Source organism: Sardina pilchardus, chromosome 20 (genome assembly GCF_963854185.1).
Source record: "Sardina pilchardus chromosome 20, fSarPil1.1, whole genome shotgun sequence".
Lineage (NCBI taxonomy): Eukaryota > Metazoa > Chordata > Actinopteri > Clupeiformes > Clupeidae > Sardina > Sardina pilchardus.
Window position 1 is genome coordinate 6,233,800 of NC_085013.1, and position 71,358 is coordinate 6,305,157.

General features: G+C 41.6%; 6 protein-coding genes across 9 annotated transcripts in view; 2 read left to right on the top strand and 4 right to left on the bottom strand.

The window, feature by feature from the left end:
- The window catches only part of atl1 (atlastin GTPase 1), a 9,493-nt gene extending 6,746 nt beyond the window's left edge, over nt 1-2,747 (top strand). The window contains exons 9-14 of the mRNA XM_062522888.1: nt 1-21; nt 491-547; nt 702-773; nt 1,335-1,766; nt 2,204-2,218; nt 2,591-2,747. The exon at nt 1-21 is cut by the window's left edge and continues 107 nt beyond it. Of these exons, the coding sequence (XP_062378872.1) occupies nt 1-21; nt 491-547; nt 702-773; nt 1,335-1,766; nt 2,204-2,218; nt 2,591-2,701 (708 nt within the window). The 3' untranslated portion in view covers nt 2,702-2,747. The remainder of the gene's footprint in view (nt 22-490; nt 548-701; nt 774-1,334; nt 1,767-2,203; nt 2,219-2,590) is intronic.
- A 5,551-nt stretch (nt 2,748-8,298) lies between these two features.
- sav1 (salvador family WW domain containing protein 1) lies at nt 8,299-17,699 on the bottom strand. Its single transcript, XM_062522752.1, has 5 exons — nt 17,062-17,699; nt 15,789-16,346; nt 10,871-11,153; nt 10,080-10,235; nt 8,299-9,785 (listed from the first exon to the last, which is right to left on the bottom strand). The coding sequence occupies exons 1-5, from the start codon at nt 17,153-17,155 to the stop codon at nt 9,566-9,568; spliced, it is 1,311 nt and encodes a 436-aa protein (XP_062378736.1). The 5' UTR covers nt 17,156-17,699; the 3' UTR covers nt 8,299-9,565.
- Nucleotides 17,700-20,432: 2,733 nt separating this feature from the next.
- Nucleotides 20,433-22,639, bottom strand: LOC134067960 (glutamic acid-rich protein-like). Its single transcript, XM_062523452.1, has 3 exons — nt 21,793-22,639; nt 20,923-21,186; nt 20,433-20,704 (listed from the first exon to the last, which is right to left on the bottom strand). The coding sequence occupies exons 1-3, from the start codon at nt 21,806-21,808 to the stop codon at nt 20,433-20,435; spliced, it is 552 nt and encodes a 183-aa protein (XP_062379436.1). The 5' UTR covers nt 21,809-22,639.
- Nucleotides 22,640-23,897: 1,258 nt separating this feature from the next.
- Nucleotides 23,898-36,807, bottom strand: LOC134067543 (NACHT, LRR and PYD domains-containing protein 1 homolog). 2 transcript variants are annotated; one of them, XM_062522852.1, is made up of 18 exons: nt 36,741-36,807; nt 36,125-36,252; nt 34,524-34,769; nt 33,682-33,768; nt 31,845-33,573; nt 31,566-31,649; nt 31,205-31,360; nt 31,033-31,119; nt 28,221-28,304; nt 27,658-27,813; nt 27,475-27,582; nt 26,686-26,886; nt 26,434-26,589; nt 26,113-26,178; nt 25,325-25,495; nt 24,908-25,060; nt 24,671-24,778; nt 23,898-24,561 (listed from the first exon to the last, which is right to left on the bottom strand). In XM_062522852.1, exons 2-18 carry the CDS (start codon nt 36,141-36,143, stop codon nt 24,267-24,269), a joined length of 3,906 nt encoding a protein of 1,301 aa, XP_062378836.1. In that variant the 5' UTR covers nt 36,144-36,252; nt 36,741-36,807; the 3' UTR covers nt 23,898-24,266. The 2 variants fall into 2 exon arrangements, with proteins under 2 accessions (XP_062378836.1, XP_062378837.1); XM_062522853.1 differs by having other exon boundaries at nt 27,475-27,561; nt 33,676-33,768.
- Nucleotides 36,808-40,798: 3,991 nt separating this feature from the next.
- On the bottom strand, nt 40,799-56,911 carry LOC134067542 (NACHT, LRR and PYD domains-containing protein 1 homolog). Of its 2 annotated transcripts, none has more exons than XM_062522850.1 (17): nt 56,702-56,911; nt 54,805-55,050; nt 53,591-53,680; nt 51,702-53,433; nt 51,452-51,535; nt 51,140-51,295; nt 50,956-51,042; nt 49,600-49,683; nt 49,119-49,274; nt 48,934-49,020; nt 48,104-48,304; nt 47,852-48,004; nt 47,245-47,340; nt 45,085-45,261; nt 43,149-43,301; nt 41,857-41,973; nt 40,799-41,748 (listed from the first exon to the last, which is right to left on the bottom strand). In XM_062522850.1, exons 1-17 carry the CDS (start codon nt 56,718-56,720, stop codon nt 41,460-41,462), a joined length of 3,927 nt encoding a protein of 1,308 aa, XP_062378834.1. In that variant the 5' UTR covers nt 56,721-56,911; the 3' UTR covers nt 40,799-41,459. The 2 variants fall into 2 exon arrangements, with proteins under 2 accessions (XP_062378834.1, XP_062378833.1); XM_062522849.1 differs by having other exon boundaries at nt 47,852-48,007.
- A 5,556-nt stretch (nt 56,912-62,467) lies between these two features.
- The window catches only part of mideasb (mitotic deacetylase associated SANT domain protein b), a 24,092-nt gene continuing 15,201 nt past the window's right edge, over nt 62,468-71,358 (top strand). For both annotated transcript variants that reach the window (XM_062522674.1, XM_062522675.1), the window contains exons 1-4: nt 62,468-62,767; nt 65,222-67,518; nt 70,022-70,306; nt 71,242-71,358. The exon at nt 71,242-71,358 is cut by the window's right edge and continues 280 nt beyond it. In XM_062522674.1, the coding sequence (XP_062378658.1) occupies nt 65,677-67,518; nt 70,022-70,306; nt 71,242-71,358 (2,244 nt within the window). In that variant the 5' untranslated portion in view covers nt 62,468-62,767; nt 65,222-65,676. The remainder of the gene's footprint in view (nt 62,768-65,221; nt 67,519-70,021; nt 70,307-71,241) is intronic.

A 71,358-nucleotide genomic window follows, 5' to 3' on the forward strand; every position in this document is an offset into this window, starting at 1 on the left:
GGCCTGCTCGAGTACTTCAAGGTGAGCAATGAGATGACCCTCTCTCACTTTGACCCTTGTGACTGAGAATGCAGGGTTCTGGTTTTCATCATGCTCTATTAGGTAACCTCCCCAAATGTATTGGCAGGATCCTTATGACTTAATCCAGAATGCAATATGTGATACGATCTGGGAAAACCCATCACATGGTGCAATTTCACCAACTTATGAATCTGATACCATCCTAGCAACATCCACGATTTTGGGAGGATGGTATCCAGGAGAATGTTGCTAGGATGATATATCTGAATCTTAAGTTGGTCAAATTACACCAGGGAGGGTTGAAACAGCAAAAATCAAGGATTTTTGAGCGCACCATGCGATGGGTTTTCATAGATCGAATCACATACTGTATGCAAGTATTGGTTCCAGAAAAGCAGAAATGCTGTTAACACTGGGGGGAAATTAATAATGAATGAGTTGGTGAAAATTAAATGTTCTCTTTTTTTAGGCATACATAAAAATATACCAAGGGGAAGAACTGCCACACCCCAAGTCCATGCTACAGGTACTTTAACCGGGTCCTATTTCTGTATGCATGTCATATGTTATACTGAGTTTACATCACATGTATTTTCTGTATATTTTTGTGGATGCATTTATTCGAGTGTTTGTTGTTTGTGTGAATAGGTTTCATTTGTAAAGTATTTTTGTCTCCACAGGCTACAGCTGAGGCTAATAACCTGGCAGCTGTTGCAGCAGCCAAAGACCTCTACAGCAAGAAGATGGAGGAGGTGATCTATCCATTCATCATCACTCCCTCCAAACATTTTTTCAACCTTTTAAGTGTGTTGTACAGTAATTTCCTGTGTATTAGCCGCATTATATATAAGCCGCAAGACAGTGTTTTATGCAAGTTTAAAGAAACAAAACCATATTATTATGGTTAACATGTATTAACCTCATATCTGAAGAAATTTGGCAAAATCAATGAATAAGCCGCAGCTAATAGTTGGGAAATTACAGTAATCATCATCAGCTATTTAATACATTAATCCATATTTCCATCTCTATTTCTGTTTTTGCCTACCATAAGTATATACCATGTATATGTCTGCCATATATTTACAGTCTATGTGTCAAACCTTTTTTTCATTTGTCCATCACCATCCATAAGATCGACAGAAATATGAGCATTTCATGAGCAATAGTTCATTGCCTGTGATTGCACCCAAGTTTGTTTATGTGACCTGATTACTTGCTTTTCTAATGCATCAGAGTATGATTTTGTGTGCATCTATGTGCCAATAATACATTCCACTTCTGCCCTCACTGATGCCACTGACTGCCCGCAGGTGAGCGGTGGCGACCGTCCCTTCCTGGCTCCCAGCGAGCTGCAGGCGCGCCACGTGGAGATCCGGCAGGAGGCGCTGGCCGTGTTCCGCGGCGTCAAGAAGATGGGCGGGGAGGAGTTCAGCCGCCGTTACCTGCAGCAGCTGGAGGCGGAGGTGGACGAGCTCTTCGTGCAGTACATCAAGCACAACGACTCCAAGAACATCTTCCACGCCGCGCGCACCCCCGCCACGCTCTTCGTGGTGATCTTCATCATGTACGTGGCGGCGGGCATCACGGGCTTCGTGGGCGTGGACGTGATCGCCAGCGTGTGCAACATGGTGCTGGGCCTGGCGCTCATCACGCTCTGCACCTGGGCGTATATCCGCTACTCGGGCGAGTACCGTGAGCTGGGCGCCGTCATCGACCAGGTGGCCGGCGCACTCTGGGACCAGGTGAGGCTGACGCTGTTTCACAAATGCTCATCAATATGTTCCATACTTTTATATAGAGAGTTGGTGTCAAAGGATGCATATACTGTACATGCATACTGTATATACATATGCAATGCATACTGCATACATTATGGAGTATTATGTTGCATTTCACAATCTTTCACTCTCACACAGATGCACATACTTTTAATCTGGTCTGTCTCTATACTTTGACTTTTATATGCATGCACACACATAGACAAATCTATAATATTGTTTACCTTAATAGCCCCCCCCCCCCCACACACACACACACACACATACACACACACAGGCACACAGGAGAGTAGACCAGTCCGAAATAGTAATCTACTATGTGTTTAGCAATAAAGAAGACACACCCAATAGCCACAGTTGGAATACATGTAACAATAACGTTTGTTTTTCTTTTCCTGTAGGGAAGTACAAATGAGGTGAGTCCACAGGAGCAAATCATCAACTCTGCCCTTCGTAATCCAACATCTGGAGGCATTGGTTGGGTATGCTATTGTATGATACCAACTGGGTTTTGTTTACTGTTGTAGAAGTTAGTTCCTATTTTTTACTACCTCTCATATATACTTGTAAGGAAGACAGATGAGATGCATGGTGACAGTGTAACTAAAGCCCTCTCAAAATACTTAAAATGGTAGCCGAATTAGGCCAATCATAAGTTATTAAGATGAAGCACTGATTCAAGGGGAAAAAAACAGAGTGCAGTGGAAGGCAATGAATAAGATGGAAATAAATACCTTATATTATGAAATTGAATGAAAATAAGCCAATGAGAAATGTCTCCTTTGCAGGCTCTATACAAGCTGTACAACGCAGCAGCCAATCACCGCCACCTTTACAACCACGCCTTCCCTGGCCAAGGCCCGGAACAGCAGGAGGAAGAGAACAGAAGGAGGAACTGAGCGGCAGACCGCAAAGGATCAAAGGTCCTGCCAGGAGCATGGTGGACAGTGGGACAGTGGGAAGTGGGGGGGCGGGAGGGATAGGGTGAAGAGTAGAGTAAAAGAGGGGGAAAGAGAAAGAACTTGGGAGAGAAACAGAAGCAGGGAGTGATCAGAGGCAAGGGTAAGAAACAGAATTTAGGAAGGGGGTTGGAGAGCAAGATCAAGAAAAGATGGAGAGAGAGAGATAAAGAGAGAGAGAGAGGGAGAGGGGACCACACATACCCAATGGGCACTTCTACTCTAGCAGTGTCTGGAGCCGTCCGCTGATGCACTCACATCTTTTAGGCTTAAAAACAAACAAACCTGGGAGTAAACATGATGCCCGTCTGCCTCCGCCAAATCCTCCCCCAACCTCCCACCCTCCCTCCCCTTCCCTTGGCAAATGGCACTCAGGCTTGCATTGAACCTTTACAATCCACAAATCATCATCATCATCATCATCATCATTATTATCACGCAGCTAACACACACCTCTGTTGCTGAAACATCTGTAAATAAGCCATCCACCACCTGGCGGATGGATTGGGGACAGGGGAGGGGTGAGGGGAAGCTGTTGCATTCACACAGGTAGTTGGTTGTAGCTGCACCACTTTCACAGGTCTTCAGGGGCTCTTGGGGTAGTTTTGTTTTTGGAAAGGCCAGCTATGGTTCACCACTGAGAGAAATAGGACTAAAATCCTGGATCCTGTCACATGAGAAATAGCAGTGAGCTCGGGAAAAACAGCGCAAGGTTTGAGCAAAACAGTCAAATGATGCCAAGCTGATGTAATGATGTTACAAGATCAGTAGCACCTGGGACCTTTTTGGCAGAACCTCTGTCTTTCCCCGGAATGTTTGGAGCCCCTGTGGAAATATGGACTCTGGGTCCTCGGTGTACAAAAATATGTTGTTCGATCCAAAACATTTAGCTCTCTTTAAACGGGTTACTATTGTTGTTACTACTACTGCTATTATTACTACATATTTGACCAAGCTGATACTTTGTGTCTGAGATCACTCAAATACGCACCTTTACAGTAAGCATGGTGAAATGTCTCTGTCCATTCTAGATCAACCCGTCCTTGGTGAGGTATACTGTACTTAAAATACTTACTATACTTTTTATTGTGTGAAGACCATAGGGCTTTTTTTTCTCTGTGTTTTGAGTTGATGTAGATAGAACAATTGTGTGCCAAGCTAAACTCAGCCAACACTGCGATGCCATCACAGCCGCTTTTGAATGACAACCTGACCAAGCAAACACACCCACCAAGGGATTCCTACCTGATCTGACTTCGGTTCATTGGCAAACCATCCCTTCCTTTTGTGCTTATCTGTAACACCCTTTAGATACAATTGGTTTCAGGTCAGGATTGGGAGTTAGGTGTAGGATGGTTCCAACCAATTAGTCACATTTATGCACAAATACACACACACACACACACACACACACACACACACACACACACACACACACACACACACACACACACACACACACACACACACACACACACACACACACACACACACACACACACACACACACACACACACACACACACACACACACACACACACACACACACACACACACACACACACACAAATACTCTCAGGTTGAGAGCTCTGTCTGATACTGCATTCTACAAAGTTGTACTTTAGGCTATGACTAGAGTATGTTCAGTGCATTAGACACAGTAGCCTAGCAAGGACTTTTGTACATTCAAGGTTGTGATCACAAAAATACACATTTGCACATATAAACACAAACTGCTGCCATTCCCTTATGTAGAATGTAGTCCGACAAGGAATAGCTGGATTTTTACACAAAAATCAAGGCACACCTTTAGCCATCGGTGTCAAATGTTAACTCATTATGTCATGCCACATTCTGAAATTGATATTAAACCACAGTGCTTAATGTAAAATGTGCTAAAGCACGCCATACACAACGGCAACCAATTTGCTTTACTTTCCTTTGCACTCCTATATAATCAGCATCCTACTGGTCATGTGTTCTCATGTTTGCTTCTCTCTCGTAAAGCTAAAGCGGTCACACAGGTTTGGGACCTTTGTCTGGCCTCACTTAACAAACAAAGTGTCCTTCATTTCTGTACTTTTCCATTTTCTCCTCTTGATCAAGGCTGCCTCACGAGTGTACTTCAAATACCTTATCGAAAATAAAGTCTTCATAACTGGTTTAAAAAGGAAACTTGTCTGTGAGCAGCTGAAACTAGGTTTTACGTAACAGATTTGAGATCACTTGGGAGAGTCACTTGGAATCAACCTTCTCCTAAAAAAAAAATGAAATCTGAAAACCATCAACTGTTTGTTGTTCTTGACCACATGCAGTGGGTTTACCACGTTCTATTTGTTTGCTTGTTTATTTCTGTGTATTGTTTTGTGACTACACCCCACCCCCACAGTGGTAATTGCATGTGGGAACGCTATGGGCCCTGTAACGACCCGCCTCCCTCCCCCCCACCCTGCTCTGCCGACGCTGACCCCTGTGCCCTTGTGGTGTCCAGAATGCTTGTTATGTTTGGCCCAACACCTCCACCCCACCCTCCCTGATTCGGTGGCTTGTTGCCCTTTCTAGATTGTACGGTGTTGATTTGTAACTTTTGAAAATTATTTATTGTTGGACGGGGTGAAGGGTGGGTGGGTGGGTGGGAGGGGGGTTCTAGTGAGATGTTTGGTGTATATATTCTAAAAGTTATTGGAAAGAGATTTTCTGCTTCACATAAATATTGTACATTTAAGTGTTTTGGGTTGGATTGGTTTCTTTTGGTCTGTGATAGCAGCACGTAAAATGGGATTAAGGTCAGTTTCATCAAAGTCAATTTGGAATGGTAGGCCTATATTGACGGTTAAATGAAATATGGTTGCACTGTAACAGATAAGAACTTCATATGTCGTGAATAGAGACTTTATAAGACATTTATAAACCACAAATAGCTTATAAGTATCTGTGAGCTTTTATGCTCTGTATATAAAGGCTTATGTATGAAATCTGAGTGTGTCATTCAGTCTTCATGTGACTTTTTGCCACAAAACCTGCTTGTTTCAGCACTGTCCTCCACGCTCTGGATCATCACAGACCTTTAGACATGGCAGACCATCTTTTTATTAAATGAAAAAAAAAAAAAAAAAGAAACAATTGTCCCGTCTGGAGTTTCAAAACTATATGTTGTGAAATTGTAAAGGGTGCATCACAACAGGAAATTCAACCAAGCAGTTGATCTGAGGATTCTGTTTTGAAATAGAAATATTTGTCAGTTGCATCCTTATAGGGCTTGACTTGACTGAATTATTTATGACATTTGTTTTTGTTTAACTGCTTAGACTATTTGTATTTTTTGTATTTGAAGACATTTAGAGATGAGCAGACTTAGCAGTTGTTATAATCTGAGGTGGAGAAGCTGAAGATGAGCAGGCTGCGAGGTTGACCAGGACCATATGGATGGATGGATGGATGAGCTGAGCAGGTCAAGTCGACCTGGCCTCCCCGTGGAGTGTGAGTTCAGACTGCAGATGGAAGAGAGACAGGCTGTGGTGGAAGGGTAATTTAGTTAGCCTAGAGCCTTTGTTTCAAATGTACCACATTGAAAAAAAAAAACCCATCGGATATACTTGGACATTGGACAAATATGTAAAGACACCCACAATAAAAAGGAAAGTGCAGTAATTTAAACAAGCATGGCACTGTGAGATGCCAGTTGAGTTGAAGTGTTTATTTTCATATTGGCTCCCTCCAACTTGGTCACTATTTTGTAGTACCAACACATGTTTGTGTGAAAGCCTTTGCCTACCTATACAGCTACGGTAGATTCTGCACCAAATTCCTCATCCATGCAAACGGGATAGGATTGTGTAACAAATGTGTCCATTCAACTTCAAATAAATGAATGTGTAAATACACATATCCCAAAAGGATGCATTCACACTCTTGTTTGGAATGGGCTCATAGATTGTATATACCTGTTCTGTTTCAACTCCAGACGAGTTTCCACATGGTCAAAGCAAGCTGCGCACACACAGACACACTCACACTTTTAAAAAATGGAAAGCTGATTAATTACATTTCTTCAGGGAGAATGTGCATTATCATTCAGCAGCTCAAACTTTATTTTAGGTGGGCAATACAGGACCCTCCAGAATTATTGGCACCTTTGGTAAAGTTGACTGAAAACAGGTATGCAAATCTTTTGGTGATTTATTGTAATCTCACAATGAAAACAATGAAGAAAAATCCAACCTTGAAGGGAAACAAATATATTCTAAGAGAATCTCATAAGGAAATATAATTCTTCAATCAATCTAAAAGCTTAAAGACACTTCACCCACAATTATTGGCACCCCTGCTTGTAATACCTCTTTAACCTCTCTATGACAATAAAACAGCTCATAATATTCTCCTATGACACCCCACCCCACAAACCAAGAGATTTAAGACCATTCGTCTTCACAAAATCTCTGCAGATCGTCCATATTCCTGGGCCCACACTCATGCATTCTCCTCTTTGATTCACCACACTGTTTATCTATAGCCTTTAGATTAGAGGACTGAGATGGCATTGGCGAAGCTTGATTTTGTGTTCAGTAAACCATTTTTCGTTTGATCTGGATGTTTGTTTTGGTTCATTGCCCTGATGAATGATTCAATAATGGCCCACTTTTAGTGTCTTGCCAGAGACTGAGATTTCCATTGAAATGTTCAGGGGTTTTTTTGAGGTTCAAAATAACATGCACCTTAATAAGATTCCCAAAGGCTTTGGGAATAATAAAAAAAACAGGCCCACAATATCACAGCTCCTCCACCATAATTCTCACTAGGTACCTAGTTTTTATAGCCATTCCCTGACTTACAAATGTCAACACACTTTCTTTATATTAATTTAGTGTACTCTCTTGTCTTTTCTATGTTGAAGAAAGACTTGACTTGACTTTTCATACATTCGTCGAAAAAGTCCCTAACTACTTCCGAAAGTTCAGAGGCTCTGATTAACTTAAATTAGTTGAATATAAATAGGAAAATGTTTCTGTTTATAAAATGTAAAGTATTTCTACAGGTGGCAATAATAGTGGGCAACATGTTTTGTTAAAAATATTCATTTCTTCATGAGATTTTCCTTTCCTTTTTTTTTTTCATTGTGAGATTACATTACGTCTCCAAAAGATTATTTTTTTTATACCTGTCTTTAATCAACTACCAAAGGTTCCAAAAATTCTGGAGGGTACTGTATAGTCTATGATACTGTTATTGTTATTGTAATTTCCCCTAGGGTCCCCCCCTTAGGGAAGATCAGAGTTAGTGAGATTATCTATCTTTTCCAGTCCCAAGAGTGGGTCCTAAAAACAATTTCATAGTTCAACTTGTGATTCTCACTAGATTTTGATCATTATACTGTATAACAAGTCTTAAAAGAGAAAGGGCTTATTTTTTTTACCAAATGCACCAGTTCATACATTCATTGAGATGTGGTCAAATCCACATGAAGAAGACAGCAAAGGCCCCGGAATGAAAGAAACAATGACCCCCATGATATAAATACATAAGTATATTAGCAAGCTTATAATATATTTTTAATGATACAGAGCATTGAGTGAAAAAAAACAACAACCGTATAATAATCAGGTCTTCAAAGTAAGGCAGAGAAAGAGCCAAGAGTCGCTGTGACCACAAGGCTTTTTGTGAGACTGAACTATTGGCCTTTAAAGTTCACCACCTTTAAAATACATTAAAATAGCGTCTTTAAAATAAGACATATTAACCCAGCTGATTGCTGGGCTTCCCTCAGGGGACAAGCCAAGCACACAGAGCGGATTGTCTCCCAAGAGGACTTACACATTATAAAGGAGAGGAAAGAGTTGTCACTTACACTGAGGATTATGATGAAAATGCCATTATAAAAATACTTTTGAAGTATCAAACCTTTTGAGAGGAAAAACAAAAAAACAAAATAGCAACATACTGTACACACACTCTTTAAAAGGTAAGCTGCCTATATCAGCTTATAAAAACGTTCATTTGCCTCTCTTCCTCTTGCAAATTAGCACGCGCCACACACACAAACGCGCGCGCACACACACACGCACCCACGCACAATCTGTGTAGTGTAGATGGAGTCCTTAGGTCTTAAAAGAGGTCATAAAGCCTGTTATGTTTGTAAACAAGAACAAGTCTCTCTTTCAGATTTAGTCCATTGACTATTCTGGCTGGTGCTTTCAGTTCAGTCGGATTTGGCTTGAGTGGCAAAGGCACTGATGTGTTTGGCATCAAGAACAATGACAACAAAAATGACAACAACTCCCCCCCCCCCCCCCCCCCGAAAAAAAACAACAACAACAACATATCAGCTCTGCCATGACGTCAGTCATTAAAACGTGAGGAGATGGGTTGCTCCGACACTGTTCCGCCCATCACATAGAGCGAGGCAGAACAGGGACGTGCAAGGTGTGACCCAGAGACTCGCCACGGAAATTTAAAAAAGCAAAGCAAACACAAAAAGGTTTTGCAGCCCATGTTGGAACTCCTGGCCATGAACTCAAGAAAGAGAGTCAGGTTACCTCTCTAAGTACTCCCACCATCATCATCATCATCTTCTTCTTCGTCATCATCATCATTCATCATCATCGCAGTCATCAACACCTCCAGTGCTGATTACGACTTCCCTTCCATCCTGTCCCCCGATCAAACACCTCAAGCTGTTCCTACCTTCATTCATCACTCGATCCCCCCCAGTACGAGGCATGGACACACAGTGACGAAAACGCTGGCATCTATCTCCCCCCTGAAAACCCCCTCCGGTGCCTCCCGTGGCCCTGGCACGGTGGCCCTCACATGTTGACGGGGTAGCTGTTGGCGGGCGGAGGCTGCTGGGCGTACCACTGTTGGCGTTGCTGGCGCGCCTCCACCTCGCCCAGCAGCGCCTGGCGGTAGGACTCGTACGACTTGACGATGCGCTCCAGCTCTTTCATGAAGAGCAGCTTCAGCATGCCCTGGTACGTGTCCAAGTCCACCAGCTGGAACAGCTCCCACTTCAGGATGTGGTCGTACCTGCACACACACACACACACAAAACACACACACACACACACACAAAACACACACACACACACACACAGTCAATCTGATGCTACAGCATTATTGTCGAAATATGGTTGCACAAGCAAAGCACACAACAAATAAACAACTAAAGCAGAGATCTCGTGTGGATCTGGAATCTGCTGGAGTGTTGTGGGACTGTGTGTGCTTATCATTTGGGGATTTCTGCTGTGATAGTGGAATGGTGTGTGTGTGTGTTTGTGTGTGTGTGTGTGTGTGTGTGTGTGTGTGTGTGTGTGTACTGACTTTAGCGGGGCTCTGGCGTAGACCTGGAGCCAGTCTGGGATCTCTGCGGTGTGGTAGGGGTTGGCAGGCACCAGGACCGGCTGCACGCGCTCAGTAGGACGTGGCTGGTACGTCACTGGAGGGGGGAGGGGCGGGGGCTGATCATAACGAGGGACACTACAGGAGAGAGAGAGAGAGGGAGAGAGAGAGATGGAGAGACAGACAGAGATGAGGATGGAGAAAGAAAGACAGTGAATGGCGTTATGGGAAATGAGTGAGAAAAGGAGAAAGAAATGGAGAGATGAAAAGTGAAAAAAATACGATGGTCAAAAAATATGTTGCTGATGTAGACAACGAGACAGCAAATGACCAGACACACAAAAATGAAACCAAACTGCACAAGTAAACTGAAACCAGATGTGAAAAGGGAGCGAGATGTTGCAAGAAGCAAGAGCAAAAAAAAGACATTCCAGTAAGCATAATGAGTTCTACAGTCTAAACATCCAATCACAACTACTTCCTCCAGTATGCTCACAACCAATCAACCAGGGCTTTCTTCACAAGTGACACCCAGTGTTGTTGCTGTCTCTTATGAGGTCTTGTTGTTTTTGTTTTTCAAATTTTAATACTTAAAGCCAAAGGGCTCTCAAAAACAACGACCTGAATGGGATGACTTATCATCATCAGAACATCTTGACAAAGAACGGCAGTTGAAAATTAGCCAGCTGGCTAACAATGACACATTCACAGAAATGTTGATTGAAAGGGTGTGCTGAACGAATCACTAAAATGAAATGAAATGAGATCCTCACCTTGGGGCGCACGGGTGGCGATACTGGGCCCGCTTGTTGACGTGGTCCACGTAATAGACGCCGAACTCGGCCGACTCCACCTTCTCCCACCCCGGCGGCAGGCCCTCGCGCTCCAGCGGGTGGCTCCAGTGCGTGGTGTTGGTGTTGTGGTCGATGTAGTAGCGCCGGCCGCGGATGGTCCAGTCCACCGTCCAGCCTGTCGGCAGCGGGAGGTCGTCGCCGGCGCCACCGACGCTAGGGCTGGACAAGTTGCCCAGGGATTTGGCCTGCATGCGTCCGATGCCTTGCGGGACAGAGAGAGGCGGGGGGGGGGGGGGGGGGGGTGAGATGGGGAGGGCATGGGGGCGGAGGTTAATGCTACAGTCACGCTGGACGTGAGTTTACAAAAACACATAATTGTAATGACTGGGTTTACAAAACCTGCTGTGTGCTAGTGTGTGGGAAGCAATGCTAGGGATGATTTAGCTAAACTTGTTGTGATTGCACACAAATAGCAGTGCTAAAAAAAAAGGCTAAAAAAGGCCATTAACAGTGGTGCCAAGATTTTTGTTTTTGTGTGTGTGTGTTTGTACATCAATAGCAGTGCTAAGAAAATGTATTCGCATCTGAAGACAAGGGGAAGAGGGTAAAGGCAAACCCTCCCAGTGAACAGGGAGAAAGAGAAAGAGACTTGTAAGTGAGACCATATGAAGAGGCAAAAGAAGAGAGGAGATGGAGAGAACAGAAGAGAGACAGTTGAGGAGGAAGAGACAAAATGCAGAGAAAGAGAAAATTAGAGAGTTTTGAGCGAGAGTTGTCCCTACCGAGTCCCCAGAGTGAAGCCTGTTCCTCAGAGACTGCTCCAGTTCCTTAGCTCAGGAATGTTCTCATCCCCCTCACACTCACACACACACACACACACACCAAACCGAACAGGCCAGACCAAGACCTCACACACATACAACACACAAACAAGCCATGACCGAAGGCATTCCTCTATAGGGCAAGGCTGTACTCTCAGGTCTGCGGCCTCTAGGACTACTACTCTGTGTGTGTGTGTGTGTGTGTGTGTGTGTGTGTGTGTGTGTGTGTGTGTGTGTGTGTGTGTGTGTGTATTTTGTGGTCAAGCATTTCTTTGCCCTTGCTGACTTCATTCCTAGGGTCAGCAGCAAAACATTCTCATTCAAAACACTACCTGACCTCATCTGAATACTGAATCTGATCTCATCATGTCTCTTTATGTCTGTTTGACGGTGTGTGTGTGTGTGTGTGTGTGTGTGTGTGTGTGTGTGTGTGTGTGCGTATTCCATAGAATTGCAGATACAAATTTCTCTAGAGAAACTAAGTTCTGACACACACACACACACACATCAAATATGATAACAGAGTAGACACGAAAGAACCAAAAGCGGATTTACGGATGTCTGTGTTTGTGTGTGTGTGTGTGTGTGTGTGTGTGTGTGTGTGTGTGTGTGTCAGAAGTTACAGTTGTTCTGAGCAGCTTCTCTAGGAGGATTATCATCTATAATTTTATGGCATACACTACAAACACACAGATCACAAATCAAAATGATGACAGACTAGACATGAAAGAACCCAAAGCGTTTGTGTGGAACACAGAAATAGATGACTGAAGAACCATGGGCAGATATGCTGCAAAACTCACTCTTCCCCTTCTAGAGTAAACGCGGCATTCACACCTAGAACAATAACGATAACTATGACCATAACGACAAAAGCATTCACACTGACCAACAATAAAAGTCTCTCCTCGTATTAATGAATGTGATGGCTAAAATGATATGGGTTCTGATGGGTTGTTAGCTTTTTATCGTTCTCAAAATTGGTCTGACAATTATATTGCTCTTCATGCCGTTAATCGTTATAGATTATGTGCAAACTTAGTCATTCATATTAACAAGAGCGATATTTGCTTATAGTTATCGGTCCTTGTGTGAACGCCTAGTGTAGCCTGCAAGGCTTACAGGCAGGCTACACCAGACACGTAATTGGAACGTTCCATTCATGGAGCGTTTGCTGCAACAATTAGCTTCCACTGTAGTCAATGGAACTGGCTACACCACATGTGATAATGGCGCATATATTTAAAAAAAAACAAAAAAACTGTTTTTACACTGAACAGAACATTTCAATTGTACACCCACTGTAGCCTGGCTGTTAGTTTAGGCACAGTACTAAATTTAACTTCAAAGAGATGCTGACATATGTACACACACACACACACACACACACACACAGCGAGACAGCAAGAGAAGGTGAGCGGGTTGGCAACAGGACAGCTGAGAAATTCTACATGCCAATGACAGACCATCTACCCTGTGCCAGTTGGCCAGCGCCGGGTTGGCATGAGGCAGAGTGCAGGAGAGGGAGTCAGACACTCTTTTGAGGAATGCAACACATACCTAACCACCTTTCCAAAATGACCGCATTTCCCATGCTCACGATCAACAACACACAATTTTGAAATTATTACGCCCATAGGCTACATTATTAAGCGCAGTCTTCATGCTTCGGCCACATTATCATAAATTCAGTTTACGCTTCAACTGCATTATTCGACAATCGACACACATTTTCTGTCCAGGCTACATGTGGTTGCAAAGGGCTGACATGGAACTCTAAGCAGGGTGTTAGGCAGCAACATGTCCTCAAGGGAGAGAACTTGTGTTGTGTGTTCACAGATATCCCCTGAGAATAAAACACACACAACAACGTGAGCTGGCGGATTGCTATTAGCTACCCTCTGCTCTGGAACACACAAACGGTACGCAACGTAGACACTAAATCATCAAGACAACACAATGATCCCCGTTTTTGTCTTCATTACCTCCACCAAGGTCTGTTTGCAAGATAACTAAAAAGTCATGGATGGATTTTGATTACATTTTCAGGAAAGGTCTGAAATGACCCAGGGGAAAAAACATTCAATTTTAGGAGTGATCCGTATCACTGTCTGGATCCAGGAGGCGGTTATGTTTTCGCTTGGCGGAGGTCTGCGTTCTCAGAGCGCTTTTCTAGTTTTTTTTAACTGTGTGTGTTCCTAAACAAACACAGACACAGACACACACGAGCAGGATGTGCTTTCTCCTATACCGGACCAACCATCATGACCTGGGGGCTGGGACATGTGTGTTTTAAAGGGTAGCCGAAGAGCAGTTCCTGAAATATATTTGGAAGTCACCAGTCACCTGCCACAGTGATGTAGGCTTGTAGAACTGTAAACTTCCCAACATTCTACCCAAGATAACTTATCTATGTATTGTATTGCACTCAAGCCACAAAAGCTTTGTTTTTACTAACCACACAGAAAAACCTCGTAAACAAGAATAATCAGTGAAAACAGTTGATACCCGACTGTGCATGAACAAAGTCTGGCAAGCTATTCTAAGACTAAGGTAGAACACATGACAAAGAAATATACACGAAAGTTTAAATGACATCATACCAATATCAAATGATGGGTGTGTGCGCTACTGTGTACTGCATGTCCCGAGGCAATGTTTATATAGGCTTTAGATTATTAGACAAACACACACACACACACACCCCAAGTGAGTATCTGTTTGAGGTTGTGTGTGTGAGAGAGTGTGAGTTTGTGTGTGTGTGTGTGTCTGTATGTGTGTATGTATGTGTGTCAACAGAATGGGACGGCCAATGTGGGAAGAGGAACCGACATTCCAGAGCTGTTTAGACACTCTGCCGTCATCAAACTCGACTGTGTGTGTGTGTGTGTGTGTGTATGTGCGTTAATGTGTGTTTGGGCAGGGAGAGTATGTGAAAGAGAATATGGGTTGTATAAGTAAGCCTGAACAAGCCTGATCAGCCTACCACTTATTGTGCAGCAATGGAAATATTGTTACTGTGTGTGTGTGTGTGTGTGTGTGTGTGTGTGTACATGTATGTGTATGTGTATATACATGCATTATAAATAGCACCAAACTGGGTGGAGAGCAACATGAGAGTAACCCTGCCCTAACCCACTTAGTAATTCACCGCATCCACACACACACACTGTACACACAGTAACAATGATATTTCCATTGCTGCACAATAAGTGGTAGGATGATCATGTTTGTTTTACTTATATATCCCATATTTCACACACTCTTCCTACCCAAACAAACGTAACTCTCTCACACACACACACACACACACACACACACACACACACACACACTTCTTATACGCGTTACGTAATCCAAAGGAAGGAATTTTCAGAGTTAGTAGTGGATATTTTTAGCGAGCGACCAGCCACGGGGCTGTGTGAGTATTTTCCATCAGATAAGTTTGCGCTCTATTGTGATGCTGCCATGAGTGGGCACTGGTCTTCCTGCCCCAGTGGGACACTGGGTGTATGCCTCCATTCTTACAAACAAAGAGCAAAGTACAGCAGCAACCCCTCTGGACTGGACCATTCCTTGCCTGGATAAGCCAATTCCTTTACAGCAACATAGGAGACAAACTGCTGACTTGAGCAGAAGACCGAATAGTTTTACAGGGGGGGGGGGAAGTGAATAAGTGACTACTACTACAGCATACCACTGTAGTATCACTACACTACACTAGTGTCATGGGTCTACAGATACCCGATTAGAATACATACATGAATCATAAAGTTGCAATGAATACATTGCTGCAGTATTGTGAATGGTAGATTGAATAATACATTTGGGAATATTGGGAAAGCTCTAAACTATACCATGCAACTAAATCACTGTTAGGATGACTTGCCCCTGTAGGTCTGATTACAACCTTGCAGTGTGACAGTATTGATCACCGTCATAAGACAATGATGCAACCCTCAGTGGAAGTCAAAGTGGGATACAATATAAAGTAAAGCCTTGAGAGCAAGCTGATGCCAGTTCTATACCTAAGTCCTCCACCCTCCCTCCTTCCCCTTGCCCATCCTTGGCCTCACCTGCAGGCGGTCTGGTCTGAGCGGGTGGAGGAGTGTGTGGGGGCATCCTGGAGAAGGCGTGCTCACTGGCCTGGTGCTCGTAGTAGCGATAATCGTCGTGGAAACGCTCCGGGGGAGGCAGCTGCGGTGGCCGGCGCAGGCCCTGTGGGGCCCGGCGGCCCTCATAGTAACCGGGGGCGATGACAGCAGCTGCCCCAGAGCTCGGGCCGTCGGGGTAGTAGAAGCGACCTCCAACATCGCCCCCGCCATTCTCTGCCTCGCCCGTGGGCCCAGGCGACGGCAAGAAGGATTGTTGCGAGCCGCCGTACTCCTGCAGCTCGCCGGGCCCACGCAGGCCGTACGGTGGCGCCGACACGCGTTGGCTGGCACGCAGCGCTACCTCCTGGGCAGAGCGCTGTGGCTGCGGCCGCAGGAAGCTCTTGGCGCCGCGCGGCGGGCCGGCTTCGGGGCCCGCGGGCCCCACTGATGGATAGCTGGAGGCGGGCATCGGCTCAGGGAGGGCCACCTCACCCCGACGCGGAATAGTAGGTCCATGCCGGATGAAGGATGGCATAAGATCTGCACGGCAGAGGAGGAAAATTAGGAGAGGAGAGGTGAAGAAGAGAATAAACACAACAGGTGAAAAAGTGGAAAGCATTTATTTAGAAAAAATAACAAGTAATATTGTGAAAGGATTTCCACTCACCCGTTTTACCTAATCTGAATTTTTAACTGATCTATGGATTGCCTACATGCCATCTCAAACAGTGACACAAGCTACATTGCAAGGCATTCTTATTATCAGAATAGCCTAAAACCTATGGATACTACTAGTTTACTATTTCGGTGCCTAACACAATTATATTGTTAATGTTATTGGACGGTGATCAAATCTCATACCTGTCACAAATCACGGTTTAAGTTTAAAATTCTGCACCTCTCCCAATTTCAAGGCTAATTTCTTACCATCACATACTTTGAACCCTAAAACTACCCAACAGAGATCTATGAAATAGCATATATATTGTTTGGTATTCAGGCAGATATTGATTTATGATTCCGAAGAATACAAATGCGATGCTAACGTTGCATTACTTTCAACAATGTCTATATCATACAATGAACCACACACACACACACACACACACACAAACACACACACAGCGTGCTTGCGATTAGTAAACAGACACTCACAATACAAATGTATCTCAATGATGGATACGTCCAAACGTTGCGTCCCAAAAGGTTTCACAACAAGTCCGTGACTGAAAACAGTAGTTTCATACAAACTTACTTCTAAGCAGTGGCGAGGTCTCCTTTTTCACATATTTCCCGTGGACTTCGGCTGGTTTCGAGGCTTCGTTTTTACTCTTCTTTCTTGAGAGCATAACTCAAAAATAGGGGACATCAATGTAGCAATAAAATCGTGAATAATCCATTTTGCCAACATTCACGGCGCTGACATTGCCAAAGAAATTAGGAAAGGACTGTCTTTTGAGACAGACTTCATCTCAGCCCTGAGACCTGGTAAGCATCAGTGACTTATCTTACTATCAAGCTGGCAACCAACTGAACTTTCGACTAGAGACTAAACAAAAACGAATCAACCACAGACAAGTCAGGTTGGGAAGCTATCGATAGCTAATTAGCTAAATATGCTAGCTGGCTAGCAAGCAAACTAACTTTTCCAGCTAGCACGCTTGCTAACTAAGTTTGCAATGTCTTTCTAAAGTATACGACCATACGTGCTTCATCAGTAATTTCACACACCGAAAAAACTGAAATGGTCAGTTGTGTGTTCCCCTTCGTTACTGTTCTGGCTGGGGCGGACGGCCCTTGTTCTGACGCTTGGATCCAAGGGCTCCTTTCCGTTGCAGTCCGTTGGGTACTCCCCGCTCCATATCCCTGCCCACTTTTTTTCCACTTCACTCGCCTCCCAGAGGCAGGCGCACTTCATTCCACATCGCAAAGGCTTGTGGGTAGACCATTTGTTGCCACAGAGTAGCGCAGTGTCATCCTAATGTATCAAATATGATAATCACTTGTACCTTAAGTATTCTGGTTAATGTAATTACCTCGGTGTTTGTTTGTCTGTTTGTTTGTTTGTTTTGTCTTTATTCTGTGATTAAAGTGTAACTGCACCCTAAAATAATATGTTTTTTGAGCTGTTGATTGATTGAAATTACTCATTAGTGGTGAACTACACTATGACCAGGGTAAATATTGTCAAAAATGAGAAAAGTAAGATTTTGTATTGGAGATATAGCTCTCCGCGCCTTCTACAGGTTGAAACATGCCATGGCACTTTGGTCCAAAATGCTGACTTAGTCCTGCACTTCTCTGGCGACTCTACGTCACCGGGTCGTTACTAATTAGGAATTAAACACCCCAACACCTGCTGCCCTGATTACCTGTGATAAACCATGTCTGCAGCACTCATTCCCAGATTGACACGAACTCACCATGGTTGATTGGCTGCAGCAGTGCTGCACTCCCTCCCAAATTTAAGAACGTCCCGCCCATTTTGAAAGACTTTTTCACAAATGTGAAGTGGGTGGAGTCATGGGATGCAGTTACACTTTAAAGGTGACATAGAATGGAAATCGTTTTTGTCTTGGTTTTGATTAATTAGGAGGAGTAGCCTATCTGTGTTCAGGTCTCAGTCTATAAGGGACAATAGCCCTATTCGCACGGGATTAGTATTACCTGTGGACCTTTGGTGATTTGTGATAATTGCGGAGAATGTCTGAGATCTTAGTCCCGTGCGAATGTGCCATGTCTGTAATTTGTAAAGTAAAAATTCCGCCACAAATTACCTACTGTATTTCGCCAAACACAGACGTCCGGTGATAATACTAATCCCGTGCGAATCTGCATCTCAGTGATTGCTATTGCAATTGCATATCTTTTCTACTTTGTGCGTTGTTTTTGGACGTTAGCATACGACATATCCGGGTGTAATGTCAGTGAAAATAGAGTAATTTACAGACTTCGCTTATCCCGTGCGAATGCGCTGCAAGTAACACAGAGGTGGGGCGATAATTTGAAAATGACCAGAGGTCCACAGGTAATACTAATCCCGTGCGAATAGGGCTAATGGCTGTCAAGATGTCCTGTTGTAGCCTATGGAATTAATGGACAAGGGCGAGAGACAAAGACCTCTCCGATGCACAGTGGAGGAATGTTTCCTCCACCGAAGTCCATTAATTCTGCATAACAGGACACCTCGAAGGCAGTTATTAAGTGAGCTTGCTGAAGGCCGTCAGAAATTCATATCGTTCCCGTCCAGGTCCAGTCAGTACTGGTGTAGGTTGCTTGCTTGAGAAGATGGCGTCATCCGTCGTTATTCCACCATATTCAATTTACCCATGTGGAAAAGATATAGAAAAAACTTATACTGCCAGCAATGTGTTTTATATACAAAACTTGTATGATTCACTCTTGAAAGTGGCCCCTTTCTCGTTTTCCTCATACAACATCATATATAGTCCTTACAGGTTACAAAGTTTTATAAGTTTCAGGTTACACAGATTTAGCAAGGATCTCATAATGGTTTCACTGTCATATAAAAATCTATCAGGTTTTGACAGTGAAACAATTATTAAATCTGGTGTCTTTTCACCACTAGGGGGCACTATAATCACAGGAGGTATAGGGCACTAAGGAGGTATGCTTGAATTTCCCCTTGGGGATCAATAAAGTATCGATCTATCTATCTATCATCTATCTATCTATAAACCAAACTTGGTACATGGATTTGGGACCCCATACTGAGGACACATAATAAATTTGGTGACATTCGACCACGAGATGAGCACTAGAGTTACATATAGGGACTCAGGACTCCATTGTCAGGGCACACATATGATTTGGTGCCCTTTGACCTAGGGCTCGCTGCAACTAGCAAAAATGTATTTTGGTGTCTGGGATGTACGCTTTGACCTGTGCAACCGATTTTGAAAAATGATGTACAGTTCTTGGATCAAGTCTAGTTCAACGCATGATATTTCATGATCTGCTCCCGTTGATGAACCGCACTTGAGCAAGCACACTTTTGCAGTTCCTTGGAAATACATTCTAGTTACGCTTATCACCCGGTTGCCATTTCAGGCAATAGTCAAGCGGTTTAAAAAGAAGGCAACTTGTTCAGTTTGTTGTAGGCCTACAACTTTCTTTGTGATAGCATGGACAGTTACCTTGTTTACAGTTGATTCCAATGTTGCAAAGCCTGCTTCCAGGCTCAACTGTCATCCTATGGCTGTTATAGAAGCCATTCATAAGCATTGATATACTGTAGATTAGACAGTGATTATCTATTTGATTGGTGTCCCGTTATTCAGAATTAATAGCCATTCCCCCAGCAGCCAATCAGAAAACAGTATTTCTTCTCTCCAGGTGATAATTCCTGTAATAACATCTGCACATTAGGCTACAACATGTGACTTAGACATTCCTTCTCTTTTTTGTTACGTGATGTGAGACTTCAGCAGAGGACTGGGGCTGCATTTCACAGCATACAGATTTGTTTGTGTGTGTGTGTGTGTGTGTGTGTGTGTGTGTGTGTGCATCAGCAAAAAAGGAGAGGCTATTTGTGGTGAAAGCTTTAAAGAACATTTTAACTGAAACAGTGGAGACATGAAAACAGGAGAGTAAAAACATATTAACTTAGTAACCCTCCTCTTCTTCTTCTTCTTCTTCTTCTTCCTCTTCTCCTTCTTCTTCCTCGTCCTCATCTTCCTCTTCCTCCTCCTCCCCCTCCTCATAATAATCTCGTTCTTCCTCCTCCTCCCCAAGTTCTTCCTCTTCTTCATCATATTCTTCCTGATCGTACTCTTCATCATCGTTATCATCATCCTCACCGCCCTCATCGATGAGTCTTCTTTTCACTTGTCTCTCATTTGTCAAAGATGACAAATGCCTTTTCCTCTTATTATCTCCTGATCAAAAGTAAAACACAAAAACGCAGATTAGATTTCTTAATATGATGCCTATACATTTGAGGTTAATCATACAACTTCCATTGCTCTTATTTGGTACTGCATTTCGTTGTCTTTGTATTTGTACCCAATGACAAATTGAATCTAATCTAAGACTAATCTAATTTAATCTAATCTTATTGCTATAATGACATGTGTTTTATGATATCTCACCATACCTTTGCGTATGCACATATCCAGCTCTTTCATCAGATCTGGTTCAATCTCATGCAGCAATTTATATAGAAAATACTTCTTCTTGTCCACTCCAGACACAGCATCAAAAATTAGCCTCATCTTCTCCTCTCGGGTTCTTTCTGTCCTGATCTTATTGTAGGCTTCGTTATGGAGCATGCCCTTGGAGCGCAGTTTGTCAGCCAGGGGCATAACATTGGTGAATCTCTGAATGAGCTCTGCTCTGTGCTCATCCAAAAATTGAGCACCTGGGGAAAATAGATTGTGATTTTAGCTGACATTTGAAAAATGACAATAGGGAAAACATTGTATGTGCACCCTGTGTTTTATGATGTCACTGTGACAAGTTTGCAAGTTGGCAGGTACATGTGTAATTTGATGGGCAAAGGTCTAAGTGATACATGTATGGACCAAAATATTATTATTGGTGGGCATAAACATGAATATGCAAAATATAAATGTGTTATACATGTATTATAGGGTAGATTATATTATAGAGTATAGTTGAGAGTTGTACTTGTACTTGTATAGCCATACAGTCTGATCACACCCACCTAGATCTCCTTTCAGAGATACTAAAGTATACTAGTAGACATACGGTACTCTGAAAACACCCACCACCCCCTCCCATCAGAGTTGCAATGGGCCTCGGCAGTTGGGACCCTCTAGCCAAGCCTGTGCTGGAAGCGACTCAGGCCATCCGGTATAGGCAGCCAATTTCACAAATTATTTTAACTCTAGTGAGTTTATAGGCCTATGTAAGGGTTTTGGCCTAAAATTCTGTTTTGCTATTATGCCCCTGCAGGTCATGTTTGGTATTGGCTGTCATTTGCTTTGAGCAGTCATATACTCACTGTGGCTGGAGTCCATTTGCCTTTAAGTTTCTGTTTCAGTATTTCAATGTTGATGAGTGCTTGAACCAGGTCTTTACAATCTTGGAGAAATAGAATATAATAAAAGGTTGGTAGTATCAACACATGTTACTGAAAATGTCTTATTTGAACAATATTTTTTATTGGAATAGATGTTAAAAAAATATGGAAAGATATTGGAAATAGAAAGTGCAGTAACTCCGCACAGTCTGCATTTGCCCATCATGAGAATGCCTATCACTCACTTAATTTAGATTGACATGTATTCACACAGGTTTCCAAGAACAAATTAAATCTTCCACTTCAATGCTGTGGCAGATAAATCCATTGCACTGCAAACTTGTTTGACCACATGTGATATCACCACACTCATAACACACATAATAATACAATGCACAGCGTAGTTTAATGTGGTCAAATATATCTAAGACCTTTTACAATCTAAATAAATGAACTGCTCTTTAACAGAAACACCTCAAGCCGAAAAACTCTGATGTTAAACTGGATGATTACGCCACTTATGCAAATAAAACTGCAACATATAATCCAGTATGAAATGTCAGCATAAAAAGAATTGTGAACATTGAACGGTGAAGGCCTACCTGTTTTTTGAAGTGATTCTTTGAGAACTATCAAGAACAATCCCAAGAGAGAAAGAATGGAAATATACAAGAGCGGGAAAAAGGACTTTCTGTTTCAGCATGGAATACTGACACTGAAAATGCAAACCACCAATCTACAGGCCCCACCCTAAAACTATGTGCCCTATGGCAAATACGTCATTGGCAATTTTGTATTTAATGTTGCTGTTTTGTTTCTAATGTTGTTTCTCAGAAAAGCTTTTGCAAGGATTAAGGAACTATTTGACATGTTTGCTGGAGTATACTGTACATATTTATTGCACACTGCAAAAAAGTTAGCTTCATCCTTGCCTTGCTGCCAGTCAATACCATACCATCGGTAGTCCATTCATTGTCCTTTTAGAAACATTGATATCCATAATGGCTCAACAAAATCGTTCGATCCCTAATTGTGACATCTAAGTTGAAATTTGAGCAGTGAGCAATACAATCTCTACTATTTCCTGGTTTTTATATTCATATGGCTTTTCAGAATGCTGTGGAATATTCCATCAACATGAAGGGACCTTCCAAACGTTTTGAGGTGAGCTCCTCCCTGCACCTGCCAGAGCCTCTTCCTGTTTGGAGGTGGGACACATAGCAGCTCAAAGGTAAGCCCAGTTTTCAGGAGGTGGGGGTATGTTCAGGAGATCCCTGAGGTTTCTTGTGGAGGTGGACGTATGTTGGAGGCGAGGCTTTGAGTGTCTGTGTTTGGGGTTGGCAAAAGATAATTACTGCTGCCACTGGCAACAGGTTCTGTGCTTCTGATTCATGTCTTTCTGCAAGAATGCACTGCATATTGATATAGTTATGGGCTACAATATCTTGCATGTCTTACTAATGCCATGGCTACTGTTTGCCATCATGGGTGATGATGAACAATTGCCAGCTGACTCTACAAACTGAGTGCTATGCTGCCCGTGAAAAATCATAAAGGATATAAAATCTGTCCAACCTATCAAACAAGACAATGCACATAAAGACACTGGCAGTGTCCACCATGAGTTTTGAGATGTCATTTAAGGTGGATCTGAATTAACCTATTGCCTGGATATTTAAGAAAAAGCATTACATATACCGTAAGCACAGATTGTTAGTGATCAATGTTGCAATACAATGTACTTTTATTACCTAAAAAGAATGTATTTAAACTCTTTCTGATGATGCACAAACTTTTAACAGGCAGAACTGCATCTCTGTCACTGATGCGCTTTGTTTGTTCATTACTTATATGTGAATGAAGCTTTCTTAACAGTGTAACTAAAATGTGTTTTCAGTGCTTTGAATAGTGCAAGGAAGAATCTTGCAAATATTGGGAATTACTCACCTGGGAACCATTTCACAAATTCAGACCTCACCAAACCTCACCAGATCAATTCTCGGGTAGTGTTAACCAGGCTATATGACTATAGTGAACATAAACTGCCTGAATGATAGAAACCTATACACAGGCAACTTTCTCCCATCACTAGAATACACCAGACTGCTGCTGTTGTCACTGCAGCTCAGGGAACTGGGAAAAGACACTCTTAGGTCACTGTGACAATGAAGTTGCTGGTAGGTGCTCAATCTCCAGAAACTGTATAGCAATAAACATTAGATTTTATTTTCAACATTTACAGTATATTGACAACAATGTAATGAAAATGGACATGGCATACTGCAGCCTGAATGTTCAGCAGAAGAGATAAAAAGAGAAAGCAAATGCTTCTGTATGCATGAGTGTGTGCATTATGTGTTTCATTTTCATATAATATTTGTGTGTGTGTGTGTTTCAGTAAATGAGGAGATAAACTCCTTGGCAAAAAACAAATGTGTGGGGACTGGGGAGAACATCTACCCTGCGTCTTCATCTCCACCCTGCTCATCTTCAGGTGGTCTGGCCATGGTGTTATCATCACTGTCCCAGACAGTGTTGCAATCATCATACTCATAACTCTCATAATCTTCTCCATAATCAGAAGCATTTATAAGAGACTCCATAGAGTCACGAAGGTCATATATAAAGTCATATACACCTGTCCAATCCTCTTGCACAGCTTCTCCCTCAATCGTGATTTTCATACGCCGGTTGCAGCGCGGATGGTTCTTATCATCTGTGCACTGATCTGTGGTCTTCTTGCATCGGACACTTCACAATGAGATAAACAAAAGTGTGTAAGCCAAGGAACTTCATGATGTCAGTGGAAAAGGATTATTAGGTGTGAACATTTTTAATTGACTGGTAAAACAATACCTACCCCTCAACCATAAGAGTGCAATCTGAACGTAGTTTGGAGTTCTTTAACAGTTGAACTGGACTCTCTAGTAAAAAGCGACGTGGAAAACCAGGCTTACCCACATGCAGGCTAAAAGGGTGGTGAAACAATATGCCAATGATCAATAATGATATGCAGTCTTTACTAGCATGATATGTATGTACACATGCGCGCGCACACACACACACACACACACACGTATTGTAAAGTTTTTCTTACTGTAACTGTTTTATGGTGAGACACATCTGAATGAGGGAGACAATTCCTTGAGCCCAAGTGTCTGTAAGGCAGGGCACTTCCATAAAAAGCTTCTGAATAGGGAGACTGTGCAGGGAAGTGAGTAAAGCACCCTGATACTCATCTAGTGTTGGACTGGATGAAACAGGAAAAACAAAGAAGAGCACACACATTCAGTAGATTGCAAATAGAGGTGTTATTGTGTCTTAAATGTTGGGTGGGGTGGTGGTGGGGGGTCATTTCAGACCTTCCCTGAAAATCGAAATGTAGCCATTACGTTTTGAGTTATCTTGCTAACAAACAGAAAGACAAACAGACAACATACAAACAAACCCCGATGAAAACATAACCTCCTTGGCGGAGGTAATCAACATAGACAAAACAGAATGGTGTATTTACTTTTCTGTGTTGTTTTTCACTTGGTGAAGCTTCAGCACGATGTCTTTCCAGTCAAAGCTGGACATCTCCCATGACTGTGGTAGCGTGAGTGTGATGGTGCTGAAGGCTGGTGGGGGTGTGGAGTCTTGAATACTCTCATCTGAGTAAAGAGTGAAGTTTTCCAAAGAGAGTCTGGAACCCAGATAAAAACAAAAATTAACTGCTGGGGTAGCATTGGTGGGTTTGGGATTTGAGTATCTCTCGGCCCAATCAAAGACATTCCTGAAGACAGTGACCATTATAAGAACAGTTTCGAGAAACTTTCGACGGGCATGCATTTTGTGGTAACAGTGCCATTGTAGTGCAGAAACAATAGCATTATAAGAGTAGTAAGAATAAGTGTATGCAGGATAAACAGACTGAAAAGCAGTAGAAAATCTCATCTGGCGCATATCATAAGGCATTGCTCAACACTTCTATGGTCGGCTTTGACCAAATCTTTTAATCAACGTTAGCCTGGCTCTGCCCTTTGGTCACACCTTCCCACTGGCCATCCTCTTATGCATTACTATGTACAGTATGTTCTACCATATTCGTAGAGGAGACATTGCTCCCAAACTTGAGCCCTTCGAATACGGAAACCTTAACACTGAATAAAGTCAGGTTCAAAATTAATCTTTGTGTTTTTTATTCTTTTGTGAGATTTATCCCCCTAAAATGTACCACTTTACCAATTTAGGAGTCTAGTTCAAGAATTATATGCAGGTATGCATAAACTAATGGAGAGTTGTTAATAAAGAGGACCTTACATGTTTTTTTTTATGGACATATGCGAACAGACACTTTGTTCATTGCCCCAGGTCGGCTCCGTCATCCTGGAATTTCAAATATACACAGGAGAGATGTTAAATTCGTAGTGCTGTAAGTAAGGGATTTCACCCATTGCAGCCATTGCAGCCTAGACAACCAAGCCTATTTACTCCCAAAATCAAAATCACTATTCACCAACAGAACAGCCATTGAGAGCATTTCACTGGGGTTATCAAACAGGCAAGGAGGAACAGCCACAAGTCAACCAAAACAACCAAAACATCTGCTCTCAATGACCACCCCAAGGTTTTTGCTTTTACCTGACAGCCAAACCAGGGCAAGTGTGGTAGAGTGAGAGAGTCCAAACAGCCCAGCTCATGTCCAAACAGGTCACCGCTACGTCCAATGCAGTCAGATGAGGTGTGGAGTGCAGAGAAGACAGCAAAGCTTCCATTTCCCCAGGGAATTCAGGACTGCTAACATATCACCAGAAAATAAAACGCAAATATATTTGGCCAACATTGTCCAAAAATAAAACATGGGTTTGAAATATTTGCCAATCATTTCCTTACCTTTGGGTTACATTTTTTAATGTGTGAAACCTTTGTAATATGCCAATCCAGTCAGCGCCTGAGGTCTCTGTGGATTCTGAGAAGCTGAGGGAGAGGGCAGGTTCTGGCATAGGGGTGTTCTTACGTGTTGTCTGTGGTCTCCAAGGATTGAGTACAGCCGAATTTATAAATTTGAGATCATAAAAGTATCCAGCAGTGATGCTACAGGAAATAATTGGTAATATGTCTTGATTAAAAATGCATTAATGGCATAGTTAGATGCAACACGTATAACAAAGAATTAACTGAAATGCATGACTAGACTTTTGTAAGGTGGTTGAAATAGGCCTAATAGAAGTATATCATCAAAAGACTATCTTAACCTAGACACATTGATTGGAATATTCAAGTTCAGGTTTATTGCCATGTATTAATAAATGAGGTTTTAACAGTAATTCAATTTCTTATGCTCCACATTAAAGAATAAACAAAGAGAGCCAGCTCCACTTTAAAGAATAAACAAAATAGTAATAATTAGAAAGGTATTTTAATAGAGACTGAAGTTTAAGTGAGTATCAAGAAAACAATTATATAAGAAGATGAAAGATAAAAACTAGTGGCAAGTGCAAAAAACAAACACTGAAGAGGTTGATGACATTACATAATAAGAGTATGACTGGATAGAAATGTAATTTAAATACTTGATGACTAGTTGCTCTCACACTAAGCTACCTGATATATGATATGTGATATGAAGGACATGCTGGTAATGCCCCTGTGCAGATGAGACATGAAAAGGGACTTGCTCACCTGTAGCTCCTGTTACCCTCCTTGTCTCTCTGAATAAGAAGAGATGAGCAGCAACTGCCCTTATCACAGGACTCAAGCTCGGCCTCACTATAACAGACAACAGGTATACTGAAATAAAATCAGTCTGCCGTAACATCAGCATACATTTCTTAGGATTGATGTAAACATACAGATGCCACTCACTCAATCTCTTTGTTTTGGATGAATTGTAAAAATGTAGCAACAACACTGGAGGTGATGGTCTTCACTGATAGTGAAATATGTTGCAGTGAATGTTGGTTACTGAGTTGAGTGAGGATCTTTTGGAAACTCTGTTCACTAAGACGACTTCTAATTATTCTGTTGAGGAAAACACAGACATAGACACAAAAAAGGAAACAGACACACACACACACACACACACACACACACACACACACACACACACACACACACACACACACACACACACACACACACACACACACACACACACAGACACACTATAGTGTTCACAAATCATAATCAGTCATACTTGAAATAAAATCTCCATGAAAAAGCAATATATTACCATTCAAATTACAAATTATGATTCGTCATGATACAAGATATCCATTAATTAACTTTACATCAACATCATACATACGGGTTGAGTCAGGTTAAGTCAAGCTCTGGTAATTCAATGAGCAAAATAGTACATGACAGTATTGTGGAAAATATTATTTCTTAGCCTATTATGTTATTGATAAATTCACAAAGTAATTTACGTTAGCTCTGTGACCAGTGTTGTTTCATCCAGGGCTGAGATCCCACCATCGACACCATCATCCTCCAGGCCACACAGTTTGAACCTTAAAACAGAAATGACAATGTGGTATTTAAACAAATATGTACAGTAATATATTTCTAAAACCATTAGATGTAATTGTGTCATATTATTCTGTATGGATCTTTTTCTTACTATGGTTTATACCTAATTAAATAGCTTGGCCTCAAAGTAAATAGCATCAAAATAAGTGTTTCCCGTATGGAGGTTAGCTGACATGGTATGATACATCATTCAACTAACCAACATCAAATTAGTGACTGTTTCCAACTGTCAGACCAACATAGTTCTACAGTATGTAACTGTAAGGTTGAACCTACCTGTAGTTTCTGAACTGTGGTTGTTGAAAATACTTTGGTTAATGACGTATAGAAGCATATACAGTAAATGGCCACACATGCAAAATCATATAGTCATCTCATCGTGATTCGTGAATAATAATTAATTTGATTCCTGTTCTCCACTAATTTTACATTCTCCCATACCACTAGTCCATCTGGGCAAAGAGGGGGTACAGGCCTGCTTATTTCTAACAAATGGAAATTCACTCCACGGCTACTGTACCTTCCAACAAGTATGACACATCTGAATACTACTGTATGGCATCATAGTGACTGCTCCGATTAAAATATACATTGTTGTCATTCACTGTCCAAGACGTCAACCTGGACACAACTTTATCCTTCATCTTCATCTTTATACTTCATCCCCGAGCATGAGTGTCCCTTGCTCATCTGGATGACATGAACATCTACGAGGGCACCCCAGGCACAGCGGACTTTGTGTCCCTAATAGACTCATTCAACCTCCAACTGGTCCACAGCCCTCCAACTCACAAAGCTGTCAAGGAGCTTGATCTCATTCTCACTTGACATTTTAGACACTTTCTTGGTGACACCTCTCCATATCAGATCACTTTTTGATCCAGTATGATGTAAATTTGTCTGAGCAATCCTCTTCTCTTTCACTGCTTCTCCTCTTTTGTTGCCTCTGCTCTACCCCATTCAGCACATTCTGACATGCTGAGCACGTCTGGACAAATTGTGTCTTCTATCTACTGAACACAGGTGACCACTTCTGCATAATTTCATGGAGTGCTGAAATGTACAGTAGCCTGCAATATTTTTGGCTAGGTTATTTCTGAATTATGAAACAAATATGCTCTGAGGTTGTGAACTTATTGCAGTATCATCAAAACTATTCTACCTGTGGGCATGGCTAGAATTCTGAAGTGTAAATGACTTCAGGCTACAGCAGAAACAGTTAGATAGAAAATAAGTCTAACCTCTGATTTTCTTTTCAACTAGCACTAGATTGATGCATTTAAACGCCCATGCCCCCAGACCCCCCTAATATAGCTTGATTACAACTCTCGTGACATAACATGTGGAAAAAAAATTCTAGAAGAGACATTGTTCATTTCTGTTCATGTCTCTTGACAAAATCCATCAGAAGACATCGTTTAAAGAATATATTTTTTTTTTCTGGGGAGGGGGGGTTGCTTGACAGCCCCTGGCACCGCTGCTGGAAAAAACTCTAGGAGAAACACTGAGTAATGATGCCCATTACCCATGTCCTCGGAGCCGACCTGCACCAATCACATCGGTGTATCTGATAGGCGGACCAGAAGCAAGCTAAACAGATGACGACAGTGCTGCAGCATCGAACTCCGGAATTAGTCTGTAAACATTGTCCGTAGGCTTGATATTTTCAAATGCATGCTTGATGCTACCTCTCAAGTTGGGCCATTTATCATTACTCATAGCCAGACCCTAAATATTTTGTAGATTCGGTCTGGATTTCCGGGCTAGCGGCATCCAATTCTATGACCAATTATTTGATGCCCTCACTCTCAAACCTGTCTCCTCCCCCCTAAGAGCACCACTATTGTTCTGTCACACTTCTCCCCATCCCATCCAAAGATATCGAACAGGCGCTCTCCAAACAGCTCTCAGAATTGCTCTCACGGAATAGCTTTCTTAATCCAAAACAATCTGTTTTTAAGTGGCCACTCGACCAAAACTGCTCTTTTGTTACAGAAAGCCTTAAGAGAAGCCAAATCATCATCTCGGTCCTTGGTCCTCATCCTGCTTGGACTTGTCAGCTGCCATCAATACAGTCAACCACTGCATTATTCTCTCTCAAAAAATGGGCATCTCTGGCTTGGCTCTCTCCTGGTTTAGATCCTACCTCACAGGGCACCTGGCTTGGAGAGTTGTCCATGTCTCACTACTTCACCACAGGAGTGCCAGGGGTTGATGCTGGGGCCCCTGCTCTTCCCTATGGCAATGACACACAGTTCTGTCATTTACACCCAATTATCCCTTGGTCTCTGCATGTCTCAGACATATCCTCATGGATAGTCGCATCACCTTCAGTTGAATCTCTCAAAAACTAAATTACTAGTCCTTCCAACAAAATCGACTGTACACCATGACATTAGCATTGAAAATGACTCCTTATCTCTTGCCCCTACCAGGGTAGCGAGAAACTTTTGGAGTCATGATTGATGACCAACTATCCATCTCTATCGTCAAAAAAATCCTGAGGACCCAGCTCCTCCCTCTTCTAGAGATGTCACTCGGTTCTGCTAGTGGTACTAGTGCTGAACAATATATGTTTGTCGCACTGTGCCTTCATTGTTCCTTTTCTGTTAGTTGCTTGGAATAAAAGTATCAGCCGTTACATCAATTAAATGTCAACTACATGTAAAGCTTTAGGTACAACCAAACCATGGATAGAGTATTGCACACCTGTAGCTCCTGCTTGATCCCTTGGTTCCCTTGATGGAGAAATGTGAGTAGCAACTGTCCTCATCACCGGACTTGAGTTCGGCCTCACTATTACAGACAGCAGACATATTGACATACAGTATGTCGTAACAGGTAACGTAATAATCGTAATGTATTTTTTCATGTCACTCACTTAATCTCTTTCTGGTGTACAAATTGTACAAAGGCAGCAACAACACTAGAGGTGATGGTCTTCACTGATAGTGAAATATTTTCCAGTGAATTTTGGTCACTCATAAGAGTGAGAATCTGTTGGAAACTCTGTTCACTGAGATTGCTTCTAATTATTCTGTTGTGGAAAACACACACACACACACACACACACACACACACACACACACACACACACACACACACACACACACACACACACACAGTGACCTGATTATATATTGACAGCACAGTAGTATTATTTTATGAATGGATTCATTTCATGAATATCTTCAAAGATTTTTAGAGCATGTCGATGTCGTCAACAGTCACTGGTATTTTACCTTAGCTTAGTGACAACTGTTCTGCCCTCCAGGGATAAAATCACACTGTCAACATCAGCATCCTTCAGATCACAAAGTGTCAACCTTAAACAAAAACGTCATGAAGCAGAGTAAGTTGACAAGAATAAGCCCATGAATCAATGACTAAAAATATGAGATATTCTTGCATATAATTGACTATACATATACATATTATATACACTTATGTTCATGTGTATTTTTAACAAAATAAATAGTGATTTTATCCAGTCAAGTCAAGTGACACTCTTTGAGACTAACCTTAGTTCCTCACAGCAGGGCAATGCAGGTTGAAGCATCTTGAGCTTTTCTGTGTTGTCCACAGAAATAGCAAGACCTTTGATACGATGACAGCAGAGGATGCAATATCTAAGCATCCAACAGATCATGTCACTTTCAAAATACTGAGACCTATCAATAAATCCCCAAGATGTAATGACCTTCTGCACAACCTGCTCATCATGTAGCTCATAAAGACAGCGAAGGATAAAATCACTATGACGCAATGGATGATCCTCATCAGCAGTTATTTCTAGGATCCATTTCTCCAGAGAATCACGAATGGTTGGTGAGACAGAAATGTTGTAATGTTGCTCAATGAACTTTGTTCCCTCCATATTACAAAGACCAAAGAGGAATGTGATTACATGAAGAAAGTCACTGTAGTACATGTCTGGAAGTTTAAGTTCGTCTAGCTCATCAGTGAACGTGTGATAACTATAGGGAAGCCTCTTTTCAAGCTTTCTTTGAGCTTTTTCATCATCAGTGATAAGGTAGTGGAGAGCAGTGAAAAACTCCTGGAAGCTGAGGTGCATGAAACTGTACATGGTCTTCACTCCAGTTTTCTTCTTCCTGAGGAACTTGTGTAAAAACGGAATGCTTGTAGGATCAGATGAAGCCTCCAAAACACACTTCTCCTCCAACAGAACTTGCTTCTTTAGTATTCCCCTCTCTGCCAGCTTGGCAAGGCTCCTCAGCAGAGTGATGGCAGGCTGATTTAAGCCCTGACAGTGATGCTTCAGCAAATGGGACACAAACTGTAAGAATATGGAGGTGGTGGTTTCAAGCCCCTTCATATTCCCCTTGCTGTCCTCAAAATACTCCCTGAAGGTTGTGCAGACGATCCAACATATAACAGGGATGGAACAGGCAGTAGAGAGCATTATGTCTGCCTTCACATACTTGTATGCTTCATCTGACAACTTGGTGTCTGTAAAGAACCTTTTGAAATACTCCATGACTGCTGCTTCTGAGAAGCCCAGAATCTCAGTGAAACGCTTTGGGCATCGGAGTAGCTTGCTCAGTTTGTCTGAGGCTGTGGACCTGGTGGTGACTAGAAGGAACGATTTGTGCAGGATGCGCCCTTGCAACAAAGCACTCAGGGTGGCTTCAACTGGAGCAGACGTGAAGGCATCAGAAGGGACCTTTGTGTTGTCATCCAGTGAGAATTTAAGTTCATCAAAGCCATCAATAATGAAGAGTACTTTCTGTGGTGCGTTTAACAGCATTTCCTCAATCACAGGTGCAAACTCAGAGCTGCAATCCAGGAGCTGCATCAGATTCTTCTCCCCTGACAAAAGATTAAGCTCTTTACAATTCAAGTGAAGCACAAGCTCAAATTGTCCTTGGAAGAGGTTCCCACAAGCCCAGTCGTAAACAATCTTCTGAACCGTAAAGGTTTTGCCATGTCCAGAATCACCCTGGAGAATGACTGCTTTTGGAATGCGTCCACGATCATCAGGATGGAACAGCTGTTCAACACTGGTGCTGCTGCCATCTTCATCACATCTGGAGCTGAGGACCTCATTGTGCTCCTGGCCCCTGGAACGAAGCTCCTCCACTTTTTCCTCCTCCTTACGGTGCCGTTGAACAATCAGCAGTTTTGTGTAGCGATCAGTCAGTGGAACTTCTTCACCAGGAAGGGAGTTATACTCCTCAAATGTGTCATTATCTGTGCGCAGTGTCTCCTTGTACTCACTGATAGTTTGACCTGCACACAATAGATTACGTAAAATATGTTATGAACATTGTCAGGATTAATGTTACAGTTTAGTACATCGTGTGTATTTGATCAGAGGGGTGTTTGACTCACACTCACCTGGGAACCTCCCTCTTTTCTCCTGGATCTCACTAGAAGCACCAGAAATAGACAGCAAATGCCTTTTCTGAGTACCAGTGTTGTTTTCTGAAAGGGGAGAAATTGGAACTAATTGAATGAACTGATAACTACTGACAGATTTCAAAGCAATATAACAAAACAGGAGCATCACTACAAAACCTGCTAGCTTAATTGATTTGTTACACTGAGGTTCTAACTGAACAAAAATGGCAGAATGAATAGAACTCATGAACTTGCACCAATACTTGGCATCTGATCTGAATTCCATATGTGCACAATAGCCCTGTCTTACCAAGATCAGATTTTTAAAAAAACATTTTTTGTATGTTTTTAGTTAGCCTATTAGCCTCTTTGATGCTCTTTGAGTTCAATGCAAATCATACCAGCTAACTGAAAGAAAGAAAAAAAAACATGCCAATCTCTAGGTATGGTGAAGGGTATGTGATGATGTGGGGCTATTTTAATTCCACATGCCAGGGGAACTTTATCAGGATGCATAGTATCCTGACCTGGATCCATGATATAGCTGGCCTTTAAAAATAAAAATCTGCCTAGGAGTATGTACACGTATGGCCCATGTAATTTAAGGAAGTATTTATTTACGATACATTACTCCTTCACAAAGAAAATTAGTGGACAAAGGTTGGACTTTCCCTCAATTTTTGAATCAATGTATTAACATAATTTCCATTTTTTTGGGCATATGTTTATACCTCTTTTTAGTCAACTTTAGCATGTGTGTATAAATATATGTCCACAATATGTATCGTATCTTTGTATGACATCAGATTTTCATATATATTTGCAAACATTTAACATACCCAGCTCTTCCATCAGATGTGGTTCAAGCTCTTGCAGCAATTTGTATAGAAGAGCCTTTGTTTGGTTCACTCCAGACACAGCATTAAAAATGCGCCTCATTTTCATCTCTGGGGTTCTTTCTGCCTGGATTTCATTATAGGCTTCCGCATGTAGCATGCCCTTGGAGTGCAGTCTGTCAGCCAGGGGCATAACATTGGTGACCTTCTCAATGAGCTGTGCTCTGTGCTCATCCACAAACTGAACATCTGAAGAATTGAATGAATTGTCAAAGAAATCCAATAGATAGATCGATAAATGGATAGATACTTTATTGATCCCCAAAGGGAAATTCAAGGATTAAAAATTGTAGCGAGGGCTATATTTGTGATACTTTGATACTGCAACACTTCCATCAGTATGGAAGGCTGCTTATTTAACCATGATGTCAGTGTGCTAACACTTTAAGTCACGTTAACACATGTCACCAGAGTATACACTATATCAAACCTCAAAAATGAATGCATAGCCTACCTAGAACAATAAGATGCTTTACAAGATTTCTTTATAACACTCATACACATGCAGTTTGGACATACTGTAAGTGCAAAACACATCTTTCAAAACCAAATGCAATCAGTTTCACCCTCAGAATTCACAAATTATAGGCCTATCACCTCAAACCCCACAGCAGGGCTATTCAACCGGTACGCGGGCCAGATGTGGCCCTTTGGATTTTACCTGCCGCACGTCCGCAAACTGCCTTCAAATCTGCCTTTCATGACTATGCTATGGCTATGATCAGTAAAATAAACCGACAGCAGTGACTGCAAATTTAAACAATCGTGCCTGTCACGCTGGCTGCAAAAGTGCGTTCGTAAATTCAACCTGACACTGAAATTAGAATAACGCACAATGGACTGACAACTGTTGTTTACATTGCTGTAATAAACCGGAGCGTTGCCCTCTGTCACTGTTGTCGGAACAAGAGAGAGTTATGATAGGCTGTCTTTTAGTCGCTTGCCCTGGACATTGACCCGTCTCTCGACGCAAAAGACCTTTTATGGAGGCTCTTTTGTAATAATACTGTACGTATGATAGTTATGTATTTTTTTTTTTATTGATGCAAAAACAGTAGCCTACAGACGTATGATAGTTATGTCATCTGATTGAGGAATTATATACATTACAATGCTGCTTATTGTTTGTCATGTTTACTGTGGTTTGTTTTACAAATATGACAGAATTTGAAGTTAGGCTAAACCATCACTTTGAGGCAATATATTTCTGCTCATTTGTCAGGATACTGTTAAAATGTGAGCTATGACAGAAGTTATGAATGTTATTCCTTCCCATGACACTGTTTTACTGGTTTATTTGACTAATCTGGGCCTGCTCTATAAGCACTTTATGTCTGTTTGGAATTGTTTTGAGAGCATGATTTTGAAATGTCCACCACATCCACTGTTTGTGAATATAGTCAACTGAAATGCAGCTGCATACGCTCTTGTAGACATGAAGACCCACAGGTTTTCCTGTCTGGCCCACTTGGTAATGAAGTTGAATAGCCCTGCCATAGAATAGAAATTATGTGGTACATTGCTTAATCATATACAGTACTCACCATGCCTGATTGAGGCCATTTGCTATTGAGCACGTGGACGTGTAACACAAATGGGCTGGTTAATTGCAGTGGGTTAAGTAGGAAAAGATTGGTTGGCTGGTTGCCATCAAATTTCTTCTCTCAGTTGTCTGCAATTTCACAATCAGATTTACAGTACCAGTGTACAACAGTATAAGAAATTGCTTGTGCTTTCATAGTTCTGTATTTATGAAAATAGAACGTGGTTTCGATTTATATGACACAGTTTGAATGAAAAGTAGGTCTATGAATATCTGACTTCAAATTAGAATCTGCTTAAATTATAGCATTCATAAAACAACATTTAGATTCCATATTTGGTGTGGCAAAGTCATAAAGGTTCATTAACCTTGTAAGTCTCAAAAATGCCTGCTAAATTTTGAGACTTAGAAGTTTAATGAACCTTTATGCACTTCCTGATACATGCCAAACCGCAGCGCTGAAAGAAACCTTTCAACAGATTTGCAACAAAGTATGAGTGAACAGCTTCTGATTGATACAGGAAGACCAATGCAAATGTAACTTTAGAGGGTACACATACAAACATATATCATTCTGAAAGATCATATTGAACAAGAGCATGTAAAGGGTTCTGTACCTTGAGACATCTCGAAATAGAGCGTTGAACGTTGAAGAAAGAACAAAGGTTTATGGGTATGTACTGTATTTATGGAGGACACAGCATACTATATTAACCGGTTCGTCTGGTTTCACTCAGGCTACGAACAGGTTTTTTTCCCCCCCCATGAGAATTGTTGGCCGCCGCCACCGCCGCCTCCCTCAAATTTTGTGCCACTCCTGTCTTCCGACAGATTTCTAGTAGGCCTATGCATGTTATTTCCTAACAAAGTGATGACTTAAGAAAAAGTGTAAAATGATATTCATGAATTAAATTGACCAAAAAGCCCCATTGCTTATCTGTCTCTCAAGCTAAATTATCTGAGAAGGTGGCTTGATTGTCTTTTGGGTCCACACCACTGACTTCAAGGCAGAGCTGCCACCGTCGACTTCAAGGCCTGAAATTAGAATAACGCACAATGGACTGACAACTGTTGTTTACATTGCTGTAATAAACCGGAGCGTTGCCCTCTGTCACTGTTGTCGGAACAAGAGAGAGTTATGATAGGCTGTCTTTTAGTCGCTTGCCCTGGACATTGACCCGTCTCTCGACGCAAAAGACCTTTTATGGAGGCTCTTTTGTAATAATACTGTACGTATGATAGTTATGTCTTTTTTTTTTTATTGATGCAAAAACAGTAGCCTACAGACGTATGATACTTATGTCATCTGATTGAGGAATTATATACATTACAATGCTGCTTATTGTTTGTCATGTTTACTGTGGTTTGTTTTACAAATATGACAGAATTTGAAGTTAGGCTAAACCATCACTTTGAGGCAATATATTTCTACTCATTTGTCAGGATACTGTTAAAATGTGAGCTATGACAGAAGTTATGAATGTTATTCCTTCCCATGACACTGTTTTACTGGTTTATTTGACTAATCTGGGCCTGCTCTATAAGCACTTTATGTCTGTTTGGAATTGTTTTGAGAGCACGATTTTGAAATGTCCACCACATCCACTGTTTGTGAATATAGTCAACTGAACTTATTAAATGCAGCTGCATACGCTCTTGTAGACATGAAGACCCACAGGTTTTCCTGTCTGGCCCACTTGGTAATGTAGTTGAATAGCCCTGCCATAGAATAGAAATTATGTGGTACATTGCTTAATATACCCACCATGCCTGATTGAGGCCATTTGCTATTAGCATGTGGACGTGTAACACAAATGGGCTGGTTAATTGCAGTGGGTTAAGTAGGAAAAGATTGGTTGGCTGGTTGCCATCATATTTCTTCTCTCAGTTGTCTGCAATTTCACAATCAGATTTACAGTACAACAGTATAAGAAATTGCTTGTGCTTTCATAGTTCTGTATTTATGAAAATAGAACGTAGTTTCGATTTATATGACACAGTTTGAATGAAAAGTAGGTCTATGAATATCTGACTTCAAATTAGAATCTGCTTAAATTATAGCACAACATTTAGATTATAAAACAACATTTAGATTCCATATTTGGTGTGGCAAACTCAAAGGTTCATTAACCTTGTAAGTCTCAAAAATGCCTGCTACATTTTGAGACTTAGAAGTTTAACGAACCTTTATGCACTTCCTGATACATGCCAAACCGCAGCGCTGAAAGAAACCTTTCAACAGATTTGCAACAAATTATGAGTGAACAGCTTCTGATTGATACAGGAAGACCAATGCAAATGTAACTTTAGAGGGTACACATACAAACATATATCATTCTGAAAGATCATATTGAACAAGAGCATGTAAAGGGTTCTGTACCTTGAGACATCTTGAAATAGAGCGTTGAACGTTGAAGAAAGAACAAAGGTTTATGGGTGTGTATTTATGCAGGACACAGCATATTATATTAACCCCTTCGTGAACAAAAAAGGGTAAGGGCATGATAAGCATCATGATGATAAGCAATTTACAAAAGGTGTGGGCCTAGCTTTGACAGTATATGGGGTGGAATGGTAACACTTGTAGAATTCCTTTGGTCGTGCTACTGGTTTAAGATTTTTCTTAAGTTTACCGTTCTTCACGTTTTACCTTTAGCAGTTTAGCAGTAATTTGCAATCTAACCAGAGACCTGTAGCTAATTAATGTCTCCCAATTTGTGTCCGCTGTTGTCTTAACCTCGGCCCCTGGGAGGTAACTGCACATTTAGGATGCGGGACGTCCACCTGGAGCTCAAGCAGGACATAGGCCAGTGTTGTACAGTGTCAGTGTGTTAGAAGAGCTGATGGAATGCACACAACTCTTCACAAACGAACTAGCTCCAGAGTCAGAGAGCAGTGAAGGACCTGGCTCAAGGAGAGAACTACCCACCACACTCATTTCATCTCTGACCTCTGACCGGACGGTGTCAACGCCGATGGCAGGCTAATCCACACCACAAAAACCAACGCAACAAAGTACCTCTCAGCTTGACCTTTTCATTCTCAGGACACAGCAGCAAACAGACCTCGCATTGGTCTTGGACCTTTCTTTTGCATCTTTGATTCCTTGTATCTTTTTGGAGTGTCTGCCAGTCCTTTTCTGTGATTCTCATTGCAAACCCCCTTGCCCTGTACAAAAAAAAATTATGGGTTAAGGCTGTGGGGAATGCTGATTAAGTGTTGTATGTGCTTTCAAACATTCCTAAATTACATTGATTTACATTTTGCTATATTTTCAAACTTTTCCTAGATCTGTGGTGTTATTTCTAGGATTGTATAGATACCAATTGCTAGTTTAACACTGCTCAGCCTACACTTTCTTTTGTAATTATGGGTAATGTTGGAAGTTGACTATAAACGTAATGTTATGCTGCAGCCTTATCAAGCCAGGCACTACATCAACTGTGAAAACACTTCTTGAGTTTTTAGTGAGTTTTTGAGTTTTATTTCATTGAAGAGGGATCTAATGAACTGAATGACTGACTACACTGTTAAATAAATACTGACAATTTCAACTTAATCCGAATTTCTCTGCTCACTTCGGTGATCAGTAAGTCCTACAACTAGGAAATGATACATGCATGCATACTGAAAAAATAAGTTCATTTCACTTTTCATACACGGGTCCTCAGTGATAATCCCCCCCCCCCCCAAACACACACTTCTCTATATACCAGCTTATCATTACTTATCATAACTTTAATACGCTTTCTTTGGACCCAAAGAATAGTTTTTGCTTCAACACATTAATGTTACACCCGTCATTATGAACATCCATTGCTAAATATTCTGCGCTGTTAAGGTTTCTTATTGGTTAAGACTCATTCAGTGACAGTGCATTGCACAGAAGGATTTATCAAAATGTATTCTTTCTGATCATTGTGCATTACCTGCAGTCGCCATCTAGTGTGCAACTAATGAACATTTCCTTCAGCGGCCTACCACAGCATGAAGTAGGCCTATGATGTCTTTAGAAAGTATCTGATATGGACACACCTCCAAATGCAAAACAGACGAACAAGCAAATAAATAACAGGAATACTGGTCTGCATAGGCCTACAGTAAATTGCACTTCATTATCAGCATACTGATCTGCATACTGTAAAGGGCACTCATTATCAGCATACTGATCTGCATACTGTAGAGTGCCCTCATTATCAGCATGCTGATTTGCATACTGTATAGTGCACTCATTATCAGGAATCAGGAAAGTCAATGATCACATGGTGGTATAACATTTCAGTCCATCATGAAAACAAAAAATACCGTACAATATCATTTCACAGTTGTGCCAAATAAAATGAAGGTGCTGACACTTTTATCCCTTAGTCCACATCACATCATAAACATGAGAAATGCACATAACGCCATTATGATCATTTTTCTTCTGGAGTATATTCCCACTAAACATTAGACGTTTGATGGACGTGCAGATCATGTCTTTATTGCGTCCGTCAGTCCAAGATTAATTCTGGACGACTGCACGATATGCAAACCAGGTCTGCTATTTGGACATCTAACCCCATTTGGATGTCAATAGGACTACAGTAGGTAACCTTTTCTGGATGTTACAGAGGTCCTGTGGATGTCAACACTGGACGTAGGAGAAAAAGATGTTGTTTGGCATTTCAGTCTGCACCTTCAGGGAACCAAAATTGGACATACAGTATCTTTGCGCAGTGGGTTCTAATGAACCCTTTTCACACAACGATCAATAACATTTAAAACATGCTCTCTTGATAACCAATTACATTGGCCAGTAACATCATAACCAATTACATTTCTTTACTCCCATCAATACCACAATTTGTAATGTATTGTTATATACAGTGAAGTAAATGCTCTTTCCTTATATACCTTACTGAAACTGAGAAAAGATCTCTGATGCCATGAAGGCATGGCAGTGTGTTCTGCAAGTTATACAGGCAGATTTCACCCATCACTACTGTAGAATACACAGACAGACTGCTGTTGTCACTGCTGCTCAGGGAACTGGGAAAAGATATTCTTAGGTCACTGTGACAATGAAGTTACTGGTAGGTACTCAATCTCCAGAAACTGTATAGCAATAAACATTATATTTTATTCTCAACATTTACAGTATATTGACAACAATGTAATGAAAATGGACATGGGATACTGCAGCCTGAATGAGATAAAAAGAGAAAACAAACACTTCTGTCTGTATTATGTGTTTCATATTCATATAATATGTGTGTGTGTGTGTGTGTGTGTGTGTGTGTTTCAGTAAATGAGAAGATAAACTGCTTGGCTAAACAAACGTGTGAGGAGAACATCTACCCTGCATCCTCATCTCCACCCTGCTCATCTTCAGATGGTCTGGCCATGGTGTTATCCTCACTGTCCCAGACAGAGTTCCAATCATCATACTCAGAGTTCAAATCATCATGCTCATAATAATCTAAATAATCATCAGGATCATCATCATAATCATTATACTCATCAAACATATCTGGCCAATCCTCTTGCACAGCTTCTCCCTCAATTGTGATTGTCATATCCTGGTTGCAGCGCCGATGGTTCTCATTATCTGTGCACTGATCTGTGGTCTTCTTGCATCGGACACTTCACAATGAGATAAACAAAAGTGTGTAAGCCAAGGATCTTCATGATGGAAATGAATTGTTAGGTGAGGACATTTTTAACCCGACTGACTGGTAAAACAATACCTACCCCTCAATCTTGATAGTGCAATCTGAACGTGTATTTGAGTTCTTCAGCAGTTGGATTACATTTTCTAGTAAGAGGCCATATGGCCGCTCCCACTGCCCAACAGTACCTACATGCAGGCTAAAAGTGAGGAAACAACCTCAATATCACCTTTAATATGGCAATGATCAATGATAGTGCATTTTCAATGCAAATGCTACTGCTATGCATTATTTACTAGCATGATATACACTACATTTCCAAAAGTATCGCCTTGACTCGCACATGAACTTAAGTGACATCCCATTCTTAATACATAGGGTTTAATATGACATCGGTCCACTCTTTGCAATTTCAATTCTTCTGGGAAGGCTTTCCACAAGGTTTGGGAGTGTGTTCATGTTTGTGAGGTCGCACACTGATGTTGGAAAAGGAGACTGGTTTCCACTCTTTCATCCCAAAGGTGCTCTGCTTGAGGTCAGGACTCTGTCATCCATGTCTTTATGAACCTTGCGTTGTGCACTGGTGCACAGTCATGTTGGAACAGGGAAGGGCTATCCCCAAACTGGGCTTGGCCCCTTAGTTCCAGTGAAAGGAACTCTGAATGCTTCAGCATTAACCAAGCTTTTTTCAGTTAGCCTACTATTTGGTTTGCATTGAGCTCAATGAACATCAAACAGGCTAATAGGCTAACTGGAAAAAACACCATGGCAATCTCTAGGTATGGTGAAGGGTATGTGATGATGTGAGGCTATTTTAGTTCCAAAGGCCAGGGGAACTTTATCAGGACGCATAGTACCTTGGATCCATGATATACAGTAGCTGGCCTTTAAAAATAAAAATCTGCCTAGGGGTTTGTACACTTATGGCCCCTGTATTTTAAGGAAGAACATGTATTTATTTATTTACTTTACATGATTCCTTCACAAAGAAAATTGGTGTCCTTAAAGATAGGATTTTTACTCATGATTTGTTTAAGCCAAATTCCAAAAGGTGATTTTATATTGCTCTTCTTTAGGGTGACCAGATTGTGTCCTCTTTTTGGTTTGTGAAAAAGAGGACACAAGAGAAAATACTGCCTCAAAAGACTATTTTGTATTCAATTGTGAACGACAGAGAGAAACACGATGCAAATTCGCTGCAAACACGTTTGAGGTGCTAGACGAACAAAATCCTAGACGCTTTTTAGGTCTCAAAAAAATTACCTGGAACAAGAGGACATGGTCACCCTATCTTTTATAGTCAACTTTAGCATGGGTTCAAACTTATTCTCCCCACTGTATACACACACCCATGTATTGTAAAGTTTTTCTTACTGTAACTGTTTTATGCTGAGACACATCTGAACGAGGGAGACAATTCTTTGAGCCCAAGTGTCTGTAAGGCAGGGCACTTCCATAAAAAGCATCTGAACAGGGAGACTGTGCAGGGAAGTGAAAAAAGCACCCTGATGCTCATCTAGTGTTGGACTGGATGAAACAGGAAAAACAAAGAAGAGCACACACATTCAGTAGATTGCAAAGGTGTAATTAATCATTTCAACATCACTCAATGGGCAAGAGGCCACTTTCATTCTTCAAGCCAATCAGATTGTATAGATCAGGGATTCCCAAACTGTGTAAGCATACCACCGGTGGTAAGCAAGGTACTTAGGGGGTACGCGATTGACTAAATGGCGCCCTCTTTGGCACCCCAATTGAACTTCAATGGCTTTGCGATATTTGACATCACAAGTAGACTTTGTTCTAATTCACACATTTTATAGTATACACTAATCCAGCGCAAACTTTATGGGCGCTGCCATCTTGAATATCGCCATTACTGCGTGCCTGCAAGTGTGACGAGTGACACTTGCCTGTGCTTTTCAATGAAAGCATCCTGTCAGAGAATGTCTAACAAGAGGTCCCGCTCATGAATGAAAATGTCAGGTGAAAGGGAACATTGGATCAATGATGTCAGACTGTACCAAAACTTACCAATGAAGGTAATTTATTAACAACATAAGGTATTAAGACGTGTATTAATGACAGCTAACCTCTGCAACAGCCGCCTATGGAACCAACGGGCTAATTTCTTAGCAGCCAGCCACGCAGTAATGGCGGCATTGTGTTACTTCCGTGTTTAAGTTCAAGATTTTCATATGAAGGAGGGCCCAACCATGCCTCATGTTCATGATAGCTCTTTGGTTATGCACAACCTCTCCTAATTCATCAAAACCAAGACAAAGGGGGGCGCTGTGGCGCAGCAGGCTACAGCGCCCGTACCATTTACGGGTCCGAGTGCCCATGGGGACCCAGGTTCGAATCCGGCCTGCAGTCATATCCCAATCCCACCCCATCTCTCTCTCCCACTTGTTTCCTGTCTACCTCTTCACTGTCCTATATAATAAAGGCAAAAAGGCCAAAAAATATACTTTAAAAAAAAAAACCAAGACAAAAACGATTTCCATTCTATGTCACCTTTAAAGTGTAACTTCACCCCATAACACCCACTTCACATTTCTGAAAGAGGCTTTCAAAATGGGCAGGACGTTCTGAAATTTGGAAGGTAGTGCAGCACTGCTGCAGCCAAGCCAATCAACCATGGTGATTTTGTGTCAATCTGGGAATGAGTGCTGCAGACATGCTTATCACAGGTAGGCTAATCAGGGCAGCAGGCGTTGGGGCGTTTCATTGCTAATTTGTAACGACCCGGTGACGTAGTCTCGGCAGAAAAGTGCAGGACTACGTCAGCATTCCAATAGCATTTTGGACCAAAATGGCATGGCATGTTTCAACCTGTAGAGGGCGCGGAGAGCTATATCTCCAATACAAAATCATACGAAATGTTACTTTTCTCGGGAAACACGATTTTTGTCAATATTAACCCTGGTAATAGTGTAGGTCACCACTTATGAGTAACTTCAATCAATCAACAGCTCAAAAAAAACATTTTAGGGTGCAGTTACACTTTAAAACTTCGGCATAGTGCGTTTCAGCTTAGTGCCCTCTTCAGTGTGCTCAAGTGGGTGAAAGACAATCTAACTTAATATCGTTTAACGTCATTGGCACATCTTAAGCACTGATCCATAGACATTCATGTAAACAAACCTTTATGACAGCACCTGATGTAAACTGAGTAACATTAAGGCCCGTAGTTTAATGCAATCACTTGTGCATCAACCTAGCACAACCTATTTAACCAGTTTCATACAAAGTGACTCTTCCTGATGAACAGAGAACTGAAATCGACAAAACAGAATGGTATATTTACTTTTCTTTGTTGTTTCTCATCAGGTGAAGCTTCAGCAGGATGTCTTCCCAGTCGAAGCTGGACATCTCTGAGGACTGTGGTAGCGTGAGTTTGATTTTGTTGAGGGCTGGATTTGGTGGTGGTGTGGAGTCTTTAAAGATCACATCTGAGAGAGCAGTGAAGTTTCTAAAAGAGAGTCTGGAACCCAGACAGACACAAATGAACTGCAGGGGTAGCATTTGTGGGATTGGGATTGTTGGGATTTGAGTATTTTTCTGCCCAATAAGCATCAAAGACATTCCTGAAGACAGTAACAGTAAAGAACAGTTTTGAGAAACTTAATTTCATTTCTGCTGTCATGCCACATATCATTCAGATATGGCAAATAGAATAAGTTCTGAATGTCTATATAGCCTACGTAAGTTTATTCTGTCAACAATTTAAATACTACTGATATTTACAATCATTTATAACCTACATATACAGTAGGGTGTGAGTTTGGCAGCATTATATCCTGGTTATCTCCGCCAGGCATATTACATTTCTCCCGAGATAAGGGAACTCTATAGACTCTGAAATGGATGAGATCGCTCTGGTGGAAGTGAATGTGAATAAACCAACAAACCAATCACATTCAACCAGCTATAATTTACTTATTAGCGTCCGTGGCTTTTATACTGGTCCTTTTATACAAAGCAGGACAGTATGGCCAAAATACCTAGGTGATATTGGCTGCAATTAGCCTCAACACGTCATGGTAGGAATAGGATGTCCAAAACAGTATGTGCATGTGTTATTGTATCATTAAAGTAATTTGATGAATTGATTTGGAGTTCAGAGAGGTTTCACTTCATTATTCAAACTACCTGTATGCCATCTCAACATGACGATCAGTATTAAAAATAGGCCAACCAAACTTGACAACAGTTTATGTTTGTGAGAACACAACCTAGATTAGTATTTTTTTTTTTTAAGTATATTTTTTGGGCTTTTTTTTATGCGTTTTAATGATAGAGACAGTGAAGAATAGACAGGAAGTGAATGGGAGAGAGAGCAGGGGTGGGATCCGGAAAGGACCACGGGGCAGGAATCGAACCGGGTCGCCGGCGTACGGTGTAGGTGCCCCAGCCAGTTGCGCCAGGCCAACCAAACTTGACAACAGTTTATGTTTGTGAGAACACCACCTAGATGAGTCTTATTATTGTAGGTTACTGCTTGATACAGCTCCCGCTTTATTAGCCGTCATTTTTCCACCCTGAAGAGTATGGCACACTGTGTGCACAAGAAATATCAGTGGTTCCCAATAGGGGCCACCAGAGATTGCAGGGGGTCCGCACAATGTTGCCTGAGCTGAGGTTCTGATTACCAAAATTATATTTGTGCACATTAAATGTATAAAATCCCAATAACACACCCAGTGGGATAATCAAAACTCTGTATAATCCAAATTAAAACATATTTTTGTTCCACATTTAAATTCATGAACCTATTTATTACCTGACCTCTGAACTTGTGTAAGCAACCTTCAGGTCGGGTTAGGCATTGGTAATTCATCCCCGAACCCCGATTAGCTGTTGGTTACATGTTTGGTTCCCTCAATGTTCTCCTAACATTGTTGGTTACATCTTGGTTCCCTCAATGTTCCCCTAACGTTCACTTAACGCTTCCTTCCCTTGAGAATATTAATTTAGACGTACCTACCTAAGCTAAATAGTTGTCGTGACACTTATCGATTTAATGGTCTGGACGTTTAGCTCTAGTTTAGGCTTACAGTAATGTCTGTTAGGACATGAGTGATGCGTCACTGTGGGAGAGAAACAACCAATGTCATTGCTAATTGTATAGATAATGGTCAATTACATACTAATCATCACATTAACCTACAGTATGTACTCATCTTTGCCTTCACAATGAGCTTTAAACTGAAAATGAAACTTTAAAGTTTGGTCATTTGAACGACTGCCCCTATGCAAGTTCTATCATATTTGTCAACGAGACATCACTTCCAAGAACAGAAACCTTAACACTGGATAAAGTCAGGTTCAAGATTATTCTTTCTGTTCTTTATTATTTTAGTCAAAAATCAAAGACTCAAATGTACCAATTTATTAAAATGAAGGGATCTAGTTCAAGGCAGGTATGCATCAAATAATGGAGAGTTATTCTTCAAGAGGACCTTACGTGTACAAACCACATGAAGCTGTTTCATCTTTGTTTTTTTCTATGGAGATCCATGAACAGACACTTTGTTCATTGCCCCAGACCTGCTCGATCACACTGGAATTTCAAATATACACAGGAGAGATTTTAAATTTGTAAGTAAGGGATTTCACATAGCAGATGATTAAGCTTAGTCTGGTGAAAACCAGACTAGGCTTGGTTTTAAGATTGTTTTAAGATTGAACATTAGTCTGGGGAGGCTGCGCTTTGGTTCTACTGCACTTCGCACCACCATTCATTATCGCCATGTCACTGGCCAATAGTGTGCCAGGACTAGAGTTTGGCCATTTCTGATTGGAGCCAAAGGTTCTGGAAGTAAACAGAGGAGATAGATCTGCTGGTTTCCAGCCTGAGCTGCCGGGCGAAATTCAAATTCCCCGGAAGTTCAGGCAGGGTTCACCCAGCCTAAACTAAGCCTATTCACGCCAAAAACAACAGCCATTGGGAGCATTTCACAGGGGTTATCAAACAGGCAAGGAAGAACCAATCATAAGTCTCAGCTTACCAAAACAAGTCAGACAACCAAAACATCTGCTCTCAATGACCACCCCAAGGTTTTTGCTTTTACCTGACAGCCAAACCAGGGCAAGTGTGGTAGAGTGAAAGAGTCCAAACAGCCCAGCTCATGTCCAAACAGGTCACCTCTACGTTTAATGCAGTCAGATGAGGTGTGGAGTGCAGAGAAGACAGCAAAGCTTCCATTTCCCCAGGGGAATCAGGACTGCTAACATATCACCAGAAAATATAACGCAAATGTATTTGGTCAACATGGTCTGAAAATAAAACATGGGTTTGGAATATCTGCCAATAATCTCCTCACCTTTGGGTTAATTTCTTTAATGTGTGAAACCTCTGTAATATCCCGATCCAGACAGTGCCTGAGGTCTCTGTGGATTCTGAGAAGCTGAGGGAGAGGGCAGGGTCTGGCTGCATAGGGGGTTTTTCATAGGGCTTCTGTGTACCGCAAGGAATTACTATCGTTCTTGCAATTTCAGGATGGTGAAAGTATCCAGCAGTAATCCTACAGGAAATAATTGGTCATTTGTCTTGACTAAAAATATAATAAATGGCATTGTTATAATATAAAGTGTGTACAAACTTTTAACTCAAATGCATGGCTGCATAGTATGGAGTCAAAACAATGGCTAATGGATATTCACATGTGTAATAGTTTTGTGGCTGTAGCCTATAAACTTTGTACTTGTGCATGTAACTGTGCATGTGCAAAAAAAATGTCTTTGAGGATATGACTTTCACAAATGTAGAACTGTTTTGCAGCTGTGGAATTAATTTGTCTGAGTGCAAAAGGGTCATTCCACGTCAGGGCCCATGCACTTAGGTCTCAAAAAAATTACCAGGTGTACCTACAGCATGTTACCCAGGGGGTACACCTGTCAACTTTTTGTCAAAGTTCACAAGCCCATAGCACAATAACTAAACCATGAGGCTCAATGGGGCAGATTGAAAAAGTTTGAGAGCCCCTGCTCTATAGCCTAGTTGTAGGCATGTGACATACTTTAATGACCCCCTCCCGCAAGGGCCACTGGACCTTGTAATTTCCTGGTAAAATTTAGTGTCCCACTCCGGCCATATGAAGGACATGTTGGTAATGCCCATATACAGCTGACACATGAAAAGGGGCTTGCTCACCTGTAGCTCCTGTTACCTTCCTTGTCTCTCTGAATAAATAGAGATGAGCAGCAACTGTCCTTATCACATGACTCGAGCCTGGCCACACTATAACAGACAACATGTGCATTGGAATAAAATTAGTGCATCATAACACACCAGCATACATTTCTGAAGATGCACGCAAACATACAAATGGCACTCACTCAATCTCTTTTTTCAGGATGAATTGTAAAAATGTAGCAACAACACTGGAGGTGATGGTCTTCACTGATAGTGAAATATGTTGCAGTGAATGTTGTTTACTGACTTGAATGAGGATCTTTTGGAAACTCTCTTCACTAAGACTGCTTCTAATTATTCTGTTGAGGAAAACACACGGACATAGACACAAATTCAGACACGGACACATACACATACAGACACAAACACACAATTCATAATCGGTCATACCTGAAATAAAATCTCCATGGAAAGGCATATTGACATTAAAATCGCAAATCATGATTGATCATACCTGAAACAAAATATCCATGAACTGGCATTACATTGGCAGCTTAATGCACTACATCTACAGGTTAAGTGAAGCTCTAGTAAATAATTCCATAAACAAAATGGAACATGACAGTTGTGGAAAATATTATTTCTTAGAATATCACTTTATTGAGAAATTCACAAAGTGTTTACGTTAGCTCAGTGACAAGTGTTGTTTCATCCAGGGCTGAGATCCTACCATCGACAACATCATCCTCCAGGCCACACAATTTGAATCTTAAAACAGAAATGTATACAAATATGAATAGTAATACATGTCTAAACTCAAAAGACATTATTGTGTCATATTATTGTATATACAGTAGATAATGATACCATGGTTTCTACATAATTAAGTTTAGCTGCAAATGTTAGGTTGAATAGTTTCTGAACTGTGGTCGTTGTGTACTGTACTGTGATTCTTCAATATTCTCTGAAAATGGTCTTAATTAGTTCATGATGAGTTAATGTATAGTTTACTTATCCCTTGGAGCACATTTCAAAAACCTAGAAATCACCATGATCATGTGTAATTGATCATTATTCATAATGATTTACCCACTGTACCTAATGCTCAAGATGAATTTGTTGTCCATACCTGATGTCATTAATGACCTACTATTAATTCATGTTTATTAATGAGATTTTCATGTATAATTAATGCATGAGTTAATTAATTAACTCATGATAATTCATGACATTTAGTTAACATGAATTCATGTGTAATTACTTTTCTTTTTTCTCCATGACGGTGATGTCCAACATTTTGTCTGACAAAAAGTCATCATGATCATGCTTAATTAATCATGATTCATGATGATGTGCCAACCGTACTTAATGCTTAAGATGATGAGTTATTTATGTATTAATTAATTAATGACAATCAGTGAATTCATGTTAAGTCATAATGATTCATGATATATTAATGGACTAACTAATGCGTAATTCATGCATTAGTTCATGAGAATTCATGTACCCTTATTGTAAAGTGTTACCCATGCTTCTCTACCTTCACATCACTACTCGGACCTCTGCCTCCTCCCCGAGCCTTACTGCTTATACCTTTGAATCATTTTTTAAGGACAAAGTAGCAGCATCCAATTTGATGACCAATGTGTTGATGCCCTCGCTCTCAACCTGTCTCCTCCCCCTAGCACCATATTGTTCTGTCACACTTCTCAAAACTAAACTGCTGGTCCTCCCTGCCAAACCAACGGCAGACCACAACATTTGCATTAAAATTGACTCCTTATCTCGTGCCCTTTCTAGGGTAACAAGAATCTTTGGAGTCATGATCGATGACCAACTTTCCTTCTGTGATCCATCTCTATCTTCAGAAACTCCTGAAGACCCAGCTCTTCCTTCTTCTAGAACTGTCACTCACACTGTCAAATTCCTTGTTTGTTTACGCACACCTGGCCAATATAGCTGATTCTGGTTATGTCAACTAAATGTCAACTAGATGTAAAGCTTTAGGCACAACCAAACCATGGAAAGAGACTTGCACACCTGTAGCTCCTGCTTGAACCCTCGGTGCTCTGGATGGAGAGAGATGAGTAGCAACTGTCTTCATCACCGGACTCGAGTTTGGACTCTCTATTACAGACAACAGACATATTGACATATCGCATAGGTAACACAACCTTATATATATATTTTTAAAGATTGACACAAAAATAGAGATGTCACTCACTTAATCTCTTTGTGGTGGACAAATTGTTCAAAGGCAGCAACAACACTGGAGGTGATGGTCTTCACTGATAGTGAAATATGTTGCAGTGAATGCTGGTTACTCATAAGAGTGAGAATCTGTTGGAAACTCTGTTCACTGAGATTGCATCTAACTATTCTGTTGTGGAAAACACACACACACAGACACACACACACAAACACACACATACATAGGCCTGATACATTATTCATTGACAGCTCAGTAGTATTATCTTAAGTATGAACGAATTCCATAAATATTTTTAGAGCATGTCATCAGTCAATGGTATTTTACCCTAGTTTAGAGACAACTGTTCTGTCCTCCAGGGCTAAGATCAGACTGTCAACATCAACATCCTCCAGATCATAAAGTGTCAACCTTAAACAAAAATGAAGAATATGCCCAAATATGAATGACTAAAAATGATATATTCTTGCATATTATTGACTATACATATACATATCATACACTTACAAAATAACAGTAACAAAATAAAGTGATTTTATCTGACATCAAGTCAACTAGACAACTCTTTCAAACTAACCGTAGCTGCTCACAGCAGGGCAATGCAGGTTGAAGCATCTTGAGCTTTTCTTTGGTGTCAATAGAAACAGCAAGACCTTTGATACGATGACAGCAGAGGATGCAATATCTGAGCACCCAACAGGCCATGTCACTAGTAACAACATAGAGAGAACAATCAATAAATCCCCAAGATTGAATGGCCTTCTGCACAAACTGCTCATCATGTAGCTGATAAAGACAGTAAAGGATAAATTCGCCCAGACGCAATAGATCATTCCCATCACCAATTATTTTTAGGATCCATGTCTCCAGAGAATCACGAATGGTTGGTGAGACAGAAATGTTGTAATGTTGCTTAATGAACGTTGCTTCCTCCTTATTAGAAAGGCCAAAGAGAAATGGGATCACAGGAAGAAAGTCACTGTAGTACATGTCTGGAAGTTTAAGTTGGTCTGGCTCATCAGTGAATGTGTGATGATCATAGGGAAGCCTATTTTCAAGCTTTCTTCGAGCTTTTTCATCATCAGTGATAAGGTAGTGAAGAGCAGTGAAAAACTCCTGGAAGCTGAGGTGCATGAAACTGTACATGGTCTTCACTCCAGTTTTCTTCTTCCTGAGGAACTTGCATAAAAACGGAATGCTTGTAGGATCAGAAGAAACCTCCAAAACACACTTCTCCTCCAAAAGAACTTGTTTCTTTAGTATTCCCCTCTCTGCCAGCTTGGCAAGGCTCCTCAGCAGAGTGATGGCAGGCTGATTTAAGCCCTGACAGTGATGCTTCAGCAAAAGGGACACAAACTGTAAGAATATGGAGGTGGTGGTTTCAAGCCCCTTCATATTCCCCTTGCTGTCCTCAAAATGCACCCTGAAAGTTGTGCAGACAATCCAACATATAACAGGGATGGAGCAGGCAGTAGAGAGCATTATGTCAGCCTTCACATACTTGTACGCTTCATCTGACAAATGGGTGTCTGTAAAGAACCTTTTGAAATACTCCATGACTGCTGTTTCTGAGAAGCCCAGAATCTCAGTGAAACGCTTCGGGCCTCGGAGTAGCGTGCTCAGTTTGTCTGAGGCTGTGGACCTGGTGGTGACTAGAAGGAACGATTTGTGCAGGATGCGCCCTTGCAACAAAGCACTCAGGGTGGCTTCAACTGGTGCAGACGTGAAGGCATCAGACGGGGACTTTGTGTTGTCATCCAGTGAGAATCTAAGTTCATCAAAGCCATCAATGATGAAGAGCACCTTCTGTGGTGTGTTTAACAGCATTTCTTCAATCACAGGTGCAAACTCAGAGCTGCAATCCAGGAGCTGCATCACATTCTTCTCCCCTGACAAAAGATTGAGCTCTTTGCACTTCAAGTGAAGCACAAGCTCAAATTGACCCTGGAAGAGGTTCCCACAAGCCCAGTCGTAAACAATCTTCTGAACCGTAAAGGATTTGCCATGTCCAGAATCACCCTGGAGAATGACTGCTTTTGGAATGCGTCCACGATCATCAGGATGGAACAGCTGTTCAACACTGGTGCTGCTGCCATCTTTATCACATCTGGAGCTGAGGACCTCACTGTGCTTCAGGCCCCTGGAACGAAGCTCCTCCTCTTTTTCCTCCTCCTTACGGTGCCGTTGAACAATCAGCAGCTTTGTGTAGCGATCAGTCAGTGGAACTTCTTCACAAGGAAGGGGGTTATACTCTTCAAATGTGTCATAATCTGTGCGCAGTGTCTCCTTGTACTCATTGATAGTTTGACCTGCACACAATAGATTATGTAAAACATGTTACGAACATTGTCAGGATTAAAAAATAAAATTAAAAATATTACAATTTAGTATTTAGTTTTAGTGGGTATTTGATCAGAGTTGTTTTTTCATGTTGTGAATCATCACCTCTGTTTGACTCACACTCACCTGGGAACCTCCCTCTTTTCTCCTGGATCTTACTAGAAGCACCAGAAATAGACGGCAAATGCCTTTTCATGTGAGTACCAGTGTTGCTTTCTGAAAGGGGAGAAACTGAAACTAGTTGTATGAACTCATAAAGTACAAACAGATTTCAAAGCAATATCACAAAACAGGTTACGGTAACTACAAAACATGTGGTTGTTTAATTTGTCTGCTACACTGAAATTCTAACTGAACACAATGAACTGGCACAATGAATTAAACTCATGAACTCTGAAAAAATACTGAATAAAATTTCGTTCTCCTTTTTTCATTTTCACAGCCAGTGTATTCATGTATACTACTGTATATCACCAACAAATCTACAGTATATGGATAAAAAAAAGATAGAAATATATATATATAAAAAAGTATTTTGTAGTGAATATAGTCAATATAGTGCCACGATTCTTTTTTGTTTTTCAGCATCACAGTTGTAAAGGAATTATGTGCACAATATTGCCTTAAGTATTGGGTCACCTGCCTTGACTCGCATATAAACTGACATCCCATTCTTAATCCATAGGGTTTGACGTTGGTCCACCCTTTGCAGCTATAACAGCTTAAAATCTTCTGGGACGGCTTTCCACAAGGTTTAGGAGTGTGTTTATTGGAATTTTTTGACCATTCATCCAGAAGCACATACTGTATGTGAGGTCACACACTGATGTTGGACAAGGAGACTCCGTCTCCGCTATAATTCATCCCAAAGGTGTTCTGTTGGATCGCGGTCAGGACTCTGTGTAGGCCAGTCAAGTTCATCCACACCAAACGCTGTCATCCATGTCTTTATGGACCTTGCTTTGTGCACAGTCATGTTGGAACAGTTTGGGGATGGCACCTTTCTGCTCCAACATGACTGTGCACAAAGCAAGGTCCATAAAGAGATGGATGACAGAGTTTAGTAAACACACTCCTAAACCTTGTGGAAAGCCTTCCCAGAAGAGTTGAAGCTGTTATGGCTGCAAAGTCATATTAAACCCTATATGGATTAGGAATAGGATGTCACTTAAGTTCATATGTGAGTCAAGGAAAGTGACCCAATTCTATTGCCAATATAGTGTATCAATAGAGATCATACTCAAGTAGCCTATTCAGCCATCAGTTTTATCCAATCTTTTCACAGCATTAGCCTATATTTTTTATATGCATCAAACTTTTCTGGATACATTTCGACATACCCAGCTCTTTCATCAGATGTGATTCAAACTTTTGTAGCCACTGGTATAGAAAATACTTTTTTTGGTCCACTCCATATACGGCATCAAAAATGTGCCTCATTTTCCCCTGTCTGGTGCTTTCTGCGCTGATCTCATTGTAGGCTTCGCTATGTAGCATGCCCTCAGAGAGCAGTTCGTCAGCCAGGGGCATAACATTGGTGACCCTCTGAATGAGCTCTGCTCTGTGGTCATCCATAAACTGAACACCTGAGGAAAATAATGAATTGTCAAAGTTCAAATTCAAGTTCAAGTTCAAGTTGTTTAGCATATAGCTAACGTAGCAGTCATTTAGGGATTGTCAAAGTTATTCTTATTTTATATATGTATTTATATTTTATTTCTCATTATCTACTTCCTGAATTTTTGGTCAACGATACCCGAGACACTGAAACACCAGGCCACATTAGCTTGGTGGGCAAGTAGTGCTACTAGAATTTTACGTAAGATACGTAATTTTTTCCCCAAGGTTTTTTCCGCAACTCTAGGTTACAGCTTGTAGCCTATTTTTCACGTGTAATTTAATTTCCATTACTTTTTGAAGCCGAAATAAACCTGAGAATGTTTATCTGACATGCTTGATTTATACTGCAGGTATGTTGATCTTACACCAGTTTACAGTAATCCAAATAACGTTATAGCATTGGTTGAGTGATGGAGGCTAGTTAACACGGTTAATGTTATACCGAACAAATTGATAATAGCACTGTAACTGTCTCTTTCCACTGTCATCCTATTGTGTTCTGACCATACTGACAGGAGCTGAGTTAGTTAGCCACAACACTAACATTTGCAATGGTTTGCTGATGGAAGATTTACTGGGTAAACCAAGTAAAGACCCATCTGCCAGCGATTGGATTCCACCCCTGCAGCTCAGGCTGGAAACCTGCACATTTATCTCTCCTGCTTCCTGTTTGCTGGAACCAATCACAAACTAGCTTATCCACCAGGCGCACCCGGATTGTTGGTCTGATTGGTTGAAGGACTATCCAAATGTTTCATTTGATGCCAATTCATCATGCCTCTGTGAAGTAGAAATACAGTGCAGACTCCCCAGACTAATGTTCAATCTTAAAAGATTGCGCTTTGTCTGATGAGAGCCACTAATACAACAACAATAGGATTTCTTAACACTTAAGGTGTTCATATTTTTGTTACACAGCCAATTCTCCGGGTCTGGTAGATTCACCATATTATAAGGCTTTTAAATCAATACAGTCATAACAATTTATGCAAAAATACTAAACAGATGTTTACTTTAGCTCAATTACCAATGGACATCATATATGGTTCATATTTGCCATTTTCCCCTGTGAGATCACATTTATGATCATATGATCATTTTAGTTTTTTTTGTGAGAAGACACATTCAATTACAAAAACGGTAAAAATAAATAAATAAAAAAATTAGAAACAAGGTCCTCTTGGTAACTCTTTACTTGAAGAGTGACATGACACTGGCATGACACATGAACCATAACAACCATAACCCTAACCCTAACCCTAAATCCTAACATCATGACAAAAACCGAATGACACTTAGGCCTAATGACAGAAGCGTGAAGTCATAAACGTGTATGACTTGTTTATACACACTCGTGTCACTTTTAGACACCTTAAAGTAAATAGTAAAGTGTAACCTTATTCTTTGAGCAAACATTGAAACGGGTCCCACAGACCCAGCTTAGGGTTGACATATGCAGCCGATGGCAAATTGCAATGTACAAATAATTGGAAAATGTAAAAGCAGTGTCACTTCGCACTCATTTGCACCCGCCTAGAATTCCCACCTGTAGGCCTATTAGGCTATTACTTCAAAACCAGCAGAATTAAAATTCTGTAGCGCGCTTGTTCTACTCACCCTGTCCGATTGAGGCCATTTGCTATTTTGAGTTTCAATTCTTTCTCTTCTGTGACTGCTTCCTCCCGATGTTTTAAGATGCAGGAACTTCTGAAGGACACAAGAGGACTAATGTAAATGTAACTTCTACATTTACACATACGCTCAAGTGATCATTCAACATTCAACATATTTAACAACATGTAGCCTAAACTATTCTGTCTTGCAAAAGAGCACTGCGATAGGCTACAATGTGGAAAACAAAAGGGGCAAGTTTCCGCATGCAGGCACAGCCTTTTCATGCCCCGGCCCGCCCACACTGTCTTTGACACTCTGTGCCACACTGACTGTCATGTAAAAAATGATAAGTTAACTTTCCCGAAAGTATAACTCCGACAAAAATTTAACGCATGCTCTTATTCTGCATGAAAACACATCAAAGATGTGGAGACTGCAGTGGATTAGCGAATATAATGGCGGTGAGCCAAACTCTTTCCAAATAGCATTTTAACAGTAATATTGTTCAAAACATCAACAACCTCGACAGTAGCTTGCTCAGGGTACCTATACATAAAACGAAGCACCAACTGTCTCTCTACCAGCTCCTCTAGAATGAAAGTCGACAAAGTCGATTTTCGAATGCAATGCAAAGTGAGGGAAGAAGATTTGTTCTAGAAAAAAAGAGTATACTTTGTTGTTTGTGGCAGTTTGGCTGTCTGTTATCGCATATCAATCCTTACTGAAATGTAATCTTAAAATAAAACGCTTAACAGAGAGTGACAATATCGTTGTCTTGTCTGTTGTAGTAATTATTGGTCGGTGCTGCAAACCATCAAGTAGATGACCATCCATAACATCATAATCCTAGGCCTATTAGTGCTTAAAGTAGGCTATTGATTGTGCTGGTGTAGGAACAGTTGTACACAAATATAGTTGTGTTGACATTGTGAATATAAACTTTTCTACAACTATTAATCCAGTTGCTAAATCTTTTATTTTCATAGAAAACTTAAAAAGTCCAAATATGTAACTGTTCCGTTGATATACTCTGCATTTCCCATGCCACTGATTTCCAGGATTCCTTTGTCTCATTATCATTCAGACCAATTCAAGCTTTTGCACATATTATTGAATGAGATTAATTTCTGCCATGAACAGGTGATCGTCGTCATGATGGTAAAGGTAGGCTATACACATTCTTCTTGGTCACAGGGGAAATTCTAAATCTATTAGTGAGGTTGTAAAATCTCCCTTTTTTATTTCATCTACAATATGTATCTTTCATTCATTTCGAGCCTTTGGCCTCTTTGATCTATGCTTTCAAATAGCAAGACAGAAGTGTCTTTTATGACACTTTTGGAGTGATTGTTACAGTATTTGAAGAATTGTGCAAGGAGTTTCATAGACATTAGAGGTATGTTAATATGAAAGCAATATCTGTTAGCTGTGAAACGATTTTTATCATCAAAAACAGCTAGTCCTATTGAGTTTTGAATCTTTCGACAAGAGCTATGTTAAATGTTTTGAAAAAGGGTGGAGACAATGTATGAAACCAATTAAAAATGTTAACACATCTGCAGGTGATGACAGAAAGTAAAAATGAAGATCAAGTGGGTCCAGTTTCATTGAGGGTGTCTTAGCAATGGAGAAAAACTGTAATATAGTGGCCATATATGGTACAATGTGGTATTAGAGCGCCTGGACAGTGATTGCCAACTTCAGTGGATATAGAGCATAGGCGTCAAAACGGTTGATTCTTCACATTATGTTGATGTTTATGGTTATTCTGTGATGTTTAAATCTAAATAAAACTCCACTTAGCAGTTGCAGCACTAACCAATCTTTCAATAGTGGCTCAATCCAACTTCTCTTACAGAAACAAGCTTTACAGATTTTAGCTGCCTTAAAGTATATTTATGTCAGTTGTAATATTATTTGTCATTGTATATCATTTGTAATGTTTTGTAATGTTTGTATTATTGCGCATATTATCATTTATTTTTGTCATGGATGTTGATCTGTTTCATTAAGATGAATTAAGAGCAACATCATGTCTTACACGGACATTTGTAAGTGTTGCATAACTCACCTGTGAAGGTAACATGTGAGACACTGACTCGGTCTTGTCAGCCTTACCTGTAACTTTTCACAGCTCTATTCTAAGGTTTTATCTTTGGAGTTACATACAAGCTCAATGACATTTTAAGCTCATTGCCTCATAGTTATGTGCAACCATGGGAGGTATGTTTACACTTTTATGTTGTGTAAATGCTATGCAATGTAGAAGATGCTTATGTGTGATATGAAATAATGTTTATTGTGTGTATTGTCTTGCTGTTATTAACAGTTGATGGTGGATTAAAAGTATTAAAGAAGGGGGTGTGCTGTGGCGCCCCTAGTTACAGTGCCTGTACCATTGTCGGATCCACATGCCCTCGGGGACCCGGGTTCGAGTTCGGCCTGAGTCATTTCCCAATCCCACCCCATCACTCACTTCCTGTCACTGTCTCCACTCTCCTGTCAATTAAAGGCATAAAGACCCCCCCCCCCCCCCCAACAAAAGTATTAGAGAAGACAAAAAATCCTCAGTCACTGAGGAAGTTTGGCCTTGTGAATTTCCTGTGAGAGTGAAACAGATGCGTACATGAGTCACATGCATGCATACCTCATCACAGCCAGAATGGGCCATTTACTGTATCATAGACAACCGATCAAAACTTTAATGAAGCGATAATGTTTCGGCCTGCTGATCGCATACAGTACCTCTCACACCTCTCCTTCCAAATCATTCTAATGTCAGACAGATACTCTGAAAGCAAAGCTAACGATCTATGAGCAAGTGAACACTGATGCACATTTTCATTTTGTGCCACCTGGTGGACACTCTGAGAACCACTACCAAAGAACAAGCAAGGGACATGCAAGTAATAGTGGACATAATCTGCAAACTATCAAAAACATGTAGGCCTACAGAACTGCTCAGAGCACGTTGTTAATACAAGGCACACACACAGTTTCATTTAAAGATGAATGGGTAGTCTAGTATCACATGGTAGCCTTCTGGAACCTAAGAAGACTCGAGAAACAGCATCATAGATGGTTGTAATTGAAATTAGTCTTCTAATAATGTGTGTATTAGCCTTTATACAAGAATAATTACAAAAACACTTCTGTCTGGCTAATGCCTGCATTCACCATGGTCACACTCAGGCTAACTGATAACAACTTAACTGATAACAACAGACTTAATGTTTGTTGTTTGTTTTCAAGGCAATTATTGAATAAATAGTGCATCCTGGAACCTGTGTAATAATCCTAATGGCAAATACCTATTCATTGGTATGACATTCTGACTGCATGCTCAACCATACAGTATATGGCATTCCATTACAAACAGTGAGGCAAACTAACATCTGTATCACTACCTCCTTTATAGCCTCCGAACTCATGTTAACTCATGGTCATAAGAAAGTTATTGTGACAGATTATGAAACGCTAAGAACCCTGTGCCCCTTCTCTAATAAAGACAAGGGTTTCACTTTGCCTTATAGCCTATTAATAGCCCATCCCCCTGAGGGCACAATTCCCACCACTGTTCTGTCTACCCAGAGGATTACAGATTGAATTGATGCAATAAGTACGGGTTGAATTTCACAAAACTTACAAATATTCCATTCATGTTAAACAAAATCTGTTTCTTTAACTGTAGATTTTAGAAATTGCCCATGAAGATCCATTTTAAAGGGGAGCAGAAAATAAATATTTTCTGTACAAGATCTGATCTAGTATATCAGAGCAAGTTTTTAATACTGAGGAAGCATGATCCTTAAACCTGAATCAACTTCAAGTCATAGCCCATCCCTTTCAGCTACACACTTCAACAACTTTAAACATGTAGATAGGCTACTTTGCTTGAATTGCAAAAACAGAGACAGCTATCTGATGAAACAATTGCCACCTTGAATGAAATACATTTTACCACGTGCGTAGACCGGGTAGGGGAAAGAAGTATAGCCTAAAGTGCATCTTATTTGCTTCTACGACCACCCCTCATCTCGTCTATTTAGAAAAATACTAGACACTCTTTCAGCGCACCTTGTAAAACATAAGCTGGCAGACAATAAAGGATAGGCTACAACTTATAGTGCAACTAGGCTATACGCCATTGGGCTAAGAGCTAAACGTGACTGATGCGATCACTTTGTAACTCTGGTGTCACCAGTAAGAAGTGCGGCTACCACCTCAGATTCCAAAATTTAAGCGGGCGAAAGTTTTCAAGACATCCCGCCGATAAGGTAACAATGCGTCATGATAGCTACTGCTGAACACAATATTGAGGCTAGTGTTGTCGTTCTCCCGAGTTTCAGAGAGCAACACAAGGCTATGTTAGAAATTTGCTGTGGACTTGTGAGGTCACCATCCCTACAAACTCTGATTGAAGTAACGTTAGTCGTGGCCTGGATTAGTGTGCATGCGTTTAATGTAAATTGGAGGTCATGCTTCAACAAAACGGTCTTAAACAAAATGATTTTCACAAAGACTTCAAAGAAAGTAACATAGGTTTAGGCTACCTTAGATTTGTTGACATGTGACAATGTTAGATGGATTCGTGCTGTAGCCTACTTTGAGACGTTTAGCGAGGCTTTCTTTCTGTGCTACTAAACGATTTAGGCTATATTGACACCCCAACATAACTTTTTATTTGTGTAGTTCGGCTGGTAGCCTAGTGTTTACAGGCCCATCCAAAAGTTTTTTTTTATGAAATGTAGCCTACAAAGAGAGGAAAACACGGCTAACGTGCAATATAATATTTGTTTACATAAGTTAGACATTTGCAACAGCGCACTGCTGCATATCTCGTGAATTCCATGCTTGGATGTTTGTTGGCTTTGCACGTTATTTTAAGGCTGCAACCGATGGCGCATGCTCTGCTTGTTCAGCTGGATCGAAAGTGTCAGTATCTTGTTTCACTTGAGTGGCACATCATGCTTGGTCATGCCTGCAGTGGAGGTAGTTCGCCTCACGGGGGCGTCAGTGTGGTTGCTGAAGTTTGATGTGCCTGTTTTTATAGCCAAGCGACCTATCAACCTAGACTGTCAGTAGGTTAAACTATTTGTCCCTTAATGATCGTCGTTTGGCGATATTAATTACTACTGGATGTTTAAATCTGCATGAATCTTTACTGAACTGCATTTCGGATAACCTGGCCTGGCGTGTAGCCTAATTTAGAAAACCTCTGTTGGTGCACGTGTCGTCACGATTTATTTCATAATTAGGATTAAATGCGAATTTTAAAAGAATTAAAATACTGCAAATTCCCGCAGCAGAACAGGATACACATTCTTTTTGTGATTGAGAACTACTGTATTTGGCGTTTAAGTTTATAATATATTGCACTCGCTAGGGTAGGCTTGTCTACCTGTTTTAGGCCTGGCTACAATGTTTTTTTAGGCCTCTAACATTCTTGTTACAATAAACTACATTTTTGGCGAGCCACTCTGGTTGTGATGAGTTAAGACACTTCTACAAAATACTCTATCTATTATAGCCGACGGTCACCTCTAGGAAATGTGATCAATGGCCTGAAAAACCATCCGTGGTGACTCCTCTCATGACGAAATTTCCCGCATACAGGCCTAGCAAGAGGCGCCTCATCTGGAACTTGCAACGCCCCGTATGGAAGAGGAAAGCTATATATGGTAGTGGAAGTAGGTGTGGCGAATGCTCCAATTGTGGTCACATGACTTGTGTTGAGAGAATTTGTTGTTCAAGGGATTTGACTGAGAATCATAGCGCAACGTCTAGGCAACCACGTTACCGTGTATTTGTGAAGGCATAACGCAATGGTGTGCAATTCCTAAACTGTCCATTTTGCACGATTATATTGTTCTTTGCAGATCAGATGACCAATGTAGGCTAGATAGCAGTTCTCTAATCGCCTCGTCTACCTTTTCACTTGAGTAATCGGAGTGTGAGATCAGCGTTGCATGACTCAACACAGGAGTTGCATGCAGTCATCACCTTCCTGTGTTGGATACTGGATGCGTGAACTCAGGATTCAGAGGGAATAGATAAACAACGAATACGGTAGGTGTTCTTATCTGTAAGGTACACAATGGTGCCTTTAATGGGGTCGATGGGTTGTTTACAGGCAATGTCCTACTGAACTGTATAGTCTCAAGTTCAGTGGTGTAACATTGTATCTTATTTGTTAGTGCGTGAAGGCTATACTATCATAAAAAATCGCGCAGTGATTCGAATGTTTAGGAGACAAATGTTTTACATCCGATCGTTGTTTGAATGCTTTACATTTACAATAATAAAGCAGAGGGACAGCGACACGGCTGACGCGGATCATGTTGTCAACTATAGTCTACATAAGAGAGCAGCACTGAAGCTTCACCATGTTTTGTCCCTCCAACACTTTTCATTCTATCCGTAACCTTTGGTTGCTCGTGTAGGGTGCATTGTTGCCTCATTTTGTTGCAGTGTGCCATGGCATTAGTGACTCGATAATCCTTTTTCTGCAACAAAGGACTTCTCGTAAATAGCGCTGAGCTGGCGGGGGGGTGGCTGGGTCAGGAAGGGCTCGCGTGTAGTACGCAGTGTTTTTTTTTCTCGATGTATGGAGAGGGGAGGAGGAAGGGAGGGGATGCCCCAGTGTCAAATGCAGCCACTCTGCGCTCTTTTATTTATCTGAACGTCAGGCCATGCGATGGAGTTTATGTTTAAATTAAGAAACGGTAGGGATTAGGTAATTGTGCTTGACGTTGCAAGCCTATTAAATGCGTTACCTCGTTGGTTGAGCTAAAACTGGGTCTTGTGTAACTAGGGCATTGTGCGTCTTGTTTTGTCCCAATAACATGGTTATCCTGTGCAGGAGCTATGTGTCTAACTGTAGCTAGTGTCCTTCAGTCGAGAGGCATATTCAGTGGAGGCCACTGTCTTTCTTTTCGGCATGCTTTTGTTAAACTGGCGCACAATGTAAACGTTGGCCATGTTTCTGTGTGGATAGGTGGACGTGTGGAGTAGCTCTTAAATCGTGTTGGATCGTGTTGGTGTGTAGTTCAGTTATTCAGTCACCTCAGAACACGATCAGGGCAGCTGCTGCTGTGCTATTTTGAGGTGCGCAGTCTACAAGTTAAACAGGGTGGTTGAGAGGCTGCCACTGTACTTTGGATAACCTGTGAATTGCCGTGATAAAAGAGTGTGTCAGTGCAGGGTTGTCAAGTAAAGTCTACATTCTTGTGCAATTGAACAATGTTTACAACGAATGCATCAGCACGTGGACTTCATTTGACCAGGACCTCACTAAAAGCTCAATGTATCAGGAGTTGAGGGGCTGCATTTGGCCATCTCTGACACTACTCAAACGCATAGCTCAGTTATTGGCTACAGGTAGTTATATGGCTTACTCAACACAAGCAGTAATTGTGTGTCAGGCTCACACTGATAAATGTTTGTGATGCACACAAGGTTATCCTCTATGCCATGTATCTCACTGTACATGGGATCGCAAGCGAGTTTGTGGGAACATATACTTCACTGCCTGCTGCCTCTACTGCCATAAGATTGAACTAAAACTCCATGTTCCAACTCCAACATCTAATGGCAATGCGCCACTTATTTGTCGATTTTGATGGTTAGCCGTTTAATTAATCAAACAAAATATTTGTTGTTCTGTTTTAAGCACCTATTTTGATTGCATCAGACAAGATCATGAGAAGTCTTGAATATGGACAGGGTTCAGTTAGAGAATGTTTAGCCAAATATTGAATGAATAGAATGAACAATGTGAGTGAGCAGTTTGCAATGTTTTATGTTAAGTTGTGTTTTAAATCACTTAGTATTCAATAAGCAAGGTAGAGGACATCTGATCGTGTGATGTCTGTTTTAATTTGACGGCTTCTTGTTTGCCATATAAGATGACTAGGAGTATCCGATTCACAACTTAGATCTTGTAAATCATACAGTGTCATCTTAACTGACACAGGTTAAGCTGTCTTGGGGCGTTTGCACACACAGAGAGCATAAAGCTTAGCAGTCTGGAAAATAGCCATTTGTTTGGGCCTGTTTCTGCTATAAAAATGTACTGTAATTCACGCTCTGTATGAATGCTGGACAGTCTTGTTCTACCTGTGTGTATATGCATGTGTATGTGACTATGCGTGTGCGTGCATGTAAGCATATCAGAATCTAGGTGCTGGCTTTCAAATACTGTTTTTATCCAGTACAAGGGGAATGCAAAACAAATAATTCACCAGGCCCATGTTCCTCTTATAACACTGTTTTTATGTTCATCAAGAGGTGTGTTTTTAAGCCTGTTGATGCACATGTAAATTCCCTCCATGTTCATGCCTAAAGAAAAATGATACAAGCCACTGATGAGGCTGTCATCAACGCCCCAGTTGTGGAATTCCCACCCAGACCTCTTCCATTCATGACCCTGGGTTGGGACTAGCCCCCCCACAGGCCTACACAATAGGAACTCCCCTGGGCCATCGTTCTCCTGAATAATACCCTCCTCTGTTTTCTTTTCAGTGTGGTACCAATGAATAGAGGAGGCCAGCCCTTCTCTCGATGTCTCAAGCCAATGTGGAGAGGTAGCAGTGGGGAGGGATAAGGAGAAGTGGACGACGAGGAGAAGAGGCTCGCGCTCCCCCTGCCCCTTATTTAATTAAAAACACAGTTTACAGCTTATGTATTTATTTATTTATTTATATTAGGGTTTATTTATTTAATCTTTTCATGCAGATAACTGATGATGCCTTCTCTGAGCACTTGGATTCACATTTGAATTTATCGTTCTGTGCGGACATTCAGTGGGTAACTGCACCCCACTTTGGATACTGTGAATTCGGAGGAATTTTTTTCTTTTTTCTGCCTATGACAAGTGGTTTGTGTGGTGTGGCAGGGGGTGAGCCATGAACCCCTTCCACCCCCACACCTAACCACCCCACCCCCCCCCCCCCTGACCAGCCACACGCCTGCCTCTCATGAAAGCCATGAGTTTACCCTTACACCAGAAGCCCAACAATAAGAGAACAGGCAAGCGCATTAATTTCTTCAACGACCAGGGTGAGACCATGAAGGAGGCCTCGCAGAATGCATCTGAAGGGCCCTACTATGGCCTGGGCGCCCTGGCGTCAGAGCAGAGCCACGGTGCCACCTCAGGAGCTGACAGCTCGGCTGCCGAGGGGCAGCGCATGTTCCTGAACTCTGTCATCTTCAGCCCAGAGAAAGGAGAGCAGAGCCATGGACATTACCAGCAGATGATGCCCATGAAGTGGGCCCTCCAGAACCCCTCCCAGCAGCCTCAGCAGAGGCCCACGGGTGGAAACTGGTCGCAGGGCATCACCATGACGACATGGACACAGAACTTTGCCCCAAATTTGACTTCCCAGAACACTTTCCCCAAGCAGATTCCCTCTGAGGACATCTCTGCGCAGCAGCAGCAGCAGCAGCAGCAGACCACCTCTGCTAGGACTGGTGAAAAGCAGCTGCAGCAGCCGCAGCCACAACAGCAGCAGCAGCAGCACCAACAACAACAGCAACAGGTGCCCAGCTCCTCTATAGAGGCCTATAGAGATTCCACTAAAGGACAAGCTATGGACTGGGAGCAGCAGCAGCAGCCACAGCCACAGCAGTTGCAACAGTCCTTCCAGCCAAGCCATAAGCCTGCAGGACTGAACACACAGCAGCATTCTGGACCCAACCCGGCAGGGTCCTCTGTGCTCCAGCCTTTCCAGGTGGCCTTTGGACAGCCTAAACAGCACCTGCCGGCTGGCTACTATCAGGTGTTCCAGCAGCAAGGTGGCAGGACGTTGCCAAATTTGAGTTACAGCATGCAGACTAACTCGCAGCATCAAATCCAGTCCCTGCAAAAGCAGGATCAGCAGCATGTGCAGAGACAGCAACAACAGCAGCAGCAACAGCAGCAGCAGCAGCAGCAGCTGATTTTGCAGCAACAGCAACAAATGCAACATCAGTACCAACAGCAACAATTAATCCATCAGCCACCAGTGCAACAGCAACCACATCAACTTCAGCCACAAACACAACAACAGACACAGCAGACACAACACATACACCAACAGTCGCAACAGAAACAAACACAACACATACAGAGGTCTGAGCAAATGCAAGAGTTACAGCCACACTTGGAGCACACCTCTCAAGTGCAGCAACAACAACAACCACAACAACAACAGCAACAACTACAACAACAACAACAGCCCATGCAGCACATACATTCACTTCAAACACTGCAGCAACAGAAGCAGGCGACACAACAGCAGCCACAACAAACTCAACAGCCTCAACCAATTCCCCAACAGAAAAATGAACCACAAGTTCAGCAGCACAGTCAACACATCCTAGAGTTTCATCTCAGTAGTAGTCAGTCTCACACTCTCTCCCAGCCCCTCTCCGATCAGCAACAGGCGCAGGTCATGAGCCACTCTCATTTACTAAGCGATAAATCGGCCAAGGACGTCCAGTATCCCCCTGATCCCCAGCAGTCCCCTCCCAGAACTGTGCAACCCGAGGAGCCTCCGCAGCCTTCCCACAGGTCGCGGCCCCTCTCCAAAGAGGACGGGGGAGACAACCCTTTTCTCATCCCTGCCGAGCAGATCCAGGGCCCTCAGGGCTTCCAGGAGCCCCAGAAAGGAGCCTCTGACGGGGCAGCGAGGGCACCGGTGGGGGAGGAGGTGAAGGCGGCGCCCACAGGGGTGATCCAGAGCACGCGGAGGAAGAGGAGGGTCTCCCAGGAGGCAAATCTCGAGACCCTGGCGCAGAAAGCCTCCGAGATGGAGTCCCTGCCATCACAAGCCATGAAGGTAAAGGGTGCTTTTACTCTCATCTGGTCCTCAAAGAATTCAAGTCATTTGTTTATTAATTTGCATTTCTGGGATACAATGATAAGGTTTTTTTGTAATGTATATTAAGAGTGCCTTATCTTGATTTTGAGCAAGTCAGCAAGACCGAGTTGTGCTCAGGGTCGATTTGGTGTAGTTAGTACATGAAAAAAGAGGGAGAACATTCATGTAGTCATACAGTCCACCATCATTTGCATGATATCCAAATGATATCCACTACATTCAAAAACTAATGAGGTTCAATGGCCACAATGACTCTGTGTCAACAAAGACCCAGACGTTTAGTCTGTTCTGGCACCAATTGTATTTTCTCTCTTTGTTCACATGAGCTTGTAGCACACTGTGCAAGCATTCAAGATTATAGACCCAAAACTACAATGTGATTTTAGCCTGTTGCGTTACCAATGCTTGAGTCATTGTTTATGTAACGACTGAACAATGGTTTGATTCTTGAATACATATTTGCATCCTTACTAGAGAAACACAATACACTTTATGTTTTTGTTTTCTTTTTGATGTTAAAAGAAAAGATAGTGTAGCTTCATCCGTCTGATGCCTACTGGGCTTCATCACTGCTGTAAGTGCCTGGTACAGAGGGCTTTAAAGGTGTCACTTCTGCACTGGTTATTCAGGTTTCAATTGTGCTCAGCGAGGCTTGCTGGGAGGTGAGGTGACGTTGCTCAAACAGGCCTAAGGCTGCTGTAGTGGCCGGCTGTGGTCATACAAGCCACCGTCAACAAAAGGCCCCTGCTTGCTTGTTTCTCAGGACATTGTAGGTAAACATGAGCTGGGAGGACTCTTGTGAAACAGGTTTATTATGTAGCCCACTGACTTCTCTTGTTATGGGGACAACTTAAGGGCTGGCTGCCAGTGGTGCACAACAAGAACAAACTGTCACTGTGCCACTTTTATTGACCAAAGCCAGGTTACTCTGTCTTGAGTAATTAGGGTCTGATGTCAGCTAGGCTTGGAGGTAAGTGTGCTGACTACAGTGGACATGTGCTTGTGTGTAAAAAGTAGCCCTTGCTTCTGTTCTAAAAATAGCTCTTTATTTGGTATGACAATGCACTATTTCGCAAGATGGTTGTGAGCGAGATAAATCGTTTCCTTTTGTGTGTGTGAATCACTAATGGTCCCTCTAATGCATGATCATGAAAGCCTGCTTATGCGATACAGTTGGTTTGAGTCTTCAAGCTACAGCACATGCTTAAAGGTGCAGCTGTTATACCGGTTGTAATAATGTTCTAGAGCATGGATTGGACTAAATAGTGTTTAGTAATGCTCTTCAAAACATCTTAATATGTGCAGTTAAGGTAACTTTTGTTTTTGTTGGTGGTTGTTGTTGTTGTTTTTGTTTGTTTCATCAAAGAGAATAGCAAATGCACGTAGCAGTAATCGTATGGAGCAGAGAGAGACAAATAGCCCATAATTAGGCATTATGCATTTGACCTGTGCATTGTGTGCAAGTCTGTTTGCATGTTTGCATGTTTTGCGTGTGTGTGTCTTGTGTCTTCTCTGTGGTGTTGACAGCACTGCTGCTGTTTGTCTCCAAACCCCTCCCCTTCCTCTGTGGCTAATCACATGGGGTGTATTTGTGTTTGTGTGTTTTGTCGGTGGGAGTAAGCGCATATACACGTAGCCTCTAGTTAACCTGAGGTGACAGCTAGTTGTAAAAAATATAACAATTTGATTTTCACCTTATTATGCATTAAATAAGTCTTTAGTTGGTGCTTATCAGGATTTAAGTTTCATATCTGTAGTATGGATGGTATGCATTGTCAACAGACTGAAAACCTGGCCTTGGCAAAGAATCATTTTAACACTGAATTTGCATAGGGACAAAGAATACAAGTTGCACGTGAGTTTAAAGACCCTGGAAGGACTAAAGAGAGTGTCTCAGTTTTGCTCTATTATTGGTGCACAATTTATTTTTTAACTTTCTCCTTAAAATCATTCTGTGGTACCTTCACCTTTGCTTTAGAAATGTGTTTGTTAGAAACTTGAATGCCATCTATCATGCAGCCCATGCTTGAAACTATGGCATTCCCACCTGACTGGTGAAAAGAATCATGGATAGACACAGTTAGACACCTTCTGGGCTTTCAGTAGTGTATTGCACACTAGAACTGACATTGATCCATCGGCATCACGCAGACACACATTGAGTATTGTTACAAACAAGACTGAACAGATTCCATGGAATGAGAAAATACATTTGATTTTAGTTCCGTCTTTGAATGGCGGAGGTTTCTTTTGATTGCATAAGTCAGACTTTGAACATGAAACCAGGAAATGTGCATCTATGTTGATATCTGTTCATGGTCAAGTATAATCTACAGCTCTCTGTCTTTCTCTCTCTCTCTCTCTCTCTCTCTCTCTCTCTCTCTCTATTTATCTATCTCTCTTTTTCCTCTGTCTCTTTCTTTCTCTCTCTTTCTGTCCATCAATTTCCTATCACCCACAGGAACCCCACAGGCCCTGGAGTCCACCGTCCGGTCACTGCCCGAGGGATCGGGAGGCAGAGGGTGTGGCAGCCAAGCGGCACCGGGACGAGTCGCTCCTCCCTCTCATCATCCCTGTTTCCGTACCGGTGCGGCCCGTGGACCAGGGCTCCCCTCCGGAGCGAGACCCCACAGGGATTGGCCACAGCTGGATTGGCCACACCCCCTCCCACCAGGAACACAAGCCGTCAGTCATTGTGACACGTCGCCGCTCGCTGCGTAGTTCTCTGACCGACAACTCTGGCCAGGTATGTTTATATTATTAAGGCAATGGCAGGATAAATTTCATTTTTAGATTGTATGGATTTAGTGTTTCTCTCAATTAGTGATGATCTAGCTATTCTGGTAGTGGTACGCATACTTTTAGACCCTTCATTCAGACACCTGGGTTTACTTGGGTTTAGAGACATTGGCATTCAGTGTGGACAGTTGTTATGGCTCTGCGCCAATGATAGCATTATATTTTCGGATTGTCCATACACCTGTGGTTCCAGATCTTGTGAATGTGGTACGTCTCAAGGCACCTTCTTCACATTGGATATGGACGCTATACCTTAGACAACTGGTTACATTTTGGAGGTCAAAGGTCAAGTTCAAACTCATGTTCACTGTGACCACATGCATGTCCTTGTGAACAGGACATCTCAAGTTGGTATGAATGTTGCCTTGGAATAAAAGAGCAACTGGTTAGATTCCTTTCAACTTTATAATTTTATTACATGCTTCCCCACACAAATGTATGTCAACCAGAAATCCACAGCTGTTTTAAACTAACAATCAGACTGAATACAAACTGAATCATATCAGGTTTAATGTTGCTATTTATTCAGTCAATGCATTATGATCATCATTCTTAGTTATGATGTAGACTGAAGCATGCATGGTATATCTAAAGTGCTGGGTAGAAATGAGTTTTTAATGCAGTTGGTGTGTGTGTGTGTGTGTGCGCACACACACATCTCTGTCTCTGTAGTGGGGAATGTTTCATAATCCAGGACCCCGTTATTCATCATAGTAAATCTTCCCATGTCCTCACTCTCACACCGCTAAGCTGCCGAGACCTAAATTTAATCATAAAAAACTCTTTGGCTCTCAAAAGCTTTTAAGCCCAACCATTCTCTCTTGCTCGTTCTCTTTTTCTCTTTTCCGCTCACCTTTTCCTTGCACCCTTCTCCTCCTCTAGAACGGCGGCCCGGAGGACGAGAAGGACGCCGACGGCAAGTCCGGCAAGGTGAAGCGGCGGCCGCGCCCCGAGCCGCTCTTCATCCCGCCGCCCAAGCCGGGCACGTTCATCGTGCCG

Excerpts from the sequence above, each read along its gene's own strand:
- LOC134067542 (XM_062522849.1), bottom strand. Across the intron at positions 48,008-48,103 it reads TTAAAGAAATTAACCCAAAG|CAGTCCTGATTCCCCTGGGG; the intron begins GTGAGGAGATTA and ends GTGATATGTTAG. Across the intron at positions 41,749-41,856 it reads TGCACTATCAAGATTGAGGG|TGTCCGATGCAAGAAGACCA; the intron begins GTAGGTATTGTT and ends CTCATTGTGAAG.
- LOC134067543 (XM_062522852.1), bottom strand. Across the intron at positions 31,361-31,565 it reads ACAGTTGTCACTAAGCTAAG|AATAATTAGAAGCAATCTCA; the intron begins GTAAAATACCAG and ends TTTCCACAACAG. Across the intron at positions 25,061-25,324 it reads GTGAAAAACAACACAGAAAA|TCCAACACTAGATGAGTATC; the intron begins GTAAATACACCA and ends TGTTTCATCCAG.
- sav1 (XM_062522752.1), bottom strand. The coding sequence starts at position 17,155 with ATGCTCTCAAGAAAGAAGAGTAAAAACGAAGCCTCGAAACCAGCCGAA. Across the intron at positions 16,347-17,061 it reads GACCTCGCCACTGCTTAGAA|ATCTTATGCCATCCTTCATC; the intron begins GTAAGTTTGTAT and ends TCTGCCGTGCAG. Across the intron at positions 10,236-10,870 it reads CGCCACCCGTGCGCCCCAAG|TGTCCCTCGTTATGATCAGC; the intron begins GTGAGGATCTCA and ends TCTCTCCTGTAG.
- LOC134067960 (XM_062523452.1), bottom strand. Across the intron at positions 20,705-20,922 it reads GGATATGTGCATACGCAAAG|GAGATAATAAGAGGAAAAGG; the intron begins GTATGGTGAGAT and ends ACTTTTGATCAG.